Source organism: Epinephelus lanceolatus, chromosome 7, assembly GCF_041903045.1.
Source record: "Epinephelus lanceolatus isolate andai-2023 chromosome 7, ASM4190304v1, whole genome shotgun sequence".
Lineage (NCBI taxonomy): Eukaryota > Metazoa > Chordata > Actinopteri > Perciformes > Serranidae > Epinephelus > Epinephelus lanceolatus.
The window spans coordinates 1999351-2071439 of NC_135740.1; the positions used below are offsets into that span (position 1 = coordinate 1999351).

The 72089-nt window shown below is 42.1% G+C and overlaps 2 long non-coding RNA genes across 2 annotated transcripts; both read left to right on the forward strand.

Moving 5' to 3' along the window:
* Positions 1-14883: 14883 nt before the first annotated feature.
* LOC144463870 (uncharacterized) lies at positions 14884-25163 on the forward strand. The gene is made up of 4 exons (XR_013491863.1): positions 14884-15062; positions 21186-21231; positions 22186-22240; positions 24872-25163. It is a non-coding gene; the product is annotated as an uncharacterized LOC144463870 (long non-coding RNA).
* A 2327-nt stretch (positions 25164-27490) lies between these two features.
* On the forward strand, positions 27491-30246 carry LOC144463871 (uncharacterized). The gene is made up of 3 exons (XR_013491864.1): positions 27491-27640; positions 28550-28908; positions 29033-30246. It is a non-coding gene; the product is annotated as an uncharacterized LOC144463871 (long non-coding RNA).
* The last annotated feature ends 41843 nt before the right edge of the window (positions 30247-72089 follow it).

Consider the following 72089-nt stretch of genomic DNA (forward strand, 5'->3'; position numbering starts at 1 on the left):
GCTCCTTGAAAAGTCAATCAATCAATCAATCACTTTTATTTATAAAGCCCAATATCACAAATCACAATTTGCCTCACAGGGCTTTACAGCATACGACATCCCTCTGTCCTTATGACCCTCGCAGCGGATAAGGAAAAACTCCCCAAAAAAAACCCTTTAACAGGGAAAAAAAAACGGTAGAAACCTCAGGAAGAGCAACTGAGGAGGGATCCCTCTTCCAGGACGGACAGACGTGCAATAGATGTCGTACAGAACAGATCAGCATAATAAATTAACAGTAATCCGCATGACACAATGAGACAGAGAGAGAGACAGAGAGAGAGACAGAGAGAGAGATGCAGGTAATGACAGTAGGTTACAACAACATTATTGAAAGTAATAATATTATAGTTATAGTTCTGGCTACTGTGGTACAATATGTTGAAAGTATGTATTAATATCTGGCAGTATACATGTGTGACAATAGTCATATGTGTATAATAACAGTAGAAGTATGACTAATGACTAATGATGGCAGCAGCAGCAGGAGGCATCTGGCAGGACCACGGCAGCAGCACAACCACACACGTCACGCTGTCCAGGCACCGCTGCGATATGAGTTAATCTGAGAGACAGTGGAGCACAAAGGCTCCGGAGAAGAAGCCGAGTTAGTGACATCCAGAATGGCCGAGTTAGCAAGATGCAGTAATAGAATACGAGAGAGAAGAAGAGAAGGTGCCCGGTGTTTTATGGGGGGGGGGTCCTCCGGCAGACTAGGCCTAAGTCAGCCTAACTAGGGGCTTGTACAGGGCAAGCCTGAGCCAGCCCTAACTATAAGCTTTATCAAAGAGGAAAGTCTTAAGTCTAGTCTTAAATGTGGAGATGGTGTCTGCCTCCCGGACCGTAACAGGAAGATGATTCCACAGGAGAGGAGCCTGATAGCTGAAGGCTCTGGCTCCTGATCTACTTTTGGAGACTTTAGGGACCACAAGTAACCCTGCGTTCTCAGAGCGCAGTGTTCTGGTGGGATAATGTGGCACTATGAGCTCACTAAGATATGATGGAGCTTGACCGTTTAGAGCTTTATAAGTTAACAGTGGGATTTTAAATTCAATTCTGGATTTTACAGGGAGCCAGTGCAGAGAAGCTAAAACAGGAGAAATATGATCTCGTTTCTTAGTTCCTGTTAGTACACGTGCCGCTGCATTCTGAATTAGCTGGAGAGTTTTTAAGGACTTACTAGAGCTACCTGATAATAGAGAGTTAGAGTAATCCAGCCTAGAGGTAACAAAAGCGTGGACCAATTTTTCTGCATCTTTTCGGGTCAGGATAGGCCTAATTTTCGCAATATTACGCAGATGAAAAAATGCAGTCCGTGAGGTTTGTTTTAAATGAGAATTAAAAGACAAATCTTGATCAAATATTACTCCGAGGTTTCTTACGGTAGTGCTAGAGGCCAGAGCAATGCCATCTAGAGAAACTATGTCATCAGATAAAGAGTCTCTGAGTTGTTTGGGGCCAAGAACAATAACTTCAGTTTTGTCTGAATTTAACATCAGGAAATTGGTGCTCATCCAAGTTTTTATGTCTTTAAGGCAGTTATGGAGTTTAGTTAATTGATTACTTTCTTCTGGCTTCATCGATAAATACAACTGAGTATCATCCGCATAACTATGGAAATTTATAGAGTGATTTCTAATGATGTTACCTAAAGGAAGCATATATAGAGTAAATAGGATTGGTCCGAGCACAGAACCTTGCGGAACTCCAAAACAAACTTTGGTACGTAAGGATGATTCATTATGAACGTCAACAAACTGAAAACGATCAGATAAATAAGATTTAAACCAGCTCAGTGCAGAACCTTTTAGGCCAATTAAGTGATCCAGTCTCTGCAGTAGAATTTGATGGTCAATTGTGTCAAACGCCGCACTAAGATCTAATAAAACAAGTACAGAGACAAGTCCTTTGTCTGAAGCAATCAGAAGGTCATTTGTAATTTTAACTAGTGCTGTCTCAGTGCTATGATGCACTCTAAATCCTGACTGAAATTCCTCAAATAAATTATTATCATGGAGAAAATCACACAGCTGGTCTGCGACTACTTTCTCAAGGATCTTTGACATAAAGGGAAGATTAGATATTGGTCTATAGTTGGCTAACACCTCTGGATCCAGGGTGGGCTTTTTTAGTAGAGGTTTAATTACAGCTACCTTAAAAGACTGTGGTACATAGCCAGTTAATAAGGATATATTGATCATATCTAATATATGAGTGTTAACTAAAGGAAAGACCTCCTTAAGTAGCCTAGTTGGGATGGGGTCTAAGAGACACGTTGATGATTTAGATGAAGAAATCACTGCTGTCAATTCTTGAAGAGAAATTGGGGAGAAGCAATCTAAATATATATTAGGTCTTACAGCTGTGTTTGAGGTTAGATAGGTACTATCTGAGGACAGGAGGTCATGAATTTTGCCTCTAATAGTTAGAATTTTGTCATTAAAAAAGCTCATAAAATCATTACTGCTAAGGGCTAAAGGAATACAAGGCTCAATAGAGCTTTGACTCTCAGTCAGCCTGGCTACAGTGCTGAAAAGAAACCTGGGGTTGTTCTTGTTTTCTTCAATTAATGCTGAGTAATAGTTTGCTCTGGCATTGCGGAGGCCCCTCTTATAAGTTTTGAGACTGTCTGTCCAGATTAAACGAGATTCTTCCAGTTTGGTCAATCGCCAGTTCCTTTCAAATTTTCGCGATATTTGTTTTAACTTACGGGTTTGAGAGTTATACCAAGGAGCGAACTTTCTTTGCTTTTTTAACTTCTTTTTAAGAGGAGCTACAGAGTCAAGTGTTGTTCGCAGTGAGCCTACAGCGCTATCGACAAAATGATCAAAGTCGGTACAGGAAACCTCTGTTACTGAGGGACTTGGTATTGAATTTAACGACGGAGTAATCTTTTCCTTAAATTTTGCGACAGCACTATCTGATAAACATCTAGTATAGTAACTGTTGCTGAGTGGCGTGTAATTGGGTAAAAAGAAATCAAAAGTAATCAGATAATGATCCGATAGCGAGGGATTCCCTGGAAATACTGTTACGTTATCAATTTCAATTCCATACGTCAGAACTAGATTGAGGGTATGGTTAAAACAATGAGTGGGTTCATGTACACCCTGACTGAAGCCAATGGAGTCTAATAATGAGATAAACGCGGTAGCCAGGGAGTCATTATCAACGTCGACATGAATGTTAAAATCGCCTACAATAATAACTTTATCTCATTTAAGAACTAAACTGGATAAAAACTCTGAGAATTCAGATACAAATTCAGAATACGGGCCAGGAGCACGGTACACTGTAACAAATAGAAGTGGCTGCGAGGTTTTCCAGGTCGGATGTAAAAGACTAAGAACGAGGCTTTCAAATGAATTATAATCTAGTTTAGGTTTAGGGCTGATTAACAGACTAGAGTTAAAAATGGCTGCAACTCCCCCTCCTCGGCCGCTGCCTCGAGGAATGTGGGTATTATTATGACTGGGAGGACTGGATTCATTTAGACTGACATATTCATCTTGACACAGCCAGGTTTCTGTGAGACTGAGTAAATCAATATGATTATCTGATATTAATTTGTTTACTAACACTGCTTTAGATGATAGAGACCTGATATTTAACAGTCCGCATTTAATTCTCCTGTTTTGTCTTTCTGTCACAGAAGAGGTTTTAATTTTTATGAGGTTGTTATGCACAACTCCTCTTTGTTTAATTTTAGATTTAAATAATTTAGGTGGTCGGGGGACAGACACCGTTTGTATAAAACTATGGAAACTATGGCTGGGTAACTGAACTAGAAGCTCAGAGAGGCGTACAGGACTGCGTCTCCGAGTCCTGGTCTCAACTCTGGGTTGTCAGGGATTTGATTTACTAATAAAGTTTGCCAGGTTCCTAGAAATGAGAGCAGCTCCATCCAAAGTGGGATGAATGCCGTCTCTCCTAATAAGACCAGGTTTTCCCCAGAAAGTTTGCCAATTATTAACGAAACCCACATCGTTTGCTGGACACCACCTGGACAGCCAGCAATTAAGTGATGACATGCGGCTAAACATGTCATCACTGGTCAGATTTGGGAGGGGTCCAGAGAAAACTATGGAGTCCGACATCATTTTTGCATATTCACACACCAAGGCAATATTAATTTTAGTGACCTCCGATTGGCGTAACCGGGTGTCATTGCCGCCGACGTGAATAACGATCTTACTGAATCTACGTTTAGCTTTAGCCAGCAGTTTTAAATGTGACTCAGTGTCGCCCGCTCTGGCCCCAGGGATACATTTGACTATGGCTGCTGGTGTTGCTAACTTCACATTCCTCAGAATAGAGCTGCCAATAACCAGAGTTTTATCCTCAGTGGGTGTGTCGCTGAGTGGGGAAAAGCGGTTGGAAACGTGAACAGGCTGGTGGTGAGCCGTGGGCTTCGGCTTGGAGCTGCGCCTCTCACGAACAGTTACCCAGCCTCCCGGCTGCACAGGAGTTGCCGGAGGACAGTTAGCAGAGGCTAAGGCTATGCTATGTGGCTCCGCACCGGCTACAGGGGGCTGGCTAACTAGCGCAGGTACTGAATGGTTTTCCATGGTGTGGAGCCGCACTTCTAATTCACTAAGCCTCACCTCCAACGCAGCAAATAAGCTACACTTATTACAATTACCACTGTCGCTAAAGGAGGCAGAGGCATAACTGAACATTTGGCACACCGAGCAAGAAAGAGCAGAAGGAGAAGCCATCGCTAATTGTAAAACTAATGTAGCTACCAAGGCTAGTAACGTGCAAACAACAGCTAAGAGATTAGCGAGAAAGTCGTAGAAAGGAGGAGAGCTATAAGTGCTTAAACAGAACCACTGTGGGTTAAGACTTGAAGTAGACGTTAAAGCAACTGAAGTGAGAAAGCAGGCTAGCAGAATTCACCAGAGCAGTACAGAGACGCTGTCACAGAAACACCGGAAATGACACAACTCGCTTACCGCAATAAGTCATGGGAATGTTTGAAATTTTGTTCATGAAAATGTGTGGGAACCCTGTATAGGATTATATATTAAAGGGGAACTAACGTTTTTTTTTCAACCTGGGCCCTATTTTTACGATCTACTTTTGTCTAAATGAGTGACAGGATGAATTCTGAATTCTTACCCGATTTTGACCAACTGGATCTGGATGAGCCATTTGAATTTGATGACCGCCCGTATTTATTTGAACACGGAGTACACGGACATACACAGATACAGAGCTCATTGAAGAGGGACGAGGAGAGAGAGGGAGGGAGCAGGCAGAGGAAGTGTTTTGACTTGCCACAACAAATATGTCTGATTCCAACTAAAGGTAAAACAGACGTTCATTTCTCCTTTCCATTATGTTGTCGGATAATTATACTAACAATCCGAGCCTGTGTGAAAAAAATGCACTTTTAGTGGACATATTTTGACGTTGTGTGACGCGGTCTGAGTGCCCTATTATTTAATATAGCATGCGCTCATGGGCTGCAGGCAGGTCCACCCTAGTTTCGTACTGGAGAAATGTCACATACTGAACATCCTATCACTCATTTAGACAAAAGTAGATCGGAAAATAGGGCCCAGGTTGAAAAAAACTTTAGTTCCTCCTCTAATGTTGTACTGGCTTAATAACTGAGTTAATTCTAAAATATTGTTCATGTCATGAATATAAACAGTATGATCATGTGTTTGATATGCTGGGATAGATGAAGGTCTTGTGATGACCATCATATCAGCTGTGTCTGCTGTGAATAAGATATCATAAATCATATAAAGCTATGCAAAAACTGATCTGTTTAATTATTCTGACAATATTACTCACAATAAATAAGTACATAAATTAAAAGGTATGCAAAAACTGCAGCAGATTGTTCATTGTTGGGTCGGTCAGGTCACTGTTTAACTAAGGTTGGCAGTAGCTCAGTCCATAGGGACTTGGGTTGGGAACCAAAATATGGAGCGTGGACTGGTAGCTGGAGAGGTGCCAGTTCACCTCCTGGCCACTGCCGAGGTGCCCCTGAGCAAGGCACCGAACCCCTCAACCACACGGAGCGCCTTAGTGCATGTACAGGTCCAGTTTGTGCGTGTGTGTTCGGACCTGTGTGTAATTGACAAACAGAGCAAAAAATTGAATTTCCCCTTGGGGATTAATAAAGTATATATATATAAAAAACTCAAAGCACCTCCTATATGGGAAGCCACCACATACTGCGGTTCATAAGGCTTCACCGAGCAGCTAAGAAGCAAGACATGACTTTGGTCTTGAGGAGCTGCAGTGTTTATTCATGGACAAATGGTAGGGTGAGAATTGGTAAATTGGGACACCTAGCAAAATGGGACAGTTAAGCTTTGCAATGAGTATCTCTTTGATGAATACACAGGATAACCCAAAAGCAATGGTTATGCATTGTTGAAAAGGAAACAACATGGATATAACATAAAAGTAGGTGTGGCATCGCTGACACACTCCAGAATCTCAGTCGTAAGTGAAATGACACAGCGCTGTGATGTAAAAATTGTTAAGCTTCTAAAAAAATAATAATAATAATAATAAGAAGAAGAAGAAAAACAGTTACTCACTGTTTAATTCCAATTTTTTTTAATGGGATGTAATTGTGTATGTATGTTTCCAATATATGGTTATTTAAAAACACCTACTGAATTGTTTAAGTTACCAGTGTAACAGTAGTCCTATGTGTTGTTCTCTAATTTTAGCTTGGTATTCTTATTAAATTGTTTTGAGAGCCCTGTTTGATTTTTTTTCTAAAAAGCAAATGATGTTGTTGAGATGCTAAATACTTTTTGGTTAATATAAGAATCTCAGTTGTGTTACTGTATTTTAATTTTATGATTATTTAAAAGCACTGAAATTTTGAAATTACTTATCGTCTGTAATATGTGTTTTTTTTCCTTTTTAATATAAAAATATAAGCTGTTCCATTTTCTAATGAAGATGTCCCATTTTGCCAGTAGCGTCAGGACATATTGTGTTTGAGATCAAGTCATCAATTCTGTGTTTATTCTTTATTTTTTCTTCTGTATATTGTAGTCAGGGGGTTAATGTTTATAAAATTGTTATAAGTTGGGAGCAAAAGAGTTGGAATGATTCAGTCAATTGTGCCTGAATGCAAAATTTCAACAAGTGTTTCAATTTGATAATACTCACCCTACATTTACTTACGCATTACAACTTCACCCCTCTGCACCAATCGCCAATAGCTGTCTGCTCTGAACGCATCTCTCGCTCTGTCTCTCTCTCTTCTCTCTTTTTCAACCACATACACATACTACACACTGAGCTAAATAGGGGGAGGGTGAAGAAAGACAAGAGTCTCTCTGCATGTTCTGCAGCATTTGTTCACTTTGCTTTCACAGCCCCATGTTTGTGAAATCAAAGACTTTGTGTTTGCGCATTTTTAAGTGATGAAACAGAAATCCTGGAGCTTTCTTAATTTGTATACAGTGTATACCTGCATATCATGTAAACTACACCACTGCTTTGACAAGTCCAAGTTGTAAGGAGGAGTTGCTACCATTGTGAACATGTCATATTTTTAGGAAAATGACATACATGCGTCTGCTATCATGAACCACTTAATGTTTTTTGATAGAGCTGAAAGGATTTAAACCGAAAGTGGAAACTTTCCAACGTTACAAATAAAGTGCAAGTGCATATTAATTGTAACAGCAGGAGCTACGGTTGTAACACGACTAAGAAAGCATTAAACAAAAGTTTTCATGTCAAATTAACAATATTTCAGTCAAGCAACTGTTTTTAAGGTGTTTTCATACCAAGGATGTGATCAGATAATGTATTAAACATAATATTATTTAAACTTATCACTGTAAAAAAAAAAAAATCCTAATTTTACGGTAAATAACTTTACATTTTTACAGTAGTTTTCTGTTTTTTAAAAATAGTATACAAAACTGTAAAATTACAGACATTATCTGTAAATTAAAAACCCACCTGTTTTTTTAAAGTATTTTGCTGGTAATGACAAACTATGTTTATTTCTCATTTTTTTTATGGAAAAATTACTTTATTAATTATACATCATCTTTCTGCTTTCTTAAATTACAGTCAAATTTATGTAAAATGACAATAATTGTAATTAAACATGAAGCACATTATATTAAGGTTTATTTTTATACTAACAATCTAAAGTTTTTCTCTGTAAATTAACGGTAAATCTTATTAGTTTTACATTCATATGTACTTTTACATTCAATCTCTGTAATTAAACATGTAGCTTGTTATATTAAGGTTTTTTTCTATACTAACAATCTAATGTTTTTCTCTGTAAATTAACAGTAAATCTTAGTTTTATATTTATATGTACTTTTACATTCAATTTCTGTAATTAAACATATAGCTCGTTATATAAAGGTTTATGTCCATGCAAACTTTTTTCATTATGTCAAACATGATGTAAATAAAGGTAGAGTATGCAGGATTTTCAGAATTAAAACATATAGACTTATACAAATATAATTCCTCTCAATCATAACTTATGACCCAATAGAAGAGTGTGGTGGTCATAAGTTATGATTGAGAGGAATTATGACCCAATAGAAGAGTGTGGTGGTCTGTTTATCTGCATTTTCTCATTGTTTTGGTGTGTGGCTGGGCTCCTTCTGGGCGGCGCCTGTTGGGCAGGATGTGTGTTTATGTGTGTGAAAAAAATCAGAAAATAGCGTTTTAATCCTCTGTTTCTGCCTAGCAAGACTGCCTTCCTAATACACACACAGGCAGCGTGGGGAGCAGGAGAGAAGGAACGAATCTCAAGTGTATACCCAAAGTTACTATGCTCTTGAGGTTGACACTTTCAGGCATGTTGCAACCCTGGCCCATCAATCAGTGATGTCATATTGAGTAAAAATACATACATGCTAATGAATCTAGTTAAAGATGAAAACTGTGGTTTCCAACCTTTTTGTCTTTTGATGTCTTACAAAAAGCAGCGTGTAGTCAGGGTCACATTTCACATGTCTATGAGTTGGTAAGCTCCACCAAATAGTGATTTTTCCCTCTAAACTTCTCACATGGTTTCATTTCAGTTAATGTTCAAATGATCCAATATTTCACCAAAAAACATAGATCAGAGGAAAAGTCCAGACATTTATGTATCAAAAATATGTATTATGTCTACTTTCCTCTCCCATTAATCGTCTCCTAACCCCTCAGGTGTATCTGCTGACCCTTTGGAGGGGCCCGACCCATAGATTGGGAACCACTGGACTATAGCTAACTGTATAAAGCAGTGTAAACTAGCTACACCTCCAGCAGCTACAACAGTAACATGCTGCTCTAACATTGATGCTTCAGTATTAATAATCCAATGATGGGGTTAGGGTTAGTGCCTGCTCTTCAAGGATGACCTTTGAACCTTGAACCTGAGGTAGGTTTGAAGGCTTACAGGGCAGCAACAAAACATGCTACAGACATGGGGTTTTGGAAAGCTCTTGCTCTACTACCATCTCTACTATCATAACCGAGGGCAAACCAATAAGGGGCGCCACCAAGTAGGATCAAAAACAGGAGAAAACATGATTTCACCCTCTTATCATTAAAAAACATAAAATCTGACCAAACAGGTATACTTCCCACCCCAAAAAACCTACATTAGGCGTGCAATGTTCCTTGTCACAATTTCACATAATTGTGAAAACACACCAAAACTACAAATATAGGGCGCAGCACACTACTGTGTATTTCAACTCCAGTCAAATTGTAGTTCTTGTGACGTTCTTCCGGGTTAGCCACACCTCCTCTTAGGGCACCTTTGTGACCTGAAAGTCAGCGGTGGCCTGGTCCTCCTCATCAGGGAATATTCGAGAGACCGACCCCAACGAGTCTGCATTAAGAACTGCCTCTCTGACTCTCTTGTCCTGAACACGGGTGTTCCCCAAGGATGTGTACTATCCCCTTTGCTTTTTTCCATATACACAAATGAAATACAGTGCAACAGCAGTGACCTCTCCCTCATTAAGTATGCAGATGACATGGCCTTGGTCGCCTGCCTTCAGGACTTAAACCGCTCTCCCTACCTGCAGTATATCAACACCCTGGCTACATGGTTTGACAGCAGCTTCCTGGATCTCAATATCACCAAGACCAAGGATATGTGGCTGGGAAGCAGCAAGAGAGGAGGCAATAAAGACCCTGTGCTCACCTTCAAGTCAATCAGCATGAAGGGTCAGGAAGTGGAGCAGGTCACCCAATTCAAATACATCGGGACAATAATAGACAACCAGTTAAATTTCCAAACCCATGTGGACTATGTGTACAAGAAAGGGAGACAGTGCCTGGCTCTTCTGAGGAAACTCAGGAGTTTCATCTCCAGCCAGCGCACAATGTTCATGGTCTACAAATCACTGACCGAGAGTGTGCTGACATTCAACATCGTGTCATGGTATGGGCACCTCTCTGTCAAACAGAAGAACACACTGGCACAAATCGTCAACCAGTATGGAAAGATCATTGGACATAAACAACATCAACTCCTGCACTTGTACTCACAGATTTTAATTAAAAAGGCATTACAGGTTTATCAAGATCCCACTCATCCCCTCCACTGTGCTTTCCAGCAGCTGCCATCAGGCCGGAGACTTGCAGTCCCATTAGCAAGGAAAAATGGCTACAAGCGGTCATTCATTCCATCAGCCGTGACCATCCTTAACAAAGAACTGCCCAGATAATTTTACTATGCAGTTAGTTTCATATAGGCACTTTATGCCTTTTTATTCATGCCCATCTATCTTGTAACTCCTCTCTGGTGTAAACTGGACTGATTTCATAGTCTATTTTACTTATATTTATTCTTATTTATATGTATTTATTGTGCATAGTGTTGTCTGTGTTGTGTGTTTTTTATGCCACTGTCAAAGACAAATTTCCATTTTATCTAAAGTTTGATGGACAATAAAGAAGTCTAAGTCTAAGTTAGGGTTAGGGTTGTGGTATTAGGGTGTAGAAAACATCTATCTGTGATAAGCTTCCACTTCGGGTGTGCTTCAGCCCACGTGCCCAAGTTGACAAAAAACGTTATTTCTCAGAGTCGAAGGTGACATATACAACCTATCATTTTGTTGATTTGTCAAGGACACATTCATGTATTTTTGTTGACCAATGTTAAAGATATCATTAAAAGAAAACATTCACATAGTGAGGAAAATATTTCCAGGTGGTGATACAGCATCCACAGCAACCCATACAAACGAGGACAGAGGTTTCTCCATTTAATAGAGGATAGTAACGTTAGTATATTTTAATCTGTCATAGATCACTGGACAGAACTAATAAAAAAATTGTATTCATACACTGCAATGAAAAAAACATTTGGACAATCAATTAAATATAACAGCCTATGCGATGAGGGATGTAGAGGAACGTTATTTAATTTATTCATTTATGGGGGGGGGGGGGGGCTCTTTTTTTTTCTTTTTTTGTAATAAGAGTACAGTAGATACTAGTGTAACCTATGATTGATGATTTTGAGTTTCCTGTTATGGGCTCTTATTGTGAAGAGTGAAAGAGCGGAAGTGGTATAAGCAATGTTTGCTTTTGACTGGGAAAAAGGGAGAAGTAGTCCTTAAGTTACTGGAGCCTCCGTGTTTATTATTTTATAGTTTCACCAAGGCAGATACAAACCCTTGGCTATACGGTAATGCAAAAATTTTGATGCCAACCGCCCTTAAACACCAAAGAAGAAGAAGAAGAAGAAGACAAAGCAGAAGAAGAAGAAGAAGAAGAAGAAGAAGAAGGAGAAGAAGAACTGTCTAATGACAACTCTGCGCGCCTTAATTTGAAATTACGTCAGTTTGAATGACTGTGCTGCAGCCTGCGGGACATCGGCGCGACTGCCCATCGATTACCTAAATAAATAATTGGCTTATTTTACACCTGCTTGCTTATTTAGTGAGTCGTGGCTTGTCGTTGTGAACGGAGAACAAAAAAAACTGTAATATGGAGACAACGGAAGGGTCCGGCGGGATCTGTTTCGTCTTCTAACTATATGAACTTCACGTTATTACTATTATTCTGGCGACATCAGGCAAGAAACCATTCCCTGTTATATTTTCTGTAAGTTGATAATCTAACGTAACGTTACTGTTTGTAGTTTCATGTCAATTACTGTCTGTAACAGTCAGGATACTAGCTAAATTAGCTAATGTTACAGGTAACTTAACATTGAAGTTAACTAACGTTATAATGTTAGCTTGTTGGCATGATTAATGCCAGCAAAACATAACGTTAATATTGAATGGAGAGTAGTCGGGAAGCTTTGCTTGTTCTGTTTGTAGGCAGCAATTCTTTGTAATGACATTAACTTCAAATAAAACACAAGAAGCTTGTGCTCTAAAGAAAGGATCAACACTCAGTGAAAAACCTAAGCCCTATGATAAGCTAATATGGCAAGGCTTAACTATACAAACCAATGAGCAGTGATAACTAGCATGTCTTTGGGGTCATCGGGTGGGAACCTCCTTTCACCGGTGTTTCGTCTAGTTGGTCCCACGACACCTCCAGGAGGCTAGACAGTGATCTCTAGCGTCCCAGAGACACTCCCCTAATGCCAGGTCTCACTGCTCCCCTCCCTGCACCAACCCAATAACCTCCTTTACCTTACTTAAAAAAAAAAATTACGTTATGTTACAGTTGGTTGTTGCTGAGTTAACCTAATTTAACGTTAGGACTCAGCTATAACGTAACGTTCAGCACTGTTGGTGAACGAATTTGAGATGTAAACTTAAAGTAACGTTGCTGTATAACGCAAACCGTAATGGTCATGGTAACGTTAGGGGGTTGATACAGACACAACTTAAGAATTTCACCAAAACATGCCCCTTTTTCATAAAATTGCCTTTTGGAGCTGTGTGTGTGTGTGTGTGTGTGTGTGTGTGTGTGTGTGTGTGTGTGAGAGAGAAACAGAGAATACATATACAGTCAGGTCCATAATTATTTGGACAATGATACAGTTGTCGTCATTTTGGCTCTGTACACCACCACAATGGGTTTTAAATGAAACAATGAATACCTGCTTAAAGTGCAGACTCTCAGCTTTCATTTAAGGCTTTTTCAAAAATGTAGTATGAACCGTGTAGGAATTACAACCATTTCTTCACACAGTCCCCCGACTTTAAGCGCTCATAAGTATTTGGACAAACTAACATAATCATCAATTAAACAGTCAGTTTTAATACTTGGTTGCAAATCCTTTACAGTCAATGACTGCCTGAAGTGTTGGACACATAGGCATCATCAGATGCTGGGTTTCTTCCCTGGTGATGCTCTGCCAGCCCTTTACTGCAGCCGTCTGCACTTCCTGCTTGTGTTTTGGGTGTTTTGCCCTCAGTTTTGGCTTCAGCAAGAGAAACGCATGCTCAATTGGATTCAGGTCAGATGATATGACTTGGCCGTTGCAGAACATTCCACTTCTTTGCCTTAAAAATGTCTTTGGTTGCTTTTGCAATATGCTTCAGGTCAATGTCCATCTGCACTGTGAAGCATCGTCCAATGAGTTCTGAAGCATTTAATTGAATCTGAGCAGATAACGGTGCCCCAAACACTTCAGCTTTCATCCTGCTGCTCTTGTAAGCAAGACAAGACTTCACTAGAATAAATACAGAGGGTTTATCACAAGATGCAAACCATTGGTTAGCCTTAAAAATGGAAGGCCAGATTAGAGTTTGTCAAAAACCATCTAAAAAGCCTGTACAGTTGTGGAACAGCATACTATGGACAGATAAAACAAAGATCAACTACCAGAATGATGGGAAGACAACAGAAGGAAGAAGGGAAGGAACTGCTCATGATCCAAAGCACACCACCTCATCAGTGAAGCATGGTGGAGGTACTGTTATGTCATGGCCATGTATGGCTGCCAGTGGAACTGGTTCTCTCGTATTTATTGATGATGTGACTGCTGAGAAGAGCAGCAGGATGGAAGCTGAAGTGTTTGGGGCACCATTATCTGCTCAGATTCAACCAAATGCTTCAAAACTCATTAGACGATGCTTCACAGTGCAGATGGACATTGACCTGAAGCATATTGCAAAAGCAACCAAAGACATTTTTATGGCAAAGAAGTGGAATGTTGTGCAATGGCCAAGTCATATCATCTGACCTGAATCCAATTGAGCATGTGTTTCTCTTGCTGAAGCCAAAACTGAGGGCAAAACACCCAAAACACAAGCAGGAAGTGCAGACGGCTACAGTAAAGGGCTGGCAGAGCATCACCAGGGAAGAAGCCCAGCATCTGATGATGCCTATGTGTCCAACACTTCAGGCAGACATTGACTGTAAAGGATTTGCAACCAAGTATTAAAACTGACTGTTTAATTGATGATTATGTTAGTTTGTCCAAATACTTATGAGCCCTTAAAGTTGGGGGACTGTGTGAAGAAATGGTTGTCATTCCTACACGGTTCATACTACATTTTTGAAAAAAGCCTTAAATGAAAGCTGAGAGTCTGCACTTTAAGCAGGTATTCATTGTTTCATTTAAAACCCATTGTGGTGGTGTACAGAGCCAAAATGACGACAACTGTATCATTGTCCAAATAATTATGGACCTGACTGTATGTACTATATACATAATATATATACACACAGTATACAGTATATATATGTATGTGTCTATGTATGTACATATGTACAGTATACAGAGAGAGAAATAATTAACAGATAGAGACAGAGCATGTGAAAGTATGTGTGTAAATGATTAACGTAGATCCTGCTGATGAGCTGGTTGGCACCCCTAGCACCCGCTATGAGTGTATGAATGTGTATGAATAGGTAAATGATAGACATGAATTTAGAGCACTTTGAGTGGTTGATAAGACTAGAAAGGCGTTATATAAGTACAATCCATTTACCATATTCTTCACTGTGTCCAAACTGTATTTCACACAGTAAAGGACCCCTTGCAGTGCATCACCTGTGAGATCACGAGAAGGCTGAAGAACCAGGAGTGACAAGATATCACTGGATGGTGGGGTGCATAATTAAACCCAGGGACAGATGGACAAACAGAGGCAAGACACACAGTATTGGATTTGTTTCATGAAAGCAAGTTCAGATCAGTCACAATGAGAATGTTTTCTGTGAAGCTGCTGAGTAGTACTTTGCATGCCCATGTCTCCAACAGTAAGCCAATGGTTGATAACGTATGGTTACACTGTAACCTTGGTTCTCTGAGTGAAGAGACTATCTCTCCACTCCGTTACATATTCCATATGTACGGGGTATGATCCCCCTGCTTGTCAGGGTACGTGGATAATTCTTTAAGACACACCGGCTTGCCCGGCCACGCCCCATTGCGTAGCTATAAAGCGCCTGCGCTGGCGTGTAATCACTGATAGTTTTGATCGAAACGTGTCTCCGAGTGGCCTAAGGATTGGAGAGATAGTCTCTTCACTCAGAGAACCAAGGTTACAGTGTAACCATACGTTCTCTATCGTCTCGAGACTATCTCTCCACTCCGTTACATATTCCATATGTACGGGGTAGATCTTTAAGACACCCCGTGAGGAGACGGTGCAGCCCACAATCCCACACCACAATGTGCAACAATCGAACTATTTACAAATGTACACTATATACAACTTACAGGAGTGGGCCACCCATGGGAGGGAAGGGCTGCCCGGGAAGCCCGCAAGACGCAAGGCTAACCCAAGGGGGACAGGCAGGGGCCCTGCAAGACGCAAAGGCCATCCTGTTCACGGACCAGCCGCTCAATCAGCCTGCAAGATGCAAGGCTGAGGGGGAGACAAAAATGTCTACCGTCTGGCCACGCCCAGCACCCGCTCCCCAAATGAGGGGCTGGCGGCCACGTTTAAACGGTAGAACCTGGTAAAGGTCGACTGGGATGACCACGTGGCGGCGGAGCATATGGAAGCAAGGGAGGCCCTCCGCCACAAGGCCCATGAGGCAGCCACACTCCAAGTGGAATGTGCCTGAACCCCTGATGGAACAGGCACACCCGACAGTACATAAGCCTGCCGAATAGTGTCTACGATCCAGTGTGACAGCCTGGACTTCGACAAAGGCCTGCCTAAACACCCAGGGTCATAACACACAAAGAGCTGGTCAGACCTCCGGACCGCCTGAATGCGCCGAATGTACTCTGTCAAGGCCCTGACCGGGCACAGAGCAGACTGGCCCTGCTCAACCTCCTTGCCAGCACTAGGAGAGGAGAAAGACCTAAGCTCGACTGACTGAGACAGACGGAACTCGGTAAGGACCTTAGGCAGGAAGGCTGGGTTGGGGCGGAGAACCACACTCGAGCCATCCGGGGAGAACCGACAACAGTCACCATGCACCGACAAGGTATGGACTTCACTCACTCTTCTCGCCGAAGTGACGGCGAGCAGAAAGGCGGTTTTCATGGAGAGCCACTTCAAATCAGCACCCCCAAGGGGTTCAAAGGGGGAATGCTGAAGGGCCCCAAGGACGACATCCAAGTCCCAAGGGGGAACTGCCGGACCAGTGGTACACACCGTGAGTCGCTGGGCCCCCCCGAAGGAACCGGGAAATGAGGACACAGTCCTCCACTCTCAGTGCAAACTTGCCGATACGCACTGCCTTGATTGCTGCCACCAACCCTTGCAGTGTTACAGCAGCTTTCTGTGCCTCAAGCTGGGACTGCAAGAACCGCAGGATCTCCTGAGCTGGAGTCAAGTAGGGGTCCACCTGCTGAGACTCACACCAGCTGGTAAACACCTGCCAACGGTGCGAATAAGCAGCCCTCGTGGATGGTGCCCGGGCATGCCGCAATGTTGCCACCACAGGCTCTGGCAATCCTAAGGCCAGGAGCCTTTCCCTCTCAGGGGCCAAGCCACCAGCCTGAGCCCCGCTGGAAAGGGGTGGAACAGGGCTCCATTCGCCTGGGAGAGCAGGTCCCTCCGGTGCGGGAGCTCCCATGGCAGCCCGTCCAGCAGAGGCAGAATCGCCGAGAACCACAGCATGTGGGGCCACATAGGTGCCACCAATATAAGCTGTACCTGCTCCACCAGAACTCTTCGGAGAAGAGGGTGGAGAAGAGTGAAGGGAGGAAAGGCGTAGAGCAGAACCCGGGGCCACGGATGAGCCAGAGCATCCCACCCTAAGGGGGGATCGCCGTTCCTCTGGGAGGAGAAGAAGAGCGGGCAATGCGTCGACTCCCTGGACGCGAACAGGTCGACCTCTGCCCTGCCGAAGCGGCGCCATATCTCGGAGACCACCTAAGGGTGGAGTCTCCACTCCCCCGGCTGGGGCCCTCCTCTCAACATGATGTCTGCCGCGCAGTTCAGTGCCCCTGGCACATGCACAGCCCTGAGTGAGAGGAAGAGCGGGTGAGCCCACTGCCACAGAGTGGTTGCCAGCTTGCACAGGGCAGGGGAGCCCAGGCCCCCCTGCCTGTTGATGTAAGCAGCCGTCACTGTACTGTCGGTGCGGACAATGACGTGATGATCCCTCAGCCTCGGCAGGAAATGACGCAGAGCGAGGAGAACTGCCCTCAGCTCTAGGACATTTATGTGCTGACACAGCCACCGGCCGGTCCAGACACCATTGATGCCGCGGCCTTCGTGTACTGCACCCCACCCTGAGAAGGATGCATCCGTGTACACCAGCTGGCGATAGACCACTGGACCCAGAGCCCGGCCTACCGCGATGTTTGCTGGGACCTTCCACCACTGGAGGGCCCTGTGGAGCCTCCGAGAGACTACCACTTTGGTCTTGTGGGACCTCTGAGGGCACAGACCCAAACCCAGCAGGCATCTCTGTACAGGCCGCATGTGCAAGAGGGCAAGGAGGACCGCCTACACTATGGCTGCCATTAAGCCCATGAGGTGAAGGCAGAGTCCCCAGTTGACCCGAGCGTGCAACTGGAAAAGGGCAAGGCAAGTTCTGAGGGCCTGCTGCCTCTCCAGGATCAACGTAACTGTCGCCCTCCTCGAGTCCAGGACCATCCCCAGGAAGGTCGTAACCTGGGAAGGCTGGAGCCTGCTCTTCTTGTAGTTCAGGTGCAGACCTAGGCGCTGAACGTGCTCCAACAGCAGGGCTACGTGGTGGCGGCACTGTTCCTCTGAGACTGCACAGACCAGCCAGTCATCAAGGTAATTTAGGATCCCGATTCCTCTCTGCCTCAGGGGGAGAGGGCCGCATCCATACAGCGAGTGAAGGTTCGGGGTGCCAGAGAAATACCGAATGGCAGCACCCGAAACTCATACACCCTGCCTGCGAAACCAAAGCGCAGGAACCGCCAGTGACCCCTCCAGATGGGTATCTGGAAATACGCATCCTTGAGGTCTATAGTGGCAAACCAGTCCTCTGCCGTGACCACCTGTCTCACCCTGGGGACTGTCAGGAACCGGTATCGTAGGGGCCAGAGATACCTGTTGAGCCCCCTGAGGTCCAGAATCGGGCGAAGCCCCCCATCCTTCTTTGGGGTCAGGAAGTAGTGGGAGAAAAACCCAGCCTGGTGATCCCCAGAGGCCACCTCCCTTATAGCCGCCTTCTCCAGGAGGGTGGACAGCTCCGCCTCCAAAACTAGTCTCCGTTGAGGATCGCTCACCGTTGTAAAGGTGGGTTTCCTTGTTACAAGTGGCCGGCGTGAAAACTGGAGACGGTATCCATGGGTCATGGTTGAGACCACCCATGGGTCCGCTCCCAGGGCCAACCAGGCCGTCTCGTGAGAGGCAGGCGGAGGAGACAGGTTGGCCAGGGCCTGGTAATTGTCAGGAGGGTGGGGGGCGCTTGGAGGACCCCATGGCCTTAGCAGGTGGTCCTCTTCTTCTGCCCTGTCGGCGGTACCTACCCCGCCGGGAAGCCTCCAACTGGAGTCTGAGATCCCCTTAACCCCATGTCGAGGCCTCCGGAGTTGGTGCAGGCTGAGACCGAGACGGTCTTGACCCCCTAGAGCCCGTGACACGCCTGGCAAGGCCCCCTGAGACCTCCTTCGCACAGCGACGGCTCTCCTGTGCCTGCTGCATCAAGGCGGTAGCATGAGGCCCAAACATAGCAGTGGGTTCCACCGGCACTTTAAGCAGGCAGTCTCTATCCCCCTGCTGTAGCTGGGATTGAGACAGCCACAAGTGGCGCCTAACCACCCAGAAGGAAGCCAAGGCACTGCCTGCTGCCCCAGCCTGCTCCTTCATCACCGAGGAGAGGCATGAGAAGGCCGTCTGCAGCTCCTCACCTACACTGGTGTCATCCTGAACCCGACGAGACAAGTCGCGGAGGTAAAGGGACAGAATAGCCCCAATATTGGCCAGCCGAGTCTGCACTACCATAGCCTTATGTAGCTTAGTGAGCAGACTACCCATAACCCTGCAGTTCTTGCTGGAGCAGGTGACATTACCAAGGATGGAGCTGGAGGGAGAAACTAGAGGGGTGAGGGTTTGGTCCACTGGGGGAAGTGGCCCACAGGCAATCTGGTCCCTGTCATGCACATTGGAGAACCGGCGACATGTCGCAGACCACTTGTGAGCCGCCGCTGGAGAGTGGAACTGCTGGCACAGCAGCTCTTTAAAGTAAGGTAGGAGGGGCACCTGGGTAGATGCAGGGCGCACCTCCATATCCTCCTCAAACCTAGAGGAGGTGGCTCGGGGGTTCTCAGGGAGGGCAACGCCCAGAGCCCTGGAAGCCCTGTTAATCACCTCCTCAAAACGGCGGGCTAACTCCCCTCTTGTTATTTGGCCCACTGTCTGCTGTGCACAAGAGAGGTCGTTGTCCTCAGAGGAAAAGACGGTTTGCACATCCACGTCCTCCTCCTCGGCCTCCTCGTCCTCCCTGCCTAACTCTGAAGGCGGGGGAAAGAAGGAGCTAAGTGGAGGTCGGACCACCATAGGCTAAAGAGGAGGCAATGGAGCCTGCCAGACTCCTGAACATGCCCTTCCCTCCGAGGCTGCAGCCATTCTCCCAGTTTTCTGCCTAGGCCCTTCAGAAATCTGGGAGCCTGCACGCTTTGCAACAAAAAGGTGACAACGAGCCTCCCTAGTACGTGCAGGCAAAATAAAACAGTCCATGCATGACTGAGGATTCTCCTTAGAAACCAGAGCATGCTCATGTCCCAAACATAGTGCGCAGCTATCATGCCCATTCTCTAGGGGCATGGCCACCCCACAACCCACACAGCAATGTCCCTCCTGATGTGCCATACTGCCAGGGACCAGAACCCGGAAGTACTCCACCACTTCCTGTGTACTGTTAGCCAGTAGCACCGCAGCTAACTTTGCTTTATATATATATATATATATATATTTTTTTTTTTTTTTGAAGTTTACTCTGCGTGCCGGCCGCTGTGGGAGCCGTACGTTATGAGGGGGTGAGCGGGCGGGGGGGGGTGCTTGAACTGGGAGAGGGAGAGAGGTCGCCGCCGAGCGCACGAGCCGCGATCAATACGCTGGGGAGAAACTCCGCCAAAGCCGGGAGTCAGAGACCTCCGGCTCGACCAGACCAGGACAGACAATGCTCAACGTGGACCTCACTAAGCGCGTCAGCTCACAAGCCGCGAGCAATACGCCGGTGAGAGAACGCTTAAAGCAAAAACCATCAGCACTCAGCACGTATTCACCAAGCGTGTTAGCTCACAAGCCGCGAGCAATACACCGGTGAGAGAACGCTTAAAGCAAAAACCCGTCAGCACACAGCGTGTATCCACCAAGCGCGTTAGCTCACGAGCCGCGAGCAATACGCTGGGAATAACACACAGCCACCGCTGTTGGGAGCCAGACAACCTCCGGCTCGACCAGGCAGGATGATGACTCTGCTGACACAGGGCAGAAAGAGCTCTAGGATACAGCAATCCAGGGAGGCTGCCAAAGACAAACACCCCGACTTACACAGGTAAGCGGACTCAAAGCTGTACACCTTCCTTCTCTTTCCTTACAGCTCAATTCTTTTCTTTTTTTCTGCAATACGGATTGTGAGACACTGCACCCTGACGCACAAGTGGAGATCAAACAATCAGTGATTACACGCCAGCGCAGGCGCTTTATAGCTACGCAATGGGGCATGGCCGGGCAAGCCGGTGTGTCTTAAAGAATTATCCACGTACCCTGACAAGCAGGGGGATCATACCCCGTACATATGGAATATGTAACGGAGTGGAGAGATAGTCTCGAGATGATAGAGAATGTCTGTGTATCTGTGTGTGTTTTCCTCTCATGATCTAGAAATTTTGGGAATGAAAAAGCTCCTGCCACAAGATCTTCAGAGCCAGTGAGTATTCATGTTATCCTGACATAAAGACAGTGATATCAAAATGTGACAATATGCATTGTTGAAATGAAAAAATGTATTGTGGTATCAGCTCTTTTATTGCTTCTTAATACCTCCAATAAAACCGGCAAAACTGCCTTGAGGGATGTCACTCGGATTTTTTATTTGCTCATTATTATTTATGATTATAAGCTATAACGTGTTACCACACTAACAACACTTACCATACAGTTTCATAAGAAATGGAAATACAGTGAAAATGGCATTGTTATGCATCCCTTTAAGCCTTTAAAATAAGCGAAAATATTTTTTTCAATCATATATTTTCTTCATTCAGGTTCTGTTCCAATAGGGCTGGACAATGTACCGATATTAGATCTTATTGTGATTTGAGACTAGATATTGTTATATTGTCAGATTTTGTAGATCATAATATCGTTTTCCTGGGCTTAAAGTGATAGTTCAGTTTTTTAAAGTGGGGTTGTATGATGTACAAATAGCCTCTAAGTATATTAGATGTAGTAGATTGCTCTCTGCTCTCTCTCAGTTACCCACAGCACACAGAGTGCAGCCAGGCAAACAGCATATTTTCACTGCCTACAAGAACTCACATCTCAAAATAATACCACAGTTTAAGTGTACGCCATAAATACTACTTTTTCCAGTGCATTAATTGGTCGGAAAAAAGTTTACCTGAAACTAACCGACTCACGTCATGTATTCCTCCGCGCAGCCTGCGCGCTGAACTCGCCAGCTCTGTGTTGACTCATATTGTTGCAGCTCTATATGATACTGCTTGTGCTTGTCTTGGAGAAAGTTACAAAGATGTAATACAGTATTTGACACAGCCTTGTTATGTATGTGCAACTGCCTTTTTCATTATGAGTACATTATACATTCTCACCTCCAACACTGATGACTGCTAATGATGAGAAACTTGCTTATATTTTTTAGGACAAGCATTGGAGCAGGGTTTACGGGGGAGAACAGGCACCCTAGTCCATCATTGGTAAGTATCAACTGCAGTATGTAAGATATGACCACTATTCCAAAGCTTAAATTGTGATTACATACTATTATTAATTATGATTTTTAGTGAGTGTGGGGTGCACTGTGAGGCGCCTCCAAATACATCATCTGCCTCCAGATAAAATTCAAATGTAATAGCCGGGTTTCAACCTGTAGAGGGCACTCCACATACAGATTTTAAACTATTTGCAGTAAAATGTCAAGATTTAGACCTGAATCAATCAACAACATTGCTAAATAGTAGTAGGTCTTTGTTAAGATGTGCTCTCTCACTATTGGTGTGTGGCGCTAAACCAAAACTACAGTTGCATCCAAATTACCCAGAGGTAGGCAGGTAGCACACACAGATCTTCAGAAAAGGTAGACACATCTTGATTTCACCAGTTTATTTGGCCATGTCAACTAAACATGCTAACGCATGAAATGCTCTGATGAAGGCCACCAGGCCGAAACATTAGCATGTTTAGTTGACATGGCCAAATAAACTGGTGAAATCGAGATGTATCTACTTTTTCTAAGACCTGTGTGTGCTACCTGCTTACCTTTGGGTAATTTGGAAACATTGCTACTGTAAATACCCAGATAGTTTTCAGCTGAAAAAAAAGTGGTTTAGGGGGTTGATGATCTCATAAAAGTACATTTGCAAGACATGTCCACCAATAGCGATAGAAGAACTAACTTTTATTTTTGTCTTCCTTACTCAAAGTTGGCACACTGAAAGGGGGATAGACCATTTTCAAAGACATAGTCATCATCATCAGTCCTTTATTCAATTCTCAGGAGAACATTGAGGGAAAGAAAATTATTAGATGGTGGTTTAATTTTGGTGTAACAATTGGGATCTTTTGTTTTTAGGTATATCTGTTTTTATCTTATTATGATACACCTGTGAAATGTGTTATGAATCCACGTCTTCCTTATTTTGTTGTTTCACATTTTTCTGATGGGAGCGCTAAGACAGACATGAATAAGGGTGAATTCAGATGGTAGCAGGCATTGTGTCACCTTACTGCAGCGTCAGGCTGCGTTCTGGCAAAAGCTGACTCTGGATCAACTTTTTTACCGCAGGCCGCTGCTAGTTTTTTCGGCACCTCATGTAGTCCGCACTGGATTATCTGTGTTTTTTCCTGCAGTGCCTACTACCATCCGAATGCCTCTAAACTGCATGTTTAAATTGGTAAACATTTAACAATTAGCAATCTAAAAGCAGACAGTACTCTGTTTACATTGCCAGAATGTCTCATATAGAAAATGTAAATGATTTTTAAAAAAAGAATAGTTCACTTTGAATGATAATTTAGTCATTATCTACTCACTCTCATGCCAATACAAGGACGAGTGAATTTTTTCAATTCAAAAACACTCCTGGAGTTTCACATAAAAACAGCCTGCAGTCTCCTCCCTAACAACTGACATGTCTTTGTTGCAAACATTACAAAACACGTAAAATGCCTCCATACTGCTCATCTGGTGTAACCCAAGTCTCCCAAAGCCCCAAAGTTGACTTGAAAAGTCATAATTTACATCATGTTTTTAGTTAAAATCCTTAGATGGGAGCTATGTTCACATGTCTGACCTGTGGGTGTGAACTAGGGCTGTCTAAATTATTATTCTAAATTCGAATTTAAATTCCAATTTGGGAAAAAAAAAATGGACCTTCGAATGTGAAAATTGATATTCGATTGTGGAGAGAAAAAAAACACCACCGCAGCTGTCCTCTTTGCGAGTGGGCGTTGGCCTGGGCCACTGCACTGAACGTACTGCTTGACACATTCGCTCGCGGCTTGTGCAGAAAATAGACCAGACGCCGGAACAATCGCTGCAGGGCGCGAGCCGGCCACGGTGTGGATGACACAATCGGTTAACATGGGCACCGAAAGGAAACTGGCTTCGCTTCTCGGCGCTTCGAGGCTATTCGCAGCACTTCCGCGGGTGGTGTGGCCCTGGCGTGACGGGTCAGAGAGGGCGGGCGAGTGAGAGGTCCGCGGTCGTTTATAACGTAATGTTACAGATAATTGTTTTATGTGTTTTAATGTGTAGGTATGTAAATGTTTTCAAAGACGTTCATGTTGAAATAAAAATACCTACAAGTAGTTATGTTTCCTTGTATTAATATATATATACAAGTGTGTTTCCTTGTATTAGTTTGCACTCTTGTGGACATAATGGGGTGAAATTTTTTTTTTTTGAATGGTTCAAACCTATGAGTTATTCCTAGAAGGAATATTCGAACATCATTTTTGAGCAACTTTGACAGCCCTAGTGTGAACCATAGGTGTGCTTGAACATGACTCAGAGCTAAGAACCTGAGAATTCCGGCCTGAAAACATGGTGTAAATAAGTCAACTCTGCATATTGGGGCTTTGGAAGATTTTGATTACACCAGACCAGACCCGGAGGCATTTTAAAGATGTTTTTCACATTTGAAATGTAATTACTGTTTAATGCAATTGTTTGGGAAAATGCTACAACAACTGTGAAACTGTGTTTTTTGGACTAGAACCTTTTAACAGCATTTTAAAAGAAATGGTAAAAAACAAAATCCTACTTTTTACAGGAAGGACTTTTCAGCGAATCTTATTGTGTCCTTTTTTCCCCTTTTTCCTTGCAGATGCACAAAAGATCCAACTGATTGCTGCCAATTTGGAGGAGGATTCTTCGTTATCTGCCATGTTGCACTGTCACTTCTGGTACAGATTCATTGACCTTTTGTGGTATGTTTTGTTTTAACTTAATGCACTGTATAGGTAGGATTCTAAATTAAAAGATGCTTGTCCACAAATATTTCCAGAACTACAGTTTACAGAACCCCCAGGGGTCAGGAGAATATTGTAGAAAATAATAGAAAATTGAACAGGAAAAAACAAGCTAAAAACAGCAGACCACCACCCTGTCAATGACTCTCCACCATTTTCAAAGGTGAAATTATGAATTCATCATGATGGTAATGCTAACAGACAAAATAGAGACATGGAGAAATATAATTTTTAGTTTTTCAGTACCTCCTGGAGGGCTCTGAAGAACTGTTTGTGAGTAATTGGTTGATATTGTAAATTTACATCTGAATACATTAAATAAACGGTTTTAGAATCAGTTGTGGTTTGTACTTCATTTTTAATTATGTTTCCCCTCCCCACTTTAATTGAAACTGAAAATCTTTAGATGTATCTACTTTGTATTTCTTAAGTATATTTTCAGTTGAGGATATTTCACAATAATCTTACATATTATATTTTATGAGGATTGGGTCTGCTATTAATCAGTACAGTAGTTAAAATATTAAATATATTACTTTAAAACTCTACAAAAAACTGAACCATTAAATATTGGAGTTTGTACTTCTACAGTTTTTTTTAACATTATTTTACATCTAAACAAACACTGCAAGTTACAGATGATTTTAATCTTTTTTATGCAGTGTATTCAGACTTCTTACTTTGTTATTTTACAATCTTGAGCATGTGTTGACACTTTATTGAAGGCGTTTGATTGTAATAATTTAGGAAAAATCTGTCAAATTATGGAATTTTCTGCACAACCTTTAATGAAAATGTCTGTAAATGTAAGGTTTTTTAGGATATTTTACTTTCATTTTACAGTTTTTGTTTTGCAGCCGTTGCTGCCAGTCATTTGACCGCATTTTAAAGGTGTTTTGGGGTTTATTGAAGGTGTTTGATCATAATAATTTAGTAGAGATCTGTAAAATTACAGTATTTTTGTGCAGAAATTTTTGAATCGTCACTTTATTGAAGGTGTTTGATTGTAATAATTTTGTAAAAATCTGTAAAATAACGGTATTTTTCTGCAAAAACTTCAGAATTATCACTTTATTGAAAATATTTGATTGTAATAATTGAGGAAAAATCTGTAAAATAACAGTATTTTTCTGCAGAACCTTCAATGACAATTTCTGTAAATTTAATGTTTTTGCACTTTATTTGAATTACAATATTTTACTTTTATTTGACAGTTTTTGTTTGGCAGCCGTAGCTGCCAGTCATTTACCGTTTTTTTAACTTTTTTTTTTTTTTACAGTGTAGATGCAGCAGTTGGTGCATTCATGTCCTTCACATGTGAACTGTGCATTAAAAATGTCATACTTGACTGAATGACACAACAGTCATAAACATTCATAAAGACTTGTTCATATTTATAACAGGTGTCTTGTCATGGTTGTAACGTTGAGGGTTCAATGTATGGTAGTTGCATTACACTTGTTGGGAGTACACAGCAGGATTGAGATGGATATTCTCTTAGGCAGAACTTTACTTTTCTCCACACAGCTTCACAACAAACACATTTCCAGGTTACACTTCCTTGTTATAGGTCACATGTCTCTTAATTAACCAATGAGAAGCTAGAAGGACTTAAACTGAGGTAAATGTGTGTGAGAATTACTGAGGCAGAGCCAGCAAATTATTTAATTGTTGTTAACACTGCTGCTGTGAATACTTTAACATGTCAATATGTAAATAATAATTGTGTACTTAAATATGTAAACAGTTAACTGCACAAACACTGTAAATGTATTGTTGTAAATTAATAAAACACATGAATTAAATTAACTTGTAAACCTTAGGTGGTTATGATGGTGCCCTGACAAGCTTGTGCACAACCATGTTAATAAAGTGTCACAGGTTCTCCAAAATCACTCTTAATCCTTTGAACTCTTAAATAGAAATGGTTCGCCAGTGCCTACATTGGTGTTTTTGCTTATGTGATGTCATTTCTTCAAATAAAATGCCTCATATCCTTGAGATCTGTAAAAACTAAGCTAAAAGGTTATGTAAGTCAACAAACCACAATACTTAAGAAAAAAAATATTGAAATTGTGCTGTTAGAAAAAATGGTGTTTTTTCCTCAGATTTTTACAAAATAAATACAAAACATAATGATTCAAAAAATGTTTAAATAAAGAAACATGACAACATGATAGAAACATGATGCCCTTAAGTTATTTGAGCTATGTATATTATCTAATGTTTGAGATATGCTCACTTTTTATGAGCAGATTGATAAGGCGTTTATTTATTCCTCCCCAGCATGTTATTATGCAGTTGTGCACTACATGTAACACAGCGTAATGATGTCATTATGAGCATACAATTTGAGGACAGGTAAGACAGAGGCCTCAGCTTTCTGTTGTGCTAAGACTGAGGGCCCTATGCGCTGATTGCACAAACACTTCCTGGTTTGACTTAGTGCTGCTCGACTGTTTCCGGTTCAGCGATGGCGACGTTCTACACCCGGTGTTTACAGGAGCTGCCGAAGTTAAACATCACTGATGTTCATCGGATTTGCAGGACTACTAAAACTCCAACCAGCAAATTAGACAAAGGTTTTAAATTATATGCTGCATCATATATACACAACTATGAAGGTAAGAAAACGACTATTAACTAACTAACGCTAGCTAATGTCAAATGCTAACTGTTAGCTTCCATTGTACAAGTTTAGCGGTAGCTACTATATTAACGGTACTTAACCCGTCTGTTGGTAACGCTATGTCCTTTATCTGTTCCTAATATTGCTATACAATATTATAATGTGATTTCTTACCCAACGTTTTATTTTAGCCATAGCTATTTTAGTGTATTGTGTTAACTAATCCTAGTGTTGTTTTAGATACTGTTATGAGTTTACAAACGTAACTTAATGTTATGTAGCTACCTGAAGTTACTACCGACATATGAAGTAACATCTGTAAGATGTGTCTATGTGAGTAATACAGATATAACGGTAATGAGAATTGTATTTTTTTCATTCAGTGTCCTCATTGACCTGTGCTACAGGTCAATGAGGAAGAGTGAGACACCACACAGTTTGAGTGTAGGCAGGGAGCTGTGAAAATTTGTTCATCCCCGTTCGGTTCAGTTCAGTTCAGTTCAGTTCAGCTCAGTTGAGCATTAATTAAGTTTATGCCTCAAGGCACACTAACTTGAATGTTTTACGTATCTCTCTGCTTTATCATACCTAATTTGATTGGTCAGAACATTTGATCAAGTTGATGAGGATAAGATTAAAATGTGTGTGACTGGATGATAGAAAACAAATTTAGATTAAGAATACACCGTTAATGTAAACCATCTAAGGTATTATGGTTATCAAGGAAACTTAGACATATTTATTTTAGTCGGCAGAGAGGGTAAGGTCAAGCATTCAGGGGGGTAGGCTTCTTCTAGGAGCACAGTTCAATAACAATAACATACTGTTTGACTCGTAATAACCTGCTAGCTTTTTTTCACCATGTTCAGAGGTTACATTTCTAATTTTTTTTCTTTCTTCTTAGGTCAAGCTTCGCGATTCATCACCAGTTGAGGTGACTCACACACAATGCTCCTGTGTGGCAGGCACTGTTGTGTGCAGTCATACAGTAGCATTGCTGTTTCAAACAGCACATTACTCCCAACTCAAGATTCCAGTTGTGCCCCCTGTGCATAGCTGCACAGAATCTGAGCAGCAATGGCACAAACCGCGAACAATGGTAACTTAAAAAGAGGTTAAGTTATGTTTATGGTCTCATTTTTTTAAGTGACTCTTTCATTCAAACAGTCAATGTCTTCTCGCTTAGGGTGTGAGGCCAGGACCAATCAAATCCATGGTCTTCACTAAGACAGTACCAAGCAGGATGGTGCAGACTGGAGTGAGGTAATTTGAGTAGTAAAAAAATGTTTCCCATATTACAATGCATGTTGCTATTTGTTCATTTGATGTTTTCCGTACTTTATTTTTCCTTATTAATGTGCTGTGTTACCTTAACAATTCTTTGTAGGAGTGGATGCTACAGAGATATGGTGGGTCCCTTACCAGAACCCTGCATGTTCAGAATTGAGGAGGCATATGCAATATTCAGCATTGAGGACAGGCCACTAGTGACCACGATGAACATGGGACCTGACAAGCCCCTTGTGGAAAGTGCCTTTGGGCTGGTGCAGAGGAGCAGCGTTCTTTCTTATCAGAAGCCAGCACTGACATCCCGGTATATCACACTTCACCATGACGTACCACCAACACCGCACTTGCCTCTTGAGGATTACAACATCTTGCCATCTGACTGTGTGTTTGTGTGCTCCGAAGAGGAGCTACTACATCTCAGCAGCTTGACAGTGACGATGGAGATGGCACACAAAATTGAGGAAGCTACACGTGAGTAAAGCTCTTGCTCTGAGTGGCATCTGCTCCGCCGACCAAGGGTAACTGCCTCTAGGTTTCGAGAGGTGTGTCACGTCAGAGGCCAGAGCTCTGCAGAGTCACTTGCAGAGCGCTTATTAAAGGGAACAAAGCAGACAGCAGACATGAGGAGGGGTGCTAAGATGGAGCCTGCAGCAGCAGCTGAATACAGTCAGCTAGTGAATGTTAATTACGCACCTTGTGGTCTTGTCATTCACCCGACTACCCCCTGGCTTGCTGCCACCCCTGATGGTGTTATTTTTGACCCCACTGAATACCCCCAATTTGGACTTGTTGAATTCAAATGCCCAAATGTGCACAACTTTATTGACTGCAAGTATGTGCAACTGGAATGTGGTTCCCCTCAACTAAAGAAGAGCCACGCGTACTACTGGGAAGTGCAAGGACAGCTGCTCATCACAGGGATGCAGTGGTGCGACTTTGTTGTGTGGACGCAGGAGGACTACCTTGTGCAACGAATATATGTAGATCCAGAAGTTCAGAGTGCAATCAGAGAAAAAGCAGACCATTTCTTTTTCTACACATACATGCCAAAATACCTGTCTGAAAAATGAACAATGAAAACATGAGCAAAACCAAAGCTACATCCTAACTCTCATACCATGCACTACATACATATCCAAAATGTGTCCTATTGTTCGATTTACTTTTGTGTTAATAAACAGTATTTAGGGATGCACAATGAATATTGTGGCCGTTAAATTATTGGCCGATAAAGGTTTATCACAGCTATGTTGGTATCATATCCTTGTATATTAGCTGATAAATATCAGTTATTAAAACATCTGATTTAATGAAACTAATGAAATTTCCAATTCTTAGATGCATCGCAATTCGGATGTGGACGAATCTGAATCGATTCACAAACACCCAAATTTCGATTATTTAAATCTGTTAATTAGAGTAATGCTGTGTTCCCACCAAACGCGATTTCGCAAATTCGTGCGTCAAGATTACATACAAAGTCAATGCAAAGACGCGATTAGACGCGAAATCGCGCCGGGCGGCGCAATGGACGCGTCTAGCGCGACGCGATGGACGCGATACACGCGTAGGCGTGGCGCGATAGACGCGAAATTCGCGTCCATCGCATCATCGCTCGAGTTGAAAATATTGAACTTTTGAGGCGAATTCGCGTGACGCTGTGCCGCGACAGCCAATCAACATTGAGATTGTCCCGATGTCACTGACGTCCTGATGTTCTCGCGCCCTGCCTGGTGCCAGTCAAATGTGGAGGACAAGCTTATAGTAGCGGTGTGCGGACACCCCGAACTGTATGACACCACAATGGTATTGTACAGGGACAGGAGCAGGAAGGAGCAGGCCTGGGTGAAGGTGAGCGAGGAGGCTGGATTACCTGGTAAGTTCTGTAAATATCTGTTGCTTGTTTGCAGCTATCGGTTGTACTGTACTATGAACGTTAGCACTAGCAAAGCCCTACTTAGCATAGCTGGCTTTCCCGGCATAACGTTAAAGTTACTTGTCTGGCTTACTAGATTGACCAGTTAATTTACGTGTGTTTTTTTGTCAGTGGATGTTTGCCGGAGAAAACGGAAGAGCCTCAGGGACACCTATTTAAGAGAAAGGAAAAAGGAGACAGAGAAAAGGAGTGGGGCAGCAGCAGGGACAGGGAAGAAATGGAGGTACTTTGCGGTCCTATCTTTCCTCGACCCCTTTGTTGCACCGAGGGAGACGAGCGGGAACATGGGTCGGGTCGAGGAAGATAGGACCGCAGACTATGAGACAGAGTCTGGAGCAGGGCCAGTCGAGCTGGAGGACGAGGGAGAGACAGTAGCAGGCCCATCAGGGATTGATATCGGAGGTTTGTTTACAAATGAAGAAGCACACACGTACAGTATTGAAAATGTTTTTTTGTATAAATGGATAACTGACTTGTATAGATGTCTCAGTAACATTACAGACAGATTTCTTTTCACAGCCTGCACTAAATAACTGCACTAAATAAAATGTGAAAATACCCCAAACTAATATGTACTCTCACCTAACGAACACCAAACCTGCAATTCAAAATGTGAAGAATGGATAGAACAACCCAATTGAAGAACATAAAAACACTAGAAGTTAGTAAGTCTGGGATCATTTCTTTCTGTACATTAAGGGCCCACTGCAATTCAGGGTTAGATATTACTATGAGTGGAACTGTATGATGTATTAATGGGTGCATTAAATGCTTTATGTGCTGTAATTGACACTGAAAGTTAGAATGACGTAGACAATTAATATACTGTATGTATTAAACAAAAAACTAAGACATCTCTGTCACTACTACAGACCAGCCACGATATCTGTCCTCTGAAAGTGAGGCAGATAGCGATGATGTTGTCCCTGCTGCTGCTGTCCCTGCTGGTCCTGCTGCTGGTCTTGCTGCTGTCCCTGCTGCTGCAAGACCACCCAACGGTATGTACATGACAAAAGTTGGATTGCATTTTTTATGGTACGAGTATATTTTTTTCATTAAGTGTACTGTGACACTATGACAAGTACTGTATTGATTACCTTTCATGTTTGACTCATATCTTTTTGTCTGTTGCCTGATTTCAATAGTTTAACAAATATTAACTTGGATATTGTCATCTTTTGCATTGATTGGATGCAGTAGTTTCACAAAATACGATGTGTCCATTTTATACAGTGACGAGAAGGACCAGGAAGAGAGCCAGGGGGGTGGATGAGCAAGACAGGCAGGCACAGATTGAGCGGCTTCTCCTGGAATCCCTCCGTCGGAGCCCTCCTGCCCCTCAACCTCCCCCCTCAGAGGATGAATTATTCCTCAAAAGCCTGGTTCCTTCCCTTCAAAGATTGTCGCCCCAAAGGAAGGAATATGTTAAATTCCAAATTCATAAACTTGTTTATGAATCTAGCACTGTTCTGCTTAATTTGGAGCCTGCTGAATAGCTTATTAGCTACTGGGGCAACAATCTTTGCAGGGAACGAACCAGGCTTTTGAGGAATAATCCCAGGTGTCCCTGAGGCTCTTCACATAGAGCCACTGTATATACTGTAACTGTACATATGTTCCACACATTTTGTCGTTTTTTTTTTATTAATATTATTTTTTTACATAATTGAGCAAACCTAATTTGTTCTGTTTATAATTGAGCAAACCTAATCTGTTCTGTCTATAAAAGGAGATAAAATAAATGTATATAGGAAGAGTTAACAGACTGTTACCTCATCAGTAAAACAATATATACATTTAAATACATAAAATAGTAAGTACATGTGACATGTTCCAAATTGCTTTTGATTATTTACTTACTGTTTATAGGTGGTTTTGTTTGTGTTGCTGCTAAATGTTGTCATATTGAGTCACAACATCTGCACTGGATATAGTGCATAATGTATACTGTAGGACAACTGAATTGTGCAGGATACACAGCTACTACAGAAAAAGTACCAGTTCTAGAAATCAAATGGACATGTTGTCCTTCACTAAATTAAAATTTTAAATGGTATATTTGTGTCTACAGTAATACCAGATAGCACCATTGATATGATAGTCAGCATATTGGTGATGTCTGCTTTTATTTTGGTGTTTATTGTATTATGTTGCAGTGTAGACATGCCAAATTAAAGCTTTATTATCTCACAATATGATATCAATTGATAACCTAGCATGCATGAACAGGCATATTATTTTTGGTGCTTATATACATTCATTCATTTCATTTTTATTTCAATTTTAATGTCAATATAGTAATACTGTGGGATGTTTGCTCAATAGTAATATGTGGGTGGCTCTTAAAAGAGCCGTTGTAGGAGTGCTTGTGCACTAAACGTTGGCTTGCCACGGGACCGTTCCCTCTGCGGAGAAGTACGCTGTGAAGGTCTCCCGAACCCTGATGGCCTCTCTTGCAGAGTTGTTTGCTGCAACTCTGCCCAGACCTGGCAGCGGCTCCACGTCACCACCTGGGATGCTGCCCCTCATCGCAGGCGTAGGGGTTGTCTTCCTCAGGAAGTTGTGGAGCACACAGGTCGCCCTCACGCACCTCTCGACAACATCTGGATGGACCTCGAGAGCACGTCGGTACATCCTCCACTGAGATGCCAGGATCCCAAAGGCGTTCTCCACCACCAGCTGTGCCCGGGACAGACGGTAATTGAACAGCCGACGGTCTCGAGGAAGAGTGCGCCCAGGGAATGGCCTCATGAGGTTTCTCCGGAGTGGAAAAGCCTCATCAGCCACAAAGACGTGTGGCTGGGGTCCTCTGTGGTCAGCTCCAGGTAACATATGGTCAGCAGGCAGATGGAGGGTGCCAGAGCGAAGTGCCTGACCAAAGGCTGAGTTGGCCAGGATGCCACCATCGCTCGTCCTCCCGTAGCCCCCGACATCAATCACTCGGAAGCAATACCTGGCATCCACGACAGCCAAGAGAACAATGGAAAATGACCCCTTGTAATTAAAAAACTGGGATCCTGTGTTCTCAGGGGCTTGAACCCTCACGTGCTTCCCATCCACAGCGCCACAGCAGAGAGGAAAGTTCCACCGCTCCTCAAACCCCTCCGCGATGGACCTCCACTCCTCTGTGGTGGGCACAGCCATGAACTCCCCCACAAGGCAGTCCCAAATGGCGGAGACCACGTCAGCCGGTCCTGTAGGAGTCACCAGTGGCCAGGTATCTGCACCATAGAAAACATTTAATTTAGCTGAGTTGTAGCGAATGCTGTAGGTGACAGTTTATAGTTTATTTAGATCCCCATTAGCTACTGTACAGAAATCATTTCACAATACTTCAATACAGAAAATACACAATCACATTACATTCATACTCACAAGACTCAAAATACAAAACACAACCAAAAAGACACAAAAAAATAATAATATATTGATATGGCTACACATATGAAATTCCTGAAGTTGCACTTTTGCTTTATTGCAGTGGCTAAAACAAGAGCTAATTAAAAAGCTATTTAAAAACATGACAAGCAGGTCAAAAGCTAGAATTTATTCATACATTATAAATAAAGTTTTGTACACACGCGCACATCAACAACGAGGCTCGCACCTCAAGTTACGGCCGGCTATGAAGCACCAGTTCTCAGCAGAGCAGCAGCTAAACCTCCTCCTCCTCCTAAACCGGTCCTTTCCCGGTCAGTGTCTTGCTAGATACAGTGAATATTTATTGATTTTGAAACACCAATGAACTGCAACTCACCGGAGACAGATGGACAGGCGCTCCGCAGCTGGAATGGAGCGCCTGTAGTTGGTATCCAGGCGGGAGATCCTGGCGCCAACCCTTGCCAACAGGTCCTCAAACTGGGCCTGAGTCAGCCTGAAGTACCGCTGGAACCGACCGTCATCCAGGCGGAGCTCCTGTAGGAGACGGTGGAACTAGCCGAGCTCAGTGCGCCTCCACAGGGTATCATGTAGTGATGGCAGTGCGACACTGAAGCTTCGATACGTGCTTCAAACCCTGGACTACAAACCACTGCTTCAAAACTTGCTTTGGTGCGGAAAAAATCACGTGACATATGACGTCCGAAGCAGCAACTGCTTCGTTGCCTGAATAAATCACCTGACTGGTTTGCGGTCCAATCAGGTGATTCACTGGCACCGCCTCGTCTCGATTCTGACCGCTGACAGGTTGTGACAGCTTTGAATTTGAGCGCCACAACACTGTTAAAACTGCTCGAAACAATGCACAATTTGTGGGTTGTCATAGTTGGTGTGTTATTGCTGTTGAGTTGTTGGTATTGCGTGCGTTTGTATTGGATCATTATGGAGCCAGCCAGGAAGAGAGGTCGTTCTGACATGTGGGAACACTTCAATCTGATCGCTCCTGATAAGGTAGGTGTGCTTTATGTTTAATATGTAACGTAGGAAAAGTAAAGTTATAACTTACAACAGTAGCTGTCAGTACGGTACTACTATAGCTACTGTATGCTGTATCTAAAGTCTATATTAAGTAATTTAGCATCACAGTAAAATGATGTATATGATTAGTGTAGCCATTAGGCTATAGCTTTATAGACTCAAATTGCATTTTTATTTACAAATGGCTTTCTCTACAGGTCCGGTGCTTGGTGTGTTCAACTGAACTGAAGTATCATGGGAATACTTCCTCCATGATTAGGCACTTCACTGCCAAGCATGGAGCTACTAACCAGGGGAACACAAATCAAGGTAGGCTATATTATATTATTATTAATTAGACACACTAACACAATATGATATGACTGTATTCCATGACTCATAGGCCTGCTTCATTTAAATGCAATTTCACATAAATCCTTATTTTCTTTTATTCATTTTCTTTTTATTTCTTTATGTCTTTATTTATTTGTCTTAGTGGACCGGAAGCGAGAGCTAGATGAGGCTCTTGTCAATATGGTGGTGAAAGACTCGCAGCCTTTTTCCATTGTGGATGATTGTGGCTTCAAGGAGTTTGTGGCATTGCTTGATCCCACATACACTCTTCCATCCAGTCAGGCTCTAAAGAACATGGTGGTCCAGAGATATGAGGAGGAGAAGACCAAGGCCAAGGCTGTCATGCAAAAGGTAGAGGCTGTGAGCCTGACTGCTGATATGTGGACCTCCATTAATATGGATGCATATCTAGCAGTGACCAGCCATTATGTGGATGACTCTGTGAAGCTGGCCACAGTGCTTTTGGGAGTGCTACCTTTCCCTGAAGCTCATACAGCTGCTAACATCACTGCTGCAACGAGGTCTCTCATGGAGGAATGGGGCATTGAAGGCAAAGTGACCTCAATTGTGACCGATGCAGGAGCTAATATGGTTGCCTCTGTCAGAATTCTAAATCTAAGACATGCAATTTGCTTTGCGCATGCACTAAATTTAGTGGTGAAGAAGTCACTTCATGCAACTCCTGGCCTAGAAGACCTACGCACAAGGGCACGAAAAGTGGTGAGTTTCTTCAAAACCAGCACAACAGCAAAAGAGAAGCTCAGAGAAGTGCAGGAGCAGATGAATCGTCCAGTGAAGAAGCTGATTCAGGAGGTGGACACACGCTGGAACAGCACCTTCCTCATGCTGCAACGCCTTTTTGAAGAGAGACAGTCAGTGGGGGCAGCTCTTGAGACGCTGAGAACAGATGTGAGACCTCTGTCCTCTGAGGACTATGAAACAGCTACTGCATGCCTGCAATTGCTTGCCCCCTTTTACCAGGCAACAGTAGAACTGTCAGAAGAGAAGAGAGTGTCAGGGTCAAAGGTCACCCCAATGATAAAAATGTTGATGTTGTATTTGTATGACACAATGGGAAAAATAAGCCACAACACCGCTAAAACACTGGGAGAGAACATGGCGTCATTGATGCAAAGCAAGTTCGACACGACGGAGACCCAAACTGCACTGACCCTGTCAACACTGCTGGATCCAAGATTCAAGACCTTTGGTTTCTACAACCAAGTACAGGCACAGGCAGCAGTGAGACGACTGACAGCAGAATGCTCACAAATAATAAGACACACACCACCTGACACACAAACAGAACAACAGCCCTCCACATCAGCTCAACCAGCACTAGCAAATGTTGGAAATCCATCATCCACAGGTAATGTTATAAATATGAATAGATTTAATGCAGAACAAAATAAGTACTGATGAATACTGTCATGTTTGTTCTTCAGATATTAACCTTTGGGAAATGCTGGACAGAGATGCTTCTGAAGCAAGGAGGGGAAGGAATGCCACAGCAGATGCTACAGTGGAGGTGCAGCAGTACATGACCGATCCACCACTGGAAAGATCAGAAGACCCACTGGCTTACTGGATGAACCATCAAAATGTGTACCCTCATCTGTTTCAGCTCGCAAAACAATTTTTATGCACACCAGCATCATCTGTTCCTTGTGAGCGAGTATTCTCCAAATGTGGAGAAGTTGTGAGCAAAAAAAGAAACCGGCTCAATCCAAATACTGTGGAAAAAATAAATAAATAATAATAATGTAATAATAATAACAATAAAAATCTTTGAGTGTTCCCCATCACACATAATCACCCCCTGCCATAGTTACACAAGCACATTTTCACCCCCTGCCATAGTTACAAAAGCACACCCAACCTCTGCCATATTTTCCCAGCACTCTCTCCTCAATAACACAATACACACATTCATCAGTCTTTATTTGTAAATGGAACATATTCAGTCTGGTGTGTGTGCGCATCAATTTTCAAAGCAGACATTTAAATCCAAGGGTGATCAAAGCAAAGATGCTTCAGAACCCAAGTAAAGTAGTTTCCCCAACACTGCTCATTGAGGTGTGTGTGTGTGTGTAATTAAACGCCTCCCGTCCACCAACTAGCCTGCCTAATTTGACTGCAGCCTTGCACTTCGCCAGGAGAGGTCACTGTAACTGAAGCTTCAAGTAATGAACCATTTTTCGAAACAATTGGCTCAAGTGGTTCAGTGCTTCACAAAAGCTTCATTTGCCCATCACTAGTATCATGCACCCAGAACCGACGGCGGCGTTTGGCCCTCAGACGAATCTGGGACCTCCAGAGCAGGTAAAGTGCAGCGATCCTGGTGATCTCAGCCATGGTCGACGAGAGAAAGAAATGGTGGAAGTAATATTGTTGTTATCTAGTGAAAATGGGCGGGCCCATACTCGCGCGACACGATAACGCGTCAAGGGACATTATGGCCCAGCGTCCAAACTCGAGCGAGTAGCGTGATGAATTTTCATTTACTCGCGCGAGTAAATCGCGTTCATCGCGTTTGGTGGGAACACACCATAATACAGAAGGTTCTAAATAATGCGGAACTAAGAAGCGTGGTACGTGTCATCTCCGGGACACTTTGGGATGCGCACCTGGAGCAGACACGCCGACACGTGCACAGAGGAAAACAAACATGGGTGACCGCTACCCACCTCGCCGTGAGAGCTGAACAGGTTCTTCTAATTTAAAAGCAGATGTGTGGAAATACTTCGGCTTCTACAACGATAACGGCGGAAGCAAACTGGACAAGAGCCACGTTATATGTAAGCTGTGTCATGCTAAAATAAAATACTTTGGCAACACAACAAACATGAGAAGCCATGTAACTCGATTCCACCTGACGGAGGAGTCAGGGAGACGGCAGGCTGTTGTTGCTGCGGCAACTAGTGGCGCTACCGACCAGAGAACAATTGAGGAAGCAATTAGAAAGCTGCCACCCTCATCTGAAAAGGCGAAGGGAATTACGAAGGCCATCGCGGCATTTATTGCTAAGGATTTGCGTCCTTATTCTGTCGTGGAAAATCAGGGATTTCGAGCACTGCTGCATACACTGGAGCCCAGATACACCATCCCATCCCGACGCCATTTCACCGACACTCTACCATCAAACCAAAACAGAAGCCATGGCCTCACTGTTGAAGGCAGGTAGGTAGGAACGCAGTTACATGTGATGCGTGGACGTCTGTCGCCACCGAATCATTTCTTACTCTAACTACGCATTTTATCTTGTGATTTAAGATACCTGTTGTTACCTTTGGTTCCGTACAACGAAGTTGTTACTTTCCAGTTTGCAAGCATTTCCATTTATATGTTTAATAAAATATAATGGAAATGAATTCAACTCTTTCTTATTACAAATGCACTGTTTTTAAAAATTGCAAGTGTTGAATGCTTATTCAGTGAGACAAAAAGAAACGTGTGTTGTGAAAAAGTGCATCAATATACATAAATTAAAGATGCATCAATAATTGTTTTATAATCGAATCGTAGCCCCCGAATCGTAATCGAATCGTGACGTGCCCAAAGATTCCCACCCCTAATAACCATCTGTCTTTGTTCACTACATCTGGGCCATTGTTACTCTCAGTTGTGCACAAATGACATTATATAAATATTTCTTTTCAAAATACAAATGTGAAATGATTATCTTGTTGGTATTGGTCATGAGAAGCACATTATTATCCATAATTGTATTGGATGAAAAATATGTACATCATTTAGCTTTAAGTAGTAGCTTTTTAGAAACACTGCTCAGTGTGCATCACATTTCTTCCTGAGAGCCTCCTTGCCAGCTGGAGATGTGTAACTGTGGTACCTATGCCAGTGACTAATTTTAAAAATATTTAGCTCCTGGAAATTATCTGTTATGTTGTTATTGTCACTACTACATTGTATTGAGGGATTCTTATGCCGGCATATTTATGCCACATGTTATGGATTGGACATATTGAAAATTTCACATACAGTTTTAGCTTCTGAATAGCATGTTGATGTTGTATTTCAAACACTTTTTCAGATTCTTAAATAAATACTTGAATGCCAAAAATATGAAGAAAAAAACATTTTATTCATGGCAAAGACAATATCATGACTTGTTTGTTTTCTTAAAGCACTGCACTTGTGGGGAATTAATAAAACATGCCATATTAACAATGATAATAAGTGAGTTGCATATGCCTATTCAAACCTTAATAACTGCCTTTAATACATGTCATCTGATTCAACATTTAAATGTAACTGATTTAATTTAATTTACAGCAAACAAATCTACAGCAGTTCATAAAAGACAACACTTTTGTAAAAGTTAAACTATACTTGAACTGTAACACATTCATATTAAAGCACTTTGATTAACATCAAAGTATTAGATTTGTAATCAGATGTTGTTGGCTGAGATACAGAAAATTTACAGGTTTTAGTGGTGATCTCGACCGCAGATATAAAAGTTACTTTGACACACTTTTCATAAGCTGCTTGCACCAGATATGGAAGGCCCTGGATCATAGCTATTGAATTGATGACTTTAGATTATTGATATATGAATTAAGTTTAACTGTGAGCTACTATGGACCAGGATTAGGAAACACTGACATATAGCACAATAATAAAACAACAGTCAACTTTTTACAGAGCTACAGAGCTGTGCAGAGAATTGCACAAGATTATGGTGCAGCTAAACAGCTTTAAGAGGACTGTGTGATAACAATTTTAAGGACCCCCTTTTGTATTCCATATACAGTATCTGACATAAGTGAGTACACCCCTCCCATTTTTGGAAATATTTCATTATATCTTGTCATGGGACAACACTATAGAAATGACACTTTGATTTAACTTAAAGTAGTCAGTGTACAGCTTGTATAGTAGCATAGAGTTACCTTCCTCTGAAAATTACTCAAAACACAACCATCAACATCACAACAGCTGGCAACATAAGTGAGTACACCCCACAATGAACATGTCCAAATTGTGCCTAAAGTGTCAATATTTTGTGTGCCAACCATTATTATCTAGCACTGCCTTAACCCTTTTGGGCATGGAATTCACCAGAGCTCACAGGTTGCTTCAGGAATTCTCTCCCACTCCTCCATGATGACATCATGAAGCAGATGGATGTGAAGACACCTTGCGCTCCTCCACCTTCAGCTTGAGGATGGCCTACAGGTGCACAGGTGAGTTTAGGACTGGATACATACTTGGCCAGTCCATCACCTTCACCTTCAGCTTCCTCAGCAAGGCAGTTGTCATCAACGAGATGTGTTTTGGGTCATTAGCATATTGGAAAACTGCATTGCGGCTCAGTTTCTGAAGAGGGGCGATCATGCTCTGCTTGAATTCATGTTTCCCTAAATGAACTGAGCTCCCCAGAGCCGGCAGCACTCATGCAGCCCCAAACCATGATGCTGCCACCACTATACTTGACTGTAGGCAAGGGACAGTTGTCTTAGTGCTCTTTACCAAGGTGCCACACATGCTGAGAGAGAGCACCAAGACAGCTGTCCCTTGCGTACAGTCAAGTATAGTGGTGGCAGCATCATGGTTTGGGGCTGCATGAGTGCTGCCACCACTATACTTGACTGTACGCCAGGGACAACTGTCCCAGTTGTCCCTTGCCTACAGTGCCATGAGTGCTGCCACCACTATACTTGACTGTACGCCAGGGACAACTGTCCCAGCTGTCCCTTGCCTACAGTGCCATGAGTGCTGTCTGGGAGGTAAAAATACAGAAATAAAGGTTATTCCTCAAAGGAATTGTTTGGATTATTTGAAGTGTGGATGTATGAGGTACTTCTCCATAGTCACTGTATTACCTACAGTAGATGGTGGTCGACATGCCCCCACAGTTTGTAGAAGCAGCAGGAGTACTGCTGTAGGACGTTAAGCAATGTACTGCTGTGGACAGGGTCAGCAGCAACACGAATTATAGCCACCTAAAAAACGTTTTCAGTGTAGTGTACACCATATTTAGAATACTTTCACTGATTTGCCTTGCTGTCAGACAGACTTTTCTGATGGGAAAACCCTATATGAGCCAAATATCACTCTCTCCAATTGTGTGACTTGTGATTTGAATGATTAGTATAGATTCATCAAAGTCACATAGTAACACAAACAAACTAATAGATGGAGGCAGCAGTGAAAGTGCAACTCCTGTATTCTGTGAAGTAAAAATTTCTGATTTTGTCAAAACAGTATGGCGGCTTCGGACAGTGATTTTTTTTTTAGGTGTCTAAAATACGTGTTGCTGCTGATGCTGTCCATAGGAGTACATTTCTAAGCTTCTTACACCAGCTTGTCGATGACCATCTACTCTAGGTAATACACTTACTATGGATAAGTATTTCATACAACCCCTATTAAAACAACTGGAACTACTCCTTTAAGATATGAAATAGTAAGGCAGTGCTCTTGTTTGGTAAAATTTTTATAAAGGTTAGGTGTACCATAACATGGAGAAAAACAGTGAGTTACAAGGGCACTGTTGTATTTAAGTGTGACTAAGTCCTTTAATTTACCCTTTAGACTCACAAAAAACGCATTATCACATCTGTAACTGTAACACCACGTTTACACATAGCCGGGTATTTAGAGAAACGAATATTTCCCCCCCTCCGTTTTCAATAATAACATCGTGCACACAACATCGTTTCAAAAATGTTGTCATTTACATGAACCCGGATAAATACGCCGTCGAGTGCCGTCATAACTATGCCAAACATATGGGCGGCAGTGTAGGGAGAAGGATGAAGCCATGCAAGCCAATCAGAATCCTCAGAATTGATAACAACAACAACACTGAATAAGACGCGCGACTTCCTGTTCTTTTCAAAACAGTAAACATGCGAGAGGTTCATTTGTGTGGACTGACAGTGAAGTGGAGCTACTCGTAAATGTCGCTTAAAGCGTTTGCAAAAACGTAAAAATGAGTACCACCTTAACAGCATCCATGATCAGTAGCCAAACAAAGTGTAAACATAGGTCGCTCACATGACGTCAAGCATTTGCTGGCACATGCTGTGACGTTTCAGAACCTTAAACCCTGTTTCACCCAGTTTAGATGGCAACACATAAACAGCGTTTTCAGAAATCTCCACTTTGGCCAGAGTTTTTACAAATGATCGTTTTCCGTGAAAAAAACTCTGCGTGTAAACAAGAGGCCAAACCGCATGAAAATATGTGCGTTTTTTCCTACATGTCAACGGGGTATAAAGCACACACTGACTTACCGTTGATGAACGTGCAGGAGTGACGACTTCTTCATTTCTTTTGGCAGCTGATTTGGCTCTTGTGACCCGGACCATTTTATAAATGCAAGGCTCAATCAAAGACCAAAACGACATCAGGTGCTCATAGCTTGAAAATCTATTCACAAAAGACACATATATCACACATACACCATGTCATTAATTAACATAGATAAAATCACACACTACCAAAATAATGTGAACTGTAACAACTATGATTACAATTCATCTCGTGTGCTATTTATCGTTCACATAGACTGGTTAAGAAGCGATTTGGTGTTGTAATTTATCTGTAATGTTAGGTTACTTTCTAACCAACAATACGTCTCTATGAAAATACAGCTATCAAGTGGTAAGCAAATTAACATTCTTTATTAAGAGTGATGACAGGATTGTTTATAATTAACTGATCATAGCCTTGGTGAATGTTAAACAGCTGGAATATATACACCTTAGGTTAACTTACCTGGTATAGAATCGGATGTCTGTGTCAGAGCCGGCAAACCGCTGTAATCCAAACTTTCGCTGGAGACGTAACTCCTGTATCTCCTTTCTCAGCTCTTCCACTTCTGTGGACACATCCTCTGCGGCTGATGCTGACATGTCCATTGCAGCCGGTTCAGGGACTGAGCAATAATCGTGATCATTTGTGACACCGATGTGCTCTTCTTCCTCTTCAGGAGGGGCTACTTCAATGGGCCAATCTACTCTCTCCCACACACTGCGCTGTGGCGGTTCAACAGTATAACTATTCCACTCAAAAAGTGTCGGTACAGCACCTTTAACGAGCCGTCTTCGACCCTCAAGGGTTGTTGGTTCAACAAGCTGATCAGTGGCAAAGTGTCTGTTACAGACCTTGGAGTGAGAGGAGATGGTGAAATTATCACGGTGTATGTTTACTAGCCACTGTCCTCTCTGGTCGGGCTGGGTCGGAAAGCCGTGAAAACTTAGTACTCCGTTAAATTTCGATGATGCTGTACAAAGTGGTACACAGCAGTGCTCTGAGTATTTCTTCTCCTGTTTTTGAAAATGTCCCGTTTTAAACACGTTCCTCTTCATAACCATGGTGAAATGATGTAAACATTGACGCTATCCAAAGCTGCTAGCTAGCTAGGACGATGTAAACACATGGACCGGAAATGACCGAGCAGTATTGTTTCGAATCGGAAGTACGTCACAAAGCCTAGTGTATGTAGCGTATTTAGATGGTCTAAAACGCAAAGTGCCAGGCGTGCAGTGCATGGGCGTGTCCCAGTCACTTGCTAGTTAGACAGCGCGTTTTCAGACTGTGCACCATGGCGGAGAGTCTAAAAGGGTTGGACTTACTCTGTGAATTAGTCATGGGTGTGTTTTGGGCGTATGTAGCACTTTAAGTTTACAGGGACCAGAGTCTAGATTCAGGTAGAGTGGTTACTAGTACTAAGAATAACAGACCACAGACCAGTGAGTGATTTTTAACTGCCGGCTTATTTATATAGAGAATTATTAGAAGAAACAATGATCATATGTTGGTACCAAACATCTCACATACACACATGTAGAGATGAATTGTTCAACATCCCTTCAAACATTCAAAATGAAACCAAAATCTCAGGAAAATAAGGTTATTTATCCCTATTTATCTCCTTTATGTTTAACCCAACCTATTTGAGTTGAGATACAATTTTATATCTAGGTTTCTTATTGGTTGTTTAGTTACTGGTATCTCCTTTTAAGTTTACTCAGTTTAAGTTCTCGTTTTATCTCAGTTTAGGCCTATTTATGGGTTTTAGTTCTATTTTTTCTACTTTCTCTTTAGTTTGATCAATCAACTCTATTTAAGCTTTAATTCACTTTTACACAATCCATTCATGTAATACCAATTTGGCACACAATGAGGAAAAAGTGAATAAATAAAAGAAAAGGAAAAAAAACAACAGTTCAATAAAATAAAAAATACAACTCAATCTCAGAGCTCACAGATCAATGTAAACAATAACTGAAATTTCCACAGTTTGGTGTATTACCAGTCTTTCGGTTATGTCCTTTATCAGTCCATATGAAATTCACTGTGTGTTGCTGCAAAACCTGTCAGTTTTGTTCTACCACGATCCCAGTGTCAGAATCAGTGTCTTTGTCCACGGTGTGCAGGTGAGCTTGCAGAATAGGTGATTCTACGCTCCGACTCTCTCTCTCCTATGGGTGGCTCGCCATCTTCTTTCCACAGCTCCAGGTGTTTTCACACACCGGCGATCCCAACTAAAAAACCTGGCCTGCCATACAACAAGGCAATGCACATGCAGGCATTTTAGCTTCACATAAATCAGGAAAATAAATTAAATTAAATATAGGTTAACTATATTTCAGTGCTAGAAATATAGTTAACCTAGAACTGAAATATAGGTTAACTATATTTCTAGCACTGAAATATAGGTTAACTATCAACTTTAATCCAAACCGCGACCTAAAATGGCGACTCTCCTCTCGCTTTCACTCCGCCGCGAGGCAACTTGACCGTGTATGCTCTTTTTTTATAGCTTTTAACTACACATTACAAAAATGAAAAACACAAAATACACAGCACAACAGTTGTTCAGACTGCTTTAGTTAAGCTGCGAGTAATATCGTCTTCACATTAAGCTTGTAAACAAAGGAATATCTTGTTGATACACACGCTGAAAAAATAGCTTTTATCTCACCAAATCCTCGTTCAAAAATGAAATAAACAGAATCCAGCAACACGGACAGCAGGTGAATACAATATCCTCCCAAAAATGAAAGGAAAACAAGGTGTTGAATCTCAAAATACACTTCTTTTACTCCTATTTACTTTCTCCTTTCCTCTCGTTCTCAACTTTTCCGTCTCCCGTCTCTGGTGTTCTGCTCTTACTCTAGTTATTCACCCTCCCTCGCTTACGTGCTCGGCTGTTACCGTGATCGACTGTTACCGCTGTACTTGTTAAAGGAGCAGTACATATAAAATTAACAACAATTTGAACAGTAATTTACTTTCATAACATTTTGTTACTTTAAACACAATTATGATTGTATTTGCTTACATTTAGTATTGATCTAAGCTCCTATTAGTTTGTTTTCATATTTGCCTAGGTTATACGTATCATTCAATAAGCCAATCAGAGTGTCACCTCTCATTCCCTTTAAAAGAGGCGCACGGCGGAGAGCTAGTTAGATGGCGGACCTACCAACTGGAAAGAGTGAGCGTTTTACAGCTGAGGAGACGATAAATGTATCTCTGTATCGACTGTCCCGTCACATCTGATGTCAGATCAAAGGGGATTGGCACCGTTTGGCACATTTGGCACACGTAATGGAAACCCAACCTGATTTGATTAACACAGCTGCAATCTAATAAGTTCACATCCCTCTCAGCCAGCCACAAACAGCCACAGCATCAGATAGGGAGTATATATTCAGCATCTGTCATCTTAGAAAAGTCAAAAGAAAACAAACAGAGTGAGACTGCGAGAGAGAAAGAGAGAGCACGCGCACGAGAGAAACGCTGTCAACAAATTGTAAATTATTCAATTTATTTTATTTTAACCCGGGAGGTTAGACAGCCCAGCTCCCTCTCCAGCATCCCGACCCCCCCCGCCTGGTCTGGCTGTGCGCTGGCTGCGGAGCTGGGGTCATCCTCCTCCTCCTGACAAGATGATCTTCAGTTTTACGTTCTAAAAGCTTTTTTTACATATACATTTGTACTTGTAGGGCTATAAGTTTACGTTTTTAGTTCACAGAAGCTGGTTATTGGTGTGATTATGTCAAAATAAAGTTTAGCAAACGTTTTCACATCTTTGATTTTGTGATTTACATGCCAAAATGATCACAATTCAATTGGGAAAGACAAGTTCATTTTACAGGCTGTGCATCATCAGCCCGTGGAGGTCTGCTCGCAGTTCCGTATATTCGGACACTGTGAGCTCGGACCTCCCAGATTATGATTATCATTTTTACTGCGATTAGATCATTCTGATTAATGACTGACCATTAAGACGTGTTTCTGATAAATATTGTAATGTGCACAATAATAACCTTTCACATTGTAATCATATTTTTATTTGTTATCTTTTGCATATGTGTGGCTGCTCCATGTGTGTCTGAGCAGAGTGCACGCGCGTTGTGCACCCGCCTAGAGACGTATATTACTAACTTGTTTAACAGCGAAATATTGCGCCGTTGACTTTAGACCAGGTTTTTGTTGGTCACTGGCGCATTTGCTTTTTACGCCATCTAACTAGCAACGCGCCATGACTGCACCTGACCACTCCTCATTTTTAGAGCAACACACCCAGAGAAACGCAAGTTCATTTGCTAGTTAGACGACGAGGGTGCAGGGCGTGAAAATGACAACTGCACCTGCATCTAAATAGCAATGACACTTGCGACATGGACTATGCGCCCTCTGCCGTCCGCTTTAGACCATCTAAATAGGGCCCTGAATGTTCCAGCTGTTGTAGTTTTTATTTCAGATTGATATATACAGGACTATGCAAACGACAACCTCCCACAGCCATAATGGGGAAATATTGGTGTAACTGCAGTGAAATACCATGTTGGCACAGTATGCAAAGTAAAGTAACAGAGCTATCAACTTTTCAAAAAACCTTGGAGTGAGAATCAGCGGGGCTGACCACAATTTCATCGTTTAGGCCTACACATTAAATTCTTGTTTGTCAACTGATTTGGTAGATGTGATCCTAATCCAACGCATCTTTTGACGGATTTTTGGGGCGTCTGCTGGAGATGGATAGGGCCTCATGCCTTACATAGAAATACCATACAGAGAGAAACAATGGTGGTATAGTGGGGGTCTGGGGGTCCTCCCCCAGAAATTTTTGAATGTGGTATATAATAATAATAATAATAATAATAATAATAATAATAATACATTTTATTTGGAGGCGCCTTACAAGTCACCCAAGGTCACCCAAGGTCACCTTACAGAGCATAGAAGATAAAAGACATCATTAAAACAAAACATCAACATAAAAACAAGTGTAGTGCACAGTGTCCAGTTAGAGTGAGTATGCCAGTTTGAACAGGTGGGTTTTGAGTGGTTGAGGTGGGGATGGTGAGGAGTCCAGCAGAGGTTGAGCGGAGGGTGCGGGAGGGAGTGTATTCCTGAATGAGGTCACAGAGGTAAGTGGGGGCTAGATTGTGGAGAGCTTTGTAGGTGAGGAGAGTGTTTTTGTAGTGGATGCGGTATTGTACAGGGAGCCAGTGAAGTTGGATGAGAACAGGGGTGATGTGGTCAGATGATTTGGTGCAGGTGGTGATCTGGACGGCTGAGTTCTGAATGATTTGCAGTCTGTTGATGAGTTTGGTGGGGAGGCCAGTGAGGAGGGCGTTGCAGTAGTCGATGCGGGATGTGACAAATGAGTGAACCAGGATTTCAGTGCTGGATTGGGACAGTGATGGCCAGAGTCTGGAGATGTTGCGGAGGTGGAAGAATGTTTTGAATATGAGGTGCAAATGAGAGGGTGCTGTCCAGAATGACGCCGAGGCTCTTGATTTGGGAGGATGTGATTTCCTGCATTCTGGTGGGTTTAGGGGTAGCATTCTGGAGATGGGCAATACCTACATTCATTCAAAGCCACCCTGACTTGCAGGGCCTTCACAAGTGAACCTGCATTCAGCTCAGAGTGACTGAACTAGTTAAAACCAGAAACTAGGACTTGCCTATGTGGCATATAGCCTATTACTTTAAAGAGACAAGACCTATTTTGGATTTAAAGCAAAATTCTTGGTTGAAATGGTTGAATATAATTTGATTAAGATCTAACTAAAATATTATTTTGGGAATAATAATATATTTTGTGTATTATTGTAGTCTAAAGAGCATTTCATAGTATATATTTAGACGATGCAAGTCTAATAGTGCCTAGACCTAGGTCATTTCATTTCATTTTTGACATTTACAAAGCTCTCCAAATGCCTTTACATGTTCTCACAACCAGGGGCGTAGCCATCATTTCAGAAGTGAGGGGGACAAATTGTTCAGAGGTCTATTGAGTGATTTATCATCCTCTCGCATTCAATTGCACGTTTCTTTAGCGGCTAAAGAACCACATAACCACAAACAGCCACAGTACAGCACCAGGGGACCGACTTTAGTTCTTTAAAATTATATACTATCAAAATCTTAAGTTTTAGCTGCCAAACTCTGGTTGAGTTGACACAGAATGACCCTCAAGCATCTACAGGGTAAGTAGCCAGATAATTAAGTGCCAAATACCTGCCTGGTTTCTCCCTGTCCCTCTTCTATCTATTGCAATAATATAGATAATAAATGTGCAAAGCAAAATGTATAAATAGAATTAAGAATAGTAGTGGTGACATAGCTGTGGAAATTAATCGCAATTTCACTTTTATGCTAAAGATATTTTTTCTCAGCCAGTCACATTCTCTTCTCACCTGTGAAGACCCTGCATGATCATCCTTGCTGGCCTCTGGTCCACTGTCTCCTCCCTGACCCTGCTCTTTCTATTGTGGCAATAAAGATTAAAAAAATATGTGGAAAGCAACATTTATAAATATAATTAAGAATAGTAGTAGTGAAATTGCTGTGGAAATTAACCTCAAAGTCACTTTTATGCTAGAGATGTTTTTTCTCAGCCAGTTATATTCTCTATGTGCAAAAGCAATAGTGAGCACAAGTTCTGGGTGGGTTTATTCCTAGCATGAAACTAGCTAGCAAGCGATTTAACATAAGTAACAATAACATTAGTATTCTTGTTAACTAGCTTAACTTGATATATTGGTATCTATTAATTAGTCATCATTTAGTTTAAGTTTAAGTTTATTTACTTTATTAATCCCCCTGAGGGGAAATTCAATGTTTTCACTCTTGCTTGTCAATTACACACAGGTCCAAAAGACACACACATGCACAAACAGGACCTATACATGCACAAAGTGGAGAGATGTCAGAGTGAGGGGGCTGCCCTTGGTGAGGCGCCCTGAGCGGCTGGGGGGTTCGGTGCCTTGCTTAAGGGCACCTCGGCAGTGCCCAGGAGATGAACTGGCACTTCTCCAGCCACCAGTCCACTCCATATTTTGGTCCGTATGGGGACTCGAACAGGCAACCCTCCGGTTCCCAACCCAAGTCCCTGAGCTACTGCCGCCAACAGCAAACATTATCTACATGCAACAGCATTACTCATCTTACACGGTTTGTTTGGAAGAAACTGCAAGGTTTTTTGCTTCTTGCTGGTTGGTTTGCTGAACATAGTTACAGGGCTGTCAACTTTTCAAAAAACCTTGGAGTGAGATTCAGCGGGGCCGACTACAATTTTGTTGTTTAGGCCTACACATTTATACCTATTAATTATTACTTATTAATATCATAGACAATTATGTTTTGATACTTCATTTTTCTTTTCTTTACCAAATACAACAGCTAACCACAAAACCTTCATTTAACATAATGTGGCCTATCACACAGACACAAATTTATATTAAAAAATAAATGCTGTGTCGATATTAACATAAATTTGTCTTGTTTTACATCTTTTTAGTGTGGTGACTACCAAATGAACTCAATGCAATTCCAATCACATAATTGCTCAGTTAGTGGCCATAATTTATGACAGCAGAATTTTTTGCATATCTACTGCTTGCTCTGCCCAGCTGCTTGAAAGGATGGCTGCTGCAGCAATAGGCTACTATTTTAATTTAGCTGCTAACTTAAACTACTCTTTGCTGCTAATTTAGCATTTTTGACATTTACAAAGCTCTCCAAATGCCTTTACATGCTCTCACAACACATTTAAGAAACTAAATGTGAAGGTTTTTTTTTTTTTTTTTTTTAAGATTAGTTTTTGGGGCTTTTTCGCCTTTAATGGATAGGACAGAGTGAAATGTGGAGAGAGATAGTGGGGGAATGACATGCAATAAATACTTGTAAGCCAGAGTTGAACCCGGGACTGCTGCAGCGAGGCATCACCTTTACATATGAGCTGCCGGCACTATCCACTATGCTACCGACGACCTTAAGTGTAAAATTTAAAAGCTAAGAACTGACTACTTCACAACACACATGCCAACATACCTGGAGGTGAGAAATACAAGACTTGGAATATTTCTTCTTCCTCTTCTTACTAGCCGGAGGGCATCATTCGTCATTGTAGGTAGTAGTAGCCTAGTTATGTAAGGTGGCGCCACCTACCATACAGGAGTGGAACGACTACCAGCACTTTTTTTTTTCGAGTGAGAAATTGGAGGTGTGGCGTGAGACCAAATCGACCAATTGCATAACTCTCACGGCGAATGCGTGAGTGTTGGCAGCTATGAAAGTAAGGTAAGGTTATGACATGATGATGGGTAAGACAGAGGCCTTAGCTTTCTGCTGATAAAGGAATGAATGCTCTAGCTCTAATAGTTTTGATTTCAGATCAATATAGGAACCATATACATGCTGCACTTTATGTGCCCTCAAATTACTGTTTTCAATGTAGACGGCATACCGGCACACTCAAATGCCAGAGCGATGCTGTCACAACGTACATGTGTTCCCGAGTGCCTGTTAATCCGGGCGCGATGGCTGTGCCCTGAAAAAAACCTGCGGGACCGCAGCAGCATACACACCACATCACTGGATGAGGAACAACCAATCACTGCTGGCAGATATCTTTCCCTTCTTCCATAAATATCAGTCTGTGATAAATACAGAGGTGAAATTGATCATTTTAGTGCAGGGTTGCCCAGAGCTTTACATTTGTCCCGCGGACAATATTTTTGGCCTTATACACACTTACAAAACAACACCCCAAAGAAGATCAGCTCTGCACTCAGGATTTCTAGTAAATAGGCTATGATACAATGCCGGTTATGGCCGCTATTGCAACCTCAGATGCAACCAGCCTCCACACCCTTTAAAGGTGGCACCGAGTAGGCACAAGAGTGGTGCCCAACATTTTCCAGGCAGTTAAAGACATAGCATGTGTACTGCCCCAATGCAAAAAATTACCTCCCGTGGCCATTATAGGGAAATACCTGTGTAATAATAACAAAATACCATGTTCACACAGCAACCATAAAGTAAGGTCATGATGTGATGATGGATAGGACAGAAGCCTTGGCTTTTTGCTGCTAAAAGCAAGAATGCTCCAACTTTTATGGTTCTTAATTTAGATCTATTTAAACAGGATAATCAAAACAACTATCTCCTGCAGCTGTCCACAGGAGGTTCATTTTTAGGGGTTATATGTCATAAAATTGTTTGGATGAGTGGTTCTTCATGAGGCCCTCTGATTCTGCAAAGACATGTTTCTAATTTTAAGTGTCATTTTTCAATATTTTCGACTCAATAGATGGAATTCTAGCAGAAAACTCTGCACATTTCTCAAAACCAGGCACATAAGACTAAACCTACACCATGTCCACGGCTCAATGCCTCTGTGCAACCTAGAGGTAAGTGACTGCCTATAACAGTTGTCAACATGCCCTTGAGCAAAGTATTTAACCCCCAGCTGTTTGTTAAGTGCTCAGGGACCTGTGACAGCCCCTGGTTGTAAATGTGTAGCAGAGTGCTGTGTACTGTAGGATATATTGTTAAAAAAGACATGTTGGTCAAAAGGTTTTTATTGTTTCCAGTATTTTTATTTTTATGTTTACTTTCTTCTAACACTTTAACTGCATCGGGAGATCATTGTAGAGGTTTGGCAAAATTAAAACTTAAAAAGAAGAAGAAGTTTCTGACTTTCTGGCATAATTTGTTTTATGCTGCCCCGCAGCAAAAGAATGAACACAATACCAATGATTCAACAATTACCGTGTCAAATGCTTCCACAGCTCATTTTCTCAGAAACAAATCCTCCCCATCCTAAATGATCTGTGAATACATCAACATTATGTGACAATCCTTAAACAAGGTTCCTAAATCTGGATACTTTACAAAACTACTGTCTGGGCCTGGAATTGTTTGCAGTATTTTGCCGAAAAAAGAGCAAGAATATTCAGACAACATTCCCCTGCTGAACAGAAGGAGCCAAGTGCTCAGTGAAACACCAGCGGTGCCAACTGTCCCATTACAAGAGAAGAAATATTGATCCAAACTGTTAGCGCACTTGCATTCTACCAAACAGCTTGTGTCCTACTTAGAAAGACACAGAGTGAATGAACAATCAGGTGTAACCTTTCATTTCTTATAAATGTCATTCCACTCATGACCTGAAGTTCACTGCTTACAATAATACACTGACTCTGCAGTGATGCTAATGCCTTCAACAAGAGAGTCTCATTGTTCATTATATTTTTTTATTCATCTTCCTGAGATATTACTAATTAAACAGATGGGAGGAAAAGAAAGCTAATGACAAGTGAACAGAATGCACCTTTGCACTAGGATGGCCTAGTAGTGATAAAACATGGAGGCTCCATTTTTGGAACAAACTGTTTCCGAGCCATCACCCCTTCACATAATGAATAGCTCCCCTATGATGCACAAGGACAAAACTTCAACATAGGTTTAAACAAAATAAGAATAACCCGGGCTGACAATGACTCAGCTAAAGTAGTGACCAAGGGACATGAATATACGAAAACAAGTCCTGACCAAACCCTGCCACCTAATACACACAGAGAGAACACACACACACACACACACACACACACACACACACACACACTGCATCTCTTAAGTCTAGCCCAGGGCTTTATCCCATTTTAATGCACTGAAAAGGTCAGGCTATCAAAAAGTTGCTTGATGGAATAATGAGACAATGTATGAATACCGGAAACATTTGGACAGCCCTCACTGTCCAGCCAGCTTACAGACTCTCTCAATTATGTTGTTTTGTTTGCCAGGCACAGAGACGGAGAAACTATTGACATTTAATGGGATTACAATAGTCTGACCACATTTACTGACATGAATAATAATGTTGCAGATTGTGGTATTCAAATTGCATTTTGTTGGTGGAAATTGTATATTTAATTTCTAACTGGGAAAACCAAATGATCTTAAACATTTGGGGGTACTCGTGTGTATCTATGTCATATGTATTTGGGTTTAAGATTAAATAGAAAAATGTTGCCGATGCGTTCTTAATTATACCGATCCGCTGCAATTTAGGCTCATTGGATACAAACTATGATTTCATATACAGTTGAAGTAGGTCAGATTCAACACAATTTAAGATACACCATTAGGCAACGTCGGTTTATAATGCCACTGGCGTCAGTTTGAAATGCAGCCGGACAACAACATCATTTAAGGAGCTGGAAAGTCCATATAGGATGAGTGGGAGGGGTGGTGGATAGGTCCGACAAACACCGGACTTTCTAGTGGAAAGCTGGGGTTTACTTCCTGTATCAATGTTATGCCAAACCGTGATGTGTTTTTTTTGTTTGTTTGCTTTTATTTTCTAAACCTAACCACGTGTTTGTTGCACAAGGAAATAAACGCAATTATGAGGTGTTATACTAACGTAAATTTGTTTTGAAAAAAGACTGTATGCATCAAACTTTAATTAAAACTGTAAACTGAGAACAAACTGAGACATGGGTCTGATAACATTTTTAACAATTTTTAATGGCATCAGATCTAACAGTTTGTCTGTGACTGTTTGCTAACGTGCTAATGCACTACTTGAGGTAAGGATGACTTTACACTTAAACTCAACACTTCACAAATGAAAGAAGATATCTGCTGCATCCAGTGTTTTTGTTGAAATTCCACTAGAAACAATAGTTTTGGATCAGGACCAGTGGAACCAGCAGATGGTGGGACACTTTCCAGAGTGGAATTGTTGTAGATAAATAGTGGAAGGAAAACCTTTGCATGTCCAGAGCATCACTCGTATGTTTGAGTGAGCTTTTTCGTCCTTAAATTGAACAGGAATCAGCAGTGATGAGATCTCCAGTAGGTGTTTTGAAAAAGGTAAGTACCGAATGTGTCTGGGCTGCCAGATTTGTCCGGGGTCCCGCGCTAACTGATGACATCACGCATTATGATTGGCTTTAGGGCAGTCACAAATCCTGATTGGTTGTAGCAATGGTTGTGGCTGGAAGTTTGAGGACATGGCTGTAACGTTAGAGAGTTTGAGGAGAGAAATAAAAATAATAAATCGAAAGTTTTCTCTTCAGCTGTATGCTGAATGAAGTATTAAAAAATTAACCTGACAAGCGGCAAACATTAACAAGATTGGCTCGGTTTGGATTAGCCTTCTTACGAGATTGGCTCGGTTTGGATTAGCCTTCTTTTAAGTTAGCATTAAGCTAACGGCTAGCGGCTAATAAAAAAAGGCTAAAAACAAGAGAAATGCATAAGAAACATAAGAAAATACTGTTAGATCGGCTCGGGGTCGGAGGGCGTCTCACAAATCAATGTACAATGTTTCACAGATATGTGAACATATTTGACAGCATAACAGCATTGCTCCAAATGTCAGTGCAGCCAGTGTTCAGGGTCCCAAAACAAAGAAAGACAGAACATAAAGTTAGTTACAATGACATGCTGTTATGTTTATTTAGTTTTCATACAGTATACAGATAGCCTACACATAAATATAGTGTATGATACACTAACCCTGGATTTGTACATTGATTTGTGAGACGCCTTCCGACCCCAAGCCGATCTAACAGTAATTTCTTATGTTCCTTATGCATTTCTCTTCTTTTTAGCCGTTTTATTATTAGCCGCTAGCCGTTAGCTTAATGCTAACTTAAAAGAAGGCTAATCCGAACCGAGCCAATCTCATTAATGTTTGCCGCTTGTCAGGTTAATGTTTTAATACTTCATTCAACATACAGCTGAAGAGAAAACTTTCGATTTATTATTTTTATTTTTCTCTTCAAATTCTCTAACGTTACAACCATTTCCTCAAACTTCCAGCCACAACCATTGCTACAACCAATCAGGATTTGTGACTGCCCTAAAGCCAATCACAATGCGTGACGTCATCAGTTAGCGCGGGACCCCGGACAAATCTGGCAACCCGGACACATTCGGTACTTACAACATCTAGAGAAAAGGAGTCTTGTGGCTCGCCTTATTTTTTTTCTTGACACGTGTTTTCAGCACAAAATAGACAGTGAAAATGGTATTTTGATACTCAGATTGACATTGTACCATCTTTCTCCACAGTTTCAATGTATATAACTGCCACAAACATGGAAAACTAAGAACTGAACTTATTTTTTACTCAACACTTTGTGTTGATGTTTTAGAATAAAAGGGCCTTGGCAGTGTTTCTGTGGAGAGAATCCCTTCATTCGTTAACATGAGGCTTTTTATTGTGAAATATTTGCAGGATCATGTTGTTGACAGTGCAGTGGCTGCACAGCTCCAAAGTACGGGCTTTCAGTTGGGTTAATTCAGTAGCTGCAGATGCAGGCAGCTCTGCAGTAGCGTCGCAGCACTGTACTTGTGAGCGTTTAGAGTCATTTAGCGTTCTAATGTTGACAGAGATATTTTGTAAAACAAGCAACAAATGTCTCCTGTTAGCTAGTGTAAGTCTCCTTAATTGGCTATTGTTCATTTTAGTCAGACATAGTTCGGTCACCTATAGAGGGGCCTAATCCCACATGTTCTCCACAGGAGTCAGTTTGACTCTCCACGCGACAGAGTAACAGCCTGTATGTGTTCATGAAGAATATTAAGTTGAATTTCTTTGTCCGTTGATGGATAATTTGGATATTTTTCATGTTGTGAATGATACTGTCGATGTTCTATCATGTGTCACATTAGCTGTTGGGTTTTTTGCTGGAAATAAGATTTAGTCGAGTCTAATTCTTGCCAATTGACCTAGCATGCTAATTAGCATGTTAGCATTTTAGCTGATTTTTTGCTAGCAGCTTAATTTACTTGAAATCCACTTGTAAGGAAGCTACAATTGTTGTATTTTGCAATTTCATATTTTCGTTAGCATGTTAGCTTAGCATTACTAGCTAGGTTAGCTAAGCATTACTAGTTTACATCAAAGATTAGCATTTATTAGCCTCTGGTGATGGGTTAGCTGTGTGTTGCACGCAGAAGGCCTGTATGCAGGCAGTTTCTTTGAACCCTGGTAGTGTTCACTATAGTATTTCTATAATATTTCTATAGTACTCTGATATTATTTTTGTGATATTCATAGTATTTCGGCCAAAATTGTAGTTCATTTCCTTTCATTTCTGTCACCATAGCTTACCACACGTTATGTATCAGTTTATTGTTACAAGGTACTGATATTCCATTCTGTTGTGATTCTATTTCAGCTACCATACATATGTACCTACTCTGTGCTTACCTGGAACCTGAATAAAAGCCATTAAACGAATACCTGCCTACCGTGTCCTTATCGACACCCCACAGTTGATAGTCAAACTCCTAAATCTTTCCTTCACAGTTACTGAGTAGCAGGTGGCATCAGAGTCCTGCACAGGTCCATATTTAAAAACCTGCACCTACCCATACCTGTAAAGCTCAGTATCAGAATCGACCCGTTACCTATCATCATGTCTAAGTCAAAGCTGCACCTGCCCGTTAATAAAAGTCCCATGACCCAACCCACACCCGTGATAAACACACACAGGCTACAGCCACACACATTAAACTGGGTTCTCTGATCTTGAATTACAAATCCAGTGAAGGAAAGGTCTCTTTCACTGGATGCCCTCGATGCTGGGATGGTGAAAACATTCTGCTCAATCACTGTCAGGTTTGGAAACATTTTAGCATGCTCCTTCCACCGCCATCAAACCTCAAAAGGATCCTCCTTGGGTGTCTTGAACTTGATGTAAGCTGTAACCTCATCCTCGGGCTGCAAAGTTTCATTGCTGGAATCCTCCATGTTCAATTTTTTCAATCAATCAATTTTATTTATAAAGCCCAAGATCAAAAATCACAATTTGCCTCACAGGGCTTTACAGCATACGACATCCCTCTGTCCTTATGACCCTTGCAGCGGATAAGGAAAAACTCCCCAAAAAAAACCCTTTAAAGGGGAAAAAATGTTGGTGACGAATGTGACGACAAGGTCAAAGGTTCAACTTGTGTCATTGATTTTCATAATAAAAGGAATTGTGGCTTGACAAAAATGATTTAGATGTCAAAATATTGTACATGTACTGCACATCTTATTCATTTGTTTTACTCTAAAAAATAAAAAATATATTTTTGTTCTCAGCCGCATTGATCAGTACTTCTTAAGAAGTCAGTCGAGTCAGTCGGATGAAGTCCAGCGGCAGGTAGAAAACCACAGTTCACAGGATATCAGTAACGCTGCCACTGAGGAGGAGGAGGAGGGGGTGGTAAGAGAGGATGCAGGTGACAATGAGGCCAGTGTGCCAGTCAGAGAGAGAACCATGGAGCAAAAGGTTAGAGTTAGATGACCTAGGGCAAATGACAGTAAAGAATGGGAGATAGTTAATAGAGATTTGTCAGTAATCTTAAGTAGGCTTAGAAGAAATGCAATAGAAAGGTTAGAAAAGATGGGAGATATAATTTACTCATATGGTGTAGAGAGGTTTGGGTTGCATGAGAGAAAGAGGAGTGAGAGGGTACAGTCAGGTAAATCTAGGCAGCAAAGAGAAATAGAGGAGCTAGTCAAGGAAAGGAGACAGTTAAGAAAGGTGTGGAGAAAGGCTACAGAAGAAGAAAGGGAGGGAATTAATGTGTTGCAAGAGGAGTTGAGAAGCAGGCTAGCAGTTCTAGAAGGGCAGAGTATCTCAGGAAAAAGAGGAGGAAGAAGGAACATGTAAGGACAGGTTTTTTCAGGGACCCTTTTAAGTTTGTTAAAGGATTGTTCAGCCAGGAAAAGGGAGGGCAGCTCAAAGCAGAAAGGCTAGAGGTTCAAGAATATTTGAGAAATACATATTCAGATTTAGAGAAGAATAGGATAGTAGGTTTCCCACCCGATATCCCTCCATTAGAAGGGATAGAACATGAGATGGATGTCAGACCACCTAGGTGGAAGGAAGTTCAGGAGGTGGTCAGGCGTGCAAAGGCTTCATTGGCCCCAGGGCCTAATGGAGTCCCCTACCGGGTTTATAAAAGTGCGCCTGATACCCTTAAATTTTTATGGAAACAGCTAAGAATAGTTTGGGAGAAGCAAGTTATACCAAGAGCATGGCGTAGGGCAGGGGGTGTCCTCATTCCTAAAGAGAAGGAGTCTGTGGACTTTAGCCAGTTCCGGATGATTTCTCTCTTGAATGTAGAGGGGAAGATTTTCTTTAGTGTAGTTGCGCAGAGATTAGCTAGCTACTTAGAAAGGAATAGCTTAATAGATACCATGGTGCAGAAGGCAGGAATACCAGGTTTTTCAGGGTGTTTAGAGCATACTAGCATGATCTGGCACCAGATTCAGGCAGCGAAGATTAAGAAAAGGGACCTGCATGTAGTATTTTTAGATCTTGCAAATGTGTTTGGTTCAGTACCGCATAGCCTCATTTGGAGTGCGTTTGACTACTTCAGAGTGCCACAGGTAGTTGTTAACTTAGTGAAAGCATATTTTCAGGATATTAGGTTGTGTCTAAGTACAGCAGGTTTCACAACAGGTTGGCAGAGGCTAGAAATAGGCATCATGGCAGGGTGTACAATTTCTCCATTAGCATTTACTATGGCAATGGAAGTAATCATCAGGGCTTCTAAGTGGGTGGTAGGTGGAGAGAGACGACAGAACGGGTTGCGTTTTCCACCAGTTAGGGCTTACATGGATGACATGACACTGGTGACCACAATAATGCCATGTACAAAGAGGCTACTAGAGTAGGTAAATAAGAACCTCAAGTGGGCCAGCATGAAGCTCAAGCCTAGTAAATCTAGAATCATCTCGATACATAGAGGGAAGTTAAGTGATAGGAAGTTTGTCATAGATGATGAGGAAATCCCAACGATTAGGGAAAAGCCAGTAAAAAGCTTAGGTAGGTGGTGAAATTTAGGAAAGATGTGGCAGAAGGATTGGATAGAATAGATAAATCTGAACTTCCAGGAAAGTTGAAGTTGTGGTGTTTGCAATTTGGGCTATATCCTAGGTTAATGTGGCCATTGTCAATTTATGAAATTCCAATATCCGTAGTGGAGAGAATTGAAAGGTCGGTTAGCTCCTATATTAGGAAGTGGTTAGGTGCTCCTAGGTGCCTAAGTAGTGTTGCATTGTATGGAAAAGGGATACTTCAGCTGCCAGTATCTAGTTGAACAACGGAATTTAAATGTACCAAGGTCAGGACAGAGCTGTTGTTATCTGGAAGTAAGGACGTGGTAGTTAGGAGTGTGGCTCCAAATCCAACCAAGGGGAGGAAGTGGAACCCAAGATCGGCAGTTCAGGAGGCAGAGGCAGCTCTTAGGCATGCAGAGATTGTAGGTAATGTTCAGTTTGGCCGGGGATGCCTGGGGCTTGGCTCAGGCAAACCGGTATGGAATAAAGCAGGTCTCAAAGATAAAAGAAAGCTGGTTGTAGAACAGATACGTAGACAGGAAGAGATGCTAAGGGGTGCAAAGGTAGTGGCCCAGGCTAAACAGGGACAGTGGTTGAATTGGGAAAGTGTAGAGAAGAGGAAGCTCAGTTGGAAGGACCTGTGGAGTATGGAGGAGAATCGTATTAGATTCCTGGTAGGGGCTACATACGATGTGTTACCAACCCCCCAGAACCTAAAACTGTGGGTAAATGAGGACCCATCATGCCCATTGTGTTCACGTACCGCAACCTTAAAGCATATTTTGTCAAGTTAGCTTGTCACAAGGCTGATATACATGGCGACATAATCAGGTGTTGAAATGTTTAGCTGCAGGCATCGAAGGGAAACGAAGACAGGTGAATTCAGAAGGTGTTAAGGATAGGAGTTTAGTAATTCAGTTTGTCTGTGAGGGAGAGAAACGCAGACGAGATAAGTTAGTGAGGAGGCAAGGGTGTGGCCGCCTAGAAGGTGCTTGTGATTGGGAAATGCAAGTAGATTTAGGGGGAAAGCTTGTTGTTCCCCAGGAAATAGTTTGTACCAGGCAGAGGCCTGACATAGTGTTGTGGTCATTGAGTCAACGGATAGTTTATTTCATTGAGCTGACAGCTCCTTGGGAAGACTCAGTGGAAGAAGCCTATGAAAGAAAAAAGCTTAGATATGCAGACGTAAGAGCAGAAGCTGAGCAGCGAGGATGGAAGACTAGGATTTGTCCAGTGGAAGTGGGGTGTAGGGGATTCATAGCAAGATCAGCTGTCTCGCTCCTGGGGGAACTCGGAGTGCGGGGACAGAGTTTGAGGAAGACAGTGAGGGAAATGTCAGATGAAGCAATTAAATGTAGCCAGTTTATCTATAAGAGAAGAAGTAATGTCAGTTGGGGGCCAGCAGGGGGAACTACTAAACAGGGCACATAACTCCTTGAGATCAGGTGGAGAGATCCACTTCCTCTCAGGAGGAAATCCAGGAAGAGGAAGTATTTAAGTGTGGGAGTGGCCTATTTGAATCCATTTTGTTTGAGGCCATGCGGCAAGGTGAGTGTGCTTGCTGATCCTGTAAGTTCATTTAGCTCCTTTAACTTTAGCTTATATTGTAGTTATGCTATGTAGCGTGTGAAATAGAGTATAGTGAATGTGCTAGGAAAGGTAGTATCAGCCCTGTTTCTACCTGGAGCTCGCATGTACGGAGCCTGGGTTTGGTTGAAGGTGGCAGTGCTGTTTGGGCTGAGAAAGCCATGTGTAAGTAAGGAGGAAGTCCAGGAAGAGGAAGGTTATTTAAGTGTGGGAGTGGCCTATTTGAATCCATTTTGTTTGAGGCCATGCGGCAAGGTGAGTGTGTTTGCTGATCCTGTAAGTTTATTTAGCTCCTTTAACTTTAGCTTATATTGGAGTTATGCTATGTAGCGTGTGAAATAGAGTATGGTGAATGTGCTAGGAAAGGTAGTATCAGCCCTGCTTCTACCTAGAGCTCGCATGTACGGAGCCTGGGTTTGGTTGAAGGTGGCAGTGCTGTTTGGGCTGAGAAAGTCATGCGTAAGTAAGGTAAAGGAGGTTATTGGGTTGGTGCAGGGAGGGGAGCAGTGAGACCTGGCATTAGGGGAGTGTCTCTGGGACGCCAGAGATCACTGTCTAGCCTCCTGGAGGTGTCGTGGGACTAACTAGACGAAACACTGGTGAAAGGAGGTTCCCACCCGATGACCCCAAAGACATGCTAGTTATCACTGCTCATTGGTTTGTATAGTTAAGCCTTGCCATATTAGCTTATCATAGGGCTTAGGTTTTTCACTGAGTGTTGATCCTTTCTCTAGAGCACAAGCTTCTTGTGTTTTATTTGAACTCAGCTGCTGCCTGCCCATGTGTAGTTCATTTTTACTCGTGCCCGTACCCATAAATTAATAATTTACATATTTTTACCTGTTACACAGGTTTTTGTGGTTACCTGACCAGGTGTAGGACTCTGGGTGGCATCATCTAGACTCAGCCACCAGTGTGTGAATGTGTGTGTGAAGACCAGAAAAGCAACATACAAATGCAAGTCCATTCAGATCGAACACATGCATGCTAACATAAAGAAACAGGGATATGGAAAGAGAAAAGGTTATTTTTGACAAATTTGGAATTTGGCTTTGCTTGTGTATCCTTGTGGCCATATTTTCCTATATGTGTCAGTTCATCTTTACATCCCTAGAGGGTACTGACATGGGAAACAAGAAAGTTTCAGATCATACACTAAGCCTTCTAGCCTTCCAGCCTTGGCTTCAGTGTGTTGGAGGTGTGATTTGCTGTTCAAAAAGGATAAATTAACTGTGGGTCTTTGATTTGAGCAGGTTGAGTTGGAATGAAGCGATGGCCTGAGGGAGGAATGATGCAGAAAGAATTACAACACCTGACATAACCCTGACTGATTAGACTCATACAACACAGGAGGGAGGGCACGCGCGCACACGCACACACACACACTTCTCTCCATCTCTCTGCACAAAGGGCTGCACAGCCAAACACAAACCTTTCTGCCTCTGTGTCTGCTTTTCCATTGCACACACACCAATGCACACAGTCTCTCTCACTCTCCTTCACTCTCTCTCTCACTGCTCCCCATGCACACACACTTGCAATTACAGCGGAAGCTCTTTCAGAAATGGGCCACTTGTTATTGTTTTCTTTCTCCTTTGTTATTAATTTATTTATTTTCCTTAATGAAGAGACGGTAGAACTCATAACACGTGAAAAGCCACTGACCCAGTTTCCTGGCAGCGGGCTCGCTACTCGCAGTGCCATTGCTAAAGCGGACAAAGGGAAAAATGCTTTTTGATGATCACAGTTTAATGACAAATAAGGTGCTCGCTGTATGAGCTGATCCACTGAGTAATAAAAAGCTTATTTTACTGTGCGAAAGTAAATGCTTGCTAAGTGGCTTGCGCATTTGGCACTCTCAAGTGCAGTGATGTGTGTAGGTTTGATCACTGCTGTGTATGTGTGTGTGTGTGTGTGTGTGTGTGGTGTGAGGTGTGGGGGCAGCATTTATTGCTGAGCTTCATAGCGATGTCTGTCTAAGTGCTGCGTTCATTTTATTTGGGAATGATCATCTGTGTGGCAGAGGTCAAACACAGCTATTTGACATCCATCGCATATGTGTTCAAGCTCTGTTCATTTCCTACAGACCTCTGTTGCTTCTGATGTGCTTTTAGGGTACATTTATATAGGATCAATTTTGTCCCTTAAAGGGACATTGTGTAACATTTTCAGTTGTTTATTGGCAAAAATTGATGTCTGCATTCATAAATATGTCATCACTGGTGTACTATTACCTCCACCAATAATCTGACTTATTCTCGTAAAAGGAGAATTTCGGATTTGTTTGTACATTGTGCGGGTAAGTCGTCTGTGGGGTTCCATTACGTTTCGCCATCTTGAGAATACACCCGCCAGCAAGGGACATACAGCACCGCCTTCTGCGTTTTCGTTGAGAGCCAGGCCAGCACTGCGTGACTGAGGAGCCGAAGGAGAGGAGCAAGAGGCGCTTCGCTACTACCCTGGCAAATTTGAAACAAAGTCCCACTCTTTGAACATAATGCAGGATCATGCATATGCAGCATCATGGGAGACGGAATCCTTGTCGCCAAGAAAGCGCAAAAGGGAATAGAAAAGGCAGTGTGACCGGCGAATTAAAAAAATGAAGGCCCACATCGGGGTAGCCTTTCCCAGGTAGAGAGAGCTGCTGAAGGAGAATGGTAATGCAATCATAGGCCAGCGCCGCTGTTGGCTGTTAGCCGCTGTTAGCGGCCAGTCGCTAACAGCCTCATCCCTCTCCTCGCATCACTGCGCCGCTGTTAGCTGTTAGCCACTGTTAGCCGCTGTTAGTGGCCAGTCGCAGCCTCATCCCTCTCCTCGCATCACTGCGCCGCTGTTAGCTGTCACGCTGCCTTTTTGATTCCCTTTTGCACTTTCTTGGCGACGAGGATTCCGTCTCCCGTGATGCTGCATAATACATGATCCTGCATTATGCTCAAAGAGTGGGACTTTGTTATGCGGCAGTAGTGCCGCTGGCCACTAACAGCTGTTAGCAGCGCAGTAATGCGAGGAGAGGGATGAGGTGTGTGAGGTTGAGCCACTTGTCAGTTGTCAAAGGACAAGACGTGATTGGTTTGTTTCAATTTACATCCGCCCCAACAGTCCTACGTTGTAAACACAGCCAGCATGGTGAGGAGGGGGTTTGTCAACTCGCGTCGCGTGTGTCTGTGTAGGAGCCTGAATGAATACTCCATGTAGTATCGGATGACATGGTTTCATCAGTGTTATCATAGCTTTTTGGTACACAGCGGCTACAGTTGTTGCAATACGTGTTTGAAACAGTGAGGCGCTAGAGTGCGCCATCTGTTTGAATACAATATATGATTTCAGCGTTAGATGGGAGAAATTCCTACACACTGTGGCTTTAATAAAAACACAAACAAATGTTAGATTGAAAACTGTCCAACACTAACTGCAACCCACAATTATTATCATGTACAACAATAAATGAATGAAAATCATACAATATATACACACAAGGGCTGTAACAATACACATAGTCCTATTGAACAATTCAGTTTGAGGCTTTCAAGTAAAGTACGTATTACATACAGAACGGTTCGTTGAACTATCCTATTACGTTTGGAAAATCAGATCTACAGCTTCAACTGTGTTTCATGTAATGTTCTCAACAAGGCAGCCCACAGGACGGAGCAGGCAACGTGTTGTCTGCCCCTCCCACCCCCAAACCAGAACATTCTACTCCAGTGAGACAAACTGGGAGGCAGCTATGCTAGAGCTAGAACAGTCTCAAAATGAATAAATGAACACAGAAATTAATAAATGCACAAAAAGGATTCACAAATGTATTTATATATATAAATATGACTCAAACACAAACACATTTTCAATGCACACAAAAATATGCTTCATTCCATATATAAGTAAAAGAAAATCCACATATAAAAAATAAGATTTATAGACATATTTGTGATGCACAGTATTTGCAATTTTCATCAAATACACATTTATTGAAATATATATGAACTGTCAAACCTGCATTTACAAAGTGCTTTTAATTTGTAAACTTCCCTGCATTTGTGTGTGCGATTTTTGAGACTCCCCTGACGTGACTCAATTCACAAATGCATTTTTTCTAAGAGGGGATTGTCTGCAGCTAATTCGATGTCTCACTCCTTTACAGCCAAACACATGAGTGCCTCCCCATGAGGGGTGTTATATGATGTCATTAAAGCACACGCAGGTGGGAGTAAGGTGAAGCTGCAGTACCGGAGGCTGCAGTTTCAGGACCTCAGTTTTAGGACCGTTTAATTTTCCGAGCGGAGGCTGCAATTACCTTAAGTTTATTTTTATTGTTTTGATCTACCCAGATACTACTTTCTTATTAAATAGTTATAATCACTGTTGGGCAGTAACCATTATTTAGTAACATGTTACTGTAATTTGATTACTTTTTTTAGTAACGGAGTAATGTAACGCGTTATAATTTCAAAAATAGGAGAAATTAATTGGTAATAGTAATTAGATTATAGTTACAAGCCCAGGTAACTATACGTTACCATTGTCGGTCCTCTCCGCATATGCTATTGTTAACAATTACTTCCTAGGCAGTGCACAAACACACTTGCACGGAAATGACGGCGAATCTTTTTCACTTGCGACTAAGCCAAAGGAAACGCCAGACAAATTCTGATGAATCGGCAGAGGAACTTTTAGCAGGGCAGAAATGTGTTGCTTTGCTGATACTATTACCTGGGAGGCATGCAAATAAAGTACCTAATTTTTTCACATTTGAATACTGAGAGACATACCGAAAGCCTTCCGGATGCCTGCCAACTTCCAGCCAACTTCCAGCCAAATACCATTCCGCCCCACCTTTCTGGGGGTGTGCCTAGATTCCACTGTAACACGCCCATTTATTCAATTACAAGGTGTCACCATGAGATGACGCTTCCCTCACAGAAACACAAAAACTAAGAAAGATTTAGAGGTGCTTGTACTTTACCTAATAGTATTTCCATTCTATGCTACATTATTAATCTACTCCACTGTCTCAGATGCGAATATTACACTTTTATTGCACTACTTTTATCTTAAAGATTTAGTTTGGCCTATTAGTTACAGTACTTTTGTACAATAATATAAATTAAATATATAAGTTATTAAAATGACCTATTAAAATCACCTTTATCTACTGCAGCATCAGTGTTGTAAACACATTAGTTATTAAGGAAAACCTAAAAATTGGCCCAGGTCTCCCCTATCTGAAAATATTAAGTTAGTCTCTCAGAATAATGAGAAACGTTCTGAAAATAAATTAGTTCCCATGTACAGAGGCGATGCCTTGCTGCAGTGGTTGCAGGTTCGACTCTGGCTTGCAGCCCTTTGCTGCATGTCAACCCTCACTCTCTCTCTCTCTCACCCCATTTCAATCCTGTCCTGTCCATTAAAGGCAAAAAGCCCAAAAAAAATATTTGTGTGTGCATCACAAATATGTTTATAAATCTTATTTTTTATATGTGGATTTTCTTTTACTTATATATGGAATGAAACATATTTTTGTGTGCATTGAAAATGTGTTTGTGTTTTGAGTCATCCATCCATCCATCCATCCATCCATCCATCTTCTAACCACTTCATCCTCTTGAGGGTCGCGGGGGGGGGGGGCTGGAGCCTATCCCAGCTGACATTGGGCGAGAGGCAGGGTACACCCTGGACAGGTCGCCAGACTATCGCAGAACTGACACATAGAGACAGACAACCATTCATGCTCACATTCACACCTAGGGACAATTTAGAGTTATCAATTAACCTAGTCCCCAATCTGCATGTCTTTGGACTGTGGGAGGAAGCCGGAGTGCCCGGAGATAACCCACGCTGACACGGGGAGAACATGCAAACTCCACACGGAAGGGATCCCACACCCGGGATCGAACCGGGAACCCACCCACCGTGCCGCCCCTTGAGTCATACATATATACATATACATATACAGTCAGGTTCATAATTATTTGGACAATGATACAGTTGTCGTCATTTTGGCTCTGTACACCACCACAATGGGTTTTAAATGAAACAATGAATACCTGCTTAAAGTGCAGACTTTCAGCTTTCATTTAAGGCTTTTTTCAAAAATGTAGTATGAACCGTGTAGGAATGACAACCGTTTCTTCACACAGTCCCCTGACTTTAAGGGCTCATAAGTATTTGGACAAACTAACATAATCATCAATTAAACAGTCAGTTTTAATACTTGGTTGCAAATCCTTTACAGTCAATGACTGCCTGAAGTGTTGGACACATAGGCATCATCAGATGCTGGGTTTCTTCCCTGGTGATGCTCTGCCAGCCCTTTACTGCAGCCGTCTGCACTTCCTGCTTGTGTTTTGGGTGTTTTGCCCTCAGTTTTGGCTTCAGCAAGAGAAACGCATGCTCAATTGGATTCAGGTCAGATGATATGACTTGGCCATTGCACAACATTCCACTTCTTTGCCATAAAAATGTCTTTGGTTGCTTTTGCAGTATGCTTCAGGTCATTGTCCAACTGCACTGTGAAGCATCGTCCAATGAGTTTTGAAGCATTTGGTTGAATCTGAGCAGATAATGTAGCCCCAAACACTTCAGCTTTCATCCTGCTGCTCTTGTCAGCAGTCACATCATCAATAAATACAAGAGAACCAGTTCCACTGGCAGCCATACATGGCCATGACATAACGGTACCTCCACCATGCTTCACTGATGAGGTGGTGTGCTTTGGATCATGAGCAGTTCCTTCCCTTCTTCCTTCTCTTGTCTTCCCATCATTCTGGTAGTTGATCTTTGTTTTATCTGTCCATAGTATGCTGTTCCACAACTGTACAGGCTTTTTAGATGGTTTTTGACAAACTCTAATCTGGCCTTCCATTTTTAAGGCTAACCAGTGGTTTGCATCTTGTGATAAACCCTCTGTATTTATTCTAGTGAAGTCTTGTCTTGCTTACAAGAGCAGCAGGATGGAAGCTGAAGTGTTTGGGGCACCGTTACCTGCTCAGATTCAACCAAATGCTTCAAAACTCATTGGACGATGCTTCACAGTGCAGATGGACATTGACCTGAAGCATATTGCAAAAGCAACCAAAGACATTTTTAAGGCAAAGAAGTGGAATGTTGTGCAATGGCCAAGTCATATCATCTGACCTGAATCCAATTGAGCATGCGTTTCTCTTGCTGAAGCCAAAACTGAGGGCAAAACACCCAAAACACAAGCAGGAAGTGCAGACGGCTGCAGTAAAGGGCTGGCAGAGCATCACCAGGGAAGAAGCCCAGCATCTGATGATGCCTATGTGTCCAACACTTCAGGCAGTCATTGACTGTAAAGGATTTGCAACCAAGTATTAAAACTGACTGTTTAATTGATGATTATGTTAGTTTGTCCAAATACTTACGAGCCCTTAAAGTCGGGGGACTGTGTGAAGAAATGGTTGTCATTCCTACACGGTTCATACTACATTTTTGAAAAAAGCCTTAAATGAAAGCTGAGAGTCTGCACTTTAAGCAGGTATTCATTGTTTCATTTAAAACCCATTGTGGTGGTGTACAGAGCCAAAATGACGACAACTGTATTATTGTCCAAATAATTATGGACCTGACTGTGTATATATATATATATATATATATATATTTATTTAAATTGTAGAATTTAAACGTTGGGACGGCGTTGGGACCAAGCAGCATCCTCCGAAGCAGAAAAATTAAAACAACAACATGGATCTGCCAGGAACTGCAGTTTCTCTAATGTCCACTTGAGGCTGGCTCCAAGAGCCAGTCATTCCCAACAGACCCCTATGTTAAAACACCAAACTTTACAGCCAAAAAAAAAAAAAAAACATGTTTACTGCCTGGTACACAAAAAAAAAAAGGTTTGGTCTCTATAGCTAATTTCAACATTCATGAAAACTGTACGGTGGCCCAAAGTCACACATAATTAAGGGTGTGGTCCCTTTGAGTTTCAGGTTGTGTGCAAGGCATCACCTCAGCTAACTGGCCAGACCCACCTCTTGCTCCTCCACAGCTATACTGTTGCCTCCAAATATTGTCACTCTTGGCCCGAAAAATCCAAAATGGTGATGGCCCAAATGCTGAACTTGAGGCCTCAAATAGGAGTCTACAAACCAGTGGGTGACGTCACAGTAGCTACATCCATTATTTTATGCAGTCTGTGAACACTAGCTTTCTGTAGACACATATTCAGTATGTATTGTCTCAAACTAAAAATATCGCGAGAAGTTGTCACCTGCTAAGGCACTCTGAATGTTACAAACACAGTGTTACACACTGATCTTTTTTATTTTTTTTTTTTTTTTCATTTTATTTGACATGAGCATTTAGTTATCTCCTGGTATTTCCTTGTTAGTAACATCAGAAGACATAATAGGTTGGAGAAATCTAGTTCCATCACTTCACCTTCTGAGTTTGCACAATCTAAAACCTGATGTGAGCTGTATTTCACAGTAAAATTCTTATTTTTACCATTTGACATGAATGCAGCATGTCAAATGGGAGTCAGATAATAGTAGAAAGGTCAGGTCTTAATTGTCTGGCCAGGTCCTTAGCTGCAGATAAGAACTGAACCATGTCTCAGTCTAACATCAGTTGGAATAGACAGACATGGATCAGCAACTTTTTAAAACACTGTGAACAATTTGATCATCTAAAGGACATGCTTCCCGGTGCAGGGAGATGTCTGTGAAAACCTTGAATTTTAGGTGCTTTTAACTGCAGCTGAAGGATTACACAGTGTTTGACACCTCTGAAACTCTCCAATGGATACATTTGAAAAGGTCACGCTAAAACTGCGGCTCTTTACTTTGTGTCTGAAGAGTTGACATTTTAGATGTACAAGGCTTTCACCTGACAGGTACGTGACATTCAAACATATCTCAAAATCAGTTAACATAAATCTGCAAATTAACAATTGTAGCAGGATTGTGAGGCTTTTTAGAATGGTATTTTCTCAAGAAGATGGTCTTAATTGAAGGAAAATGAATCAAAATTCACAGTTCAAATTGCATAGGACTTCTTGTGGTACTTGCACAAAGACTGCCACATATACTAGGCTACTTACTTTATAACTAAAATAAAGGCCCTGACACACCAAACCAATGGTCGGCTGTCAGTCAATGTTGGGCCATTGGTAAGCGTCTGTGACCCTAGTGGGTGTGGTGTGTCCAGCTTTATTTTAGGCGATTCAGCATGTTGAATCAGCGTCGGTGACAGCAGGTAAATGAAATCTCTCTGATTGGCAGTCCAGCTAAGCTCACAAGCTTTCCCCACAGAAGTGGCAAAAGTAAACAAACAGCTAAAGTCAGGAGGGAGTGAGATCAAAACAAACTTGTTACATTAGGTAAGATTATTTTTCTTTGCCATTTGGCTCTTTAGCATGTTATTGTTCACTGGTGCACAGTAAATATGCTCTGTTCTTTCAACACTGGCTTGTGTTGTTAATGTTCTAACTGGCTAATCAACACATTCTCACTCCGACCTCGTCACATATCAGTGTTTAGTCATGGACTTTCCACATTGGGATGTGATGTGCAAGGTATCCTGGGTGTGTTGGTTGTTGACGTTCTGGGATGTGTAGTGTAAAAGTTTGTGCCAACAGATCAAACAGTAAGGTTAAGATGTATAAATTAATTAAGAAACTCATATAATCATGTTTTTATGTATAAGGCATTATAAAGCTCTTTGATCTACATTTAAATATGATAAAACATTGTTGTATGTGTCAAAGTACTCATAGCACCATAACACCAGACTATGTAATCATGTTGTATGCACCTACTGAAAGAACACGCTGTGTCTTGTTAAACGATGAAACACATACTCAAATGCTGTAATACATACACACATTCACAGATTGCACTCTAAAGGTTCACCTTGCATAAGACTGAGAGCACTGAGGACTGTATAGAAAGTCCCCAAAATACACATGTTTTTTAAAAATAGAGTGAAAGCGAAACCAGACCTAAGGGAAGAAAACTTGGGAAATTCCAGGCTGCATTACACCATTAAAAATGGGCCCAATCAGAATTGGACACAAAGAAAGGTTTTCCACCAATAGAATTGGTCGTAAGAGGGAAAGATTAGCAAAAAGAGGTGGAGACTCATTTGAATCTCCACCAGCATATAAGCCAGGGTTCTGAGAGCAAGTTTCCAGTCACACTCCGGAGTCTGACTCGCTAAGTTGTATGTGTTAAAGTCTGTTGACACATTAAACTTGATTGCATCGGACTTTGCCTGTTTCCAGTGTTTCTTTAAGTATTTGCCAGCTGAGCCTAAGGTACCAAATCGACATCTGAGGACACCTGATAAGAGACAAGAGGTTCAAGGTCGGGAGCCTACAGGCCCACTTCCAGGCACCGATTTTTGACACTTCAAGTGGCGAGTTGCCAGCCAGGAGAGAAGGACGTGTCGGGGCCGGAGACCAGGAGCACTGGGCTGTACGCCAGACACACAGGTGGCCACCAAACAAAGGTAAGCAGAGTCTTTTTCTGCCTAAACCGGGTGTGTCTGGGGTGCAGTGCTGGAGCCGCCCAGGTCGAAGGTATTTGGCATTGTTCCTCCTCTAAAGAACCTAGTTATAACGATTTAATTAATTGAATTGCTAAAAGTGTCACTGAATTGGTTGAATTATCAAGAACACTACTGAGTCACAACTAACATCACTGGGAGACGGCTAAGTTTGATGCAATATATGTGATCTTGGTGCGGGAAGAGTGCATGTGTGTGCGAATGTGAGAGGTAACAAAA